Source organism: Colossoma macropomum, unplaced genomic scaffold (assembly GCF_904425465.1).
Source record: "Colossoma macropomum unplaced genomic scaffold, Colossoma_macropomum, whole genome shotgun sequence".
NCBI classification, from domain to species: domain Eukaryota; kingdom Metazoa; phylum Chordata; class Actinopteri; order Characiformes; family Serrasalmidae; genus Colossoma; species Colossoma macropomum.
This window is the reverse complement of record NW_023496051.1, coordinates 2152156-2224244: the sequence shown is the minus strand read 5'-3', so window position 1 is coordinate 2224244 and position 72089 is coordinate 2152156. Positions and strand designations below refer to the sequence as shown.

The following is a 72089-nucleotide window of genomic DNA, read 5'->3' as shown; positions in this document are numbered from 1 at the left end:
TGGATTTATCCAAATTGGGTTGCTTCTAATGAATATAAATAATTAAAGTATATTTTTATGTTTTTAAAGTAAGTTTTATTTAAATTATTGCATAATGTTTATGACGGCCATAAATTGTTTTTTGAGGGCAGTTTGAGGCAAATGTGAGATGACTTGGACATAAAGTTTGCATGATGCAAACTAGTGTACAGTAGCATCAAGCTTCCATCTTGGTAATGCCTCTGGGTATTCTTAGTCAGATAAGACCAGATTCCTGTGTCTTTGAATGGAGAGAGACCTATAAATCTGAAACTAAAAGCCACACTAATGTTTCAACAATGTATTTGAAATCACTGCTACAAATAGTAAAAATAGTGTGTAACGTTTGCCTCAAATAACAAATAAAAAACATGTTTTTCAGGTTGTTCTTGCTAATGCACATGCACAAAGGCCAGCCGATTGGCTGTTTATGTTGAAGGGAGGGACTTTTCTCATAAACAGACACCATGATGAGTTTTACAAGCCAGTGAACTGTCTCCAGTGAACTGTCTCCAATGAACTGTCTCCTCCTCCTTTATAATTTTTTGGCCTGCATCATTTCTTAGCTGCATTAGCCTTGTAGCTCTGAAGAAGCAAACTTAAGTCCCCAAACACGTCTTGGTTGATCAGTTACATTTGAGCTAAGATGAGAAACTGTGTTAATAGATTTTAGACTACCACTTTAAGAACACTTCAAAGCAACATTTGACTCTGAGTTCAAGCAGTTTGACATTCCCAGTATATCACAGTAATTAAGTTAATTGTTAATCGTATTTAATTTTTTTGTTATTTTATTTAATTTATTATTATTTTTTTGTTAATATATTGTTAACAATGTTTGTGTGTATATATATATATATATATATATATATATATATGTAGGTATACATGTGGGTATGTATATGTGTATGTGTATTTTTCCATTTATTTATTCATTTGACGTTCAGTATTGTCTGGTGTGGCGACACAGGTGACGGGGCGGACGTGGGTGGATGTGGGTGGATGTGGGTGGATGTGGGTGGATGTGGGTGGGGGGGTGGGTGTTATGGGTTTAGTTGGATTGGGAGATTTGTGATAACTTATTCAGTTAGTTGTCAGGAATAACCAACAAAATCTATGCATGTATCTTGTTTCAGCTTTGTAAGCCTTTTCCTTCTTTCATACTCAATAAACAGAATGGTCAAAAAAAAAAAAGCAACAACGGAGTCATTAAGTAACATCAAACAGATTTGAAATAGACAGGAAAACCAGAGATTCAAGACTTGAGTCCATGTCAAGTCTTGAGCGTTGGGGATGCAAGTTCGAGTCGAGTCTTGAGTCTATGAGGTGCAAGTCTGAGTCGAGTTGCAGACAATTTATGAATGTAAAAAACGATTATTTTAAGAGACGCGAAAAGTAGAAAAAGACATTTGGTGAATAAATATATTTCACATTTTGCATTTCCAGCACTGTCTGTATAGGCTTTTAACTATTTAAGATATTTTAAAGTCATTTAAAGTTCTAAACAAAACAATATACACGTAAAAATAAACATTCACTGAGGCCCAAACGTTTGACCGGTACTGTATGTGTGCTTTTGTTTGTGTTTTGTTTATGTGTTTGAGTGTGAATGACAACAAGACAATGAGTGCATATGTTAAAAGCATTTGGCTGGAACGTTCCAAGGTTTCTGGGATTTCCCCCCGTCCCAGTTCCTGAAGTCTCTCTGTATACAAACACCAGCCGTATTGTTCTACTGTGAGTAACCTTTCAGTTCTGCTGATGACTGCAGCTGTAAATACAGCCGACATCAGCATCTTCATCATGGTCATCTTCAGCATTTGCATTGTATCCATTGTATAATTGATATGAGGTATATATATATATATATATATATATAATGTCACTGCTGGAAAAAACAGCAGAGGCCAGCACAGTTAGTCATTAGCAAAACCAGCAGGTTGTGTTTTTGGATGCTGGTATGCTGGTCAACCAGACTCGTACCTCAGAGATTCAAGATTCCTGAGACTTGACTCAGACTTGCACCTCAGAGACTCAAGATTCCTGAGACTCGACACAGACTCGCACCTCAGAGACTAAGGATTCCTGGGACTCGACTCAGACTCGCACCTCAGAGACTCAAGATTCCAGAGACTCGACTCAGACTCGCACCTCAGAGACTCAAGATTACTGAGATTTGACTCTGACTCGCATCTCAGAGACTCAAGATTCCTGAGACTTGACTCAGATTCACACCTCAAAGACTCAAGATTCCTCAGGCTCAATTTAGACTTGCACCTCAGAGACTCAAGATTCCAGAGACTCGACTCAGACTCGCACCTCAGAGACTAAAGATTACTGAGACTTGACTCTGACTCGCATCTCAGAGACTCAAGATTCCTGAGACTTGACTCAGATTCACACCTCAGAGACTCAAGATTCCTCAGGCTCAATTTAGACTTGCACTTTAGAGACTCAAGATTCCTCAGGCTCGACTCAGACTCGCACCTCAGAGACTAAAGATTATTGAGACTTGACTCAGATTCATGCCTCAGAGACGCAAGATTCCTCAGGCTCAATTTAGACTTGCACTTCAGAGACTCAAGATTCCTCAGACTTGACTCAGACTCACACTTCAGAGACTCAAGATTCCAGAGACTCGACTCAGACTCGCAAGACAGAGACTCAAGACTCAACTCAGAGTCACACCCCAAAGACTCAAGACTCAGCTCAGACTCAAACCCCAGACACTCAAGACTTGAGTTGCACTTAAACTCCAGATACTCAAGACTCAACTTGGACTGGCATCCCAGAGCCTCAACACTCAAGACTCAACTTGGACTCAAGCCCCATAGACTCATGACTCAACTCAGAGCTCAGTGAGACTTAATTCAGACTCACACATCCGTGACTCACACCTCAGGATCACACCCCAGAGACTCAAGACTCGACTCGGAATCGCACCTCAAGACTTGAGAGTAGATCCGGATCCAATCCCCAGACACTCGAGACTTGACTCAAGATACTCAAGACTGAACTCGGTTTCAAACCCCAGAGACTCAAGCCTCAGCTTGGGCTCAAGACCTGACTCTGACTTTCATAAATAACTTGTGAGCATCTCTGTGATGAACATATAGAAACAGTGCAAAATAAACATAGATCTCTTTCACCTACATAAAAATTTGCCTAGATTTTTAAAATCCTAGTCGGAGCGCTGTTCTTTCCTGACTTTCGATCCTGCCTGTTAGCTACTTCAGTCTCATAGCTCCAAGGTAAACCCAAAGAATCAAACAGACACCAAACATTTCTTGGCTGACTATATTTTCAAGTAAAGGGGAACAATTATGTACATTTTTCAGTGAATCACACCTTTAAGAGGAGCACACTTCTCCAAACACACTCAAACACAGGGTGATGTATCTAAGGCCCATTCAGTGGAATGCACTTCCCTAAACAGCAGAGACAAGTCATGGGAAAGTACGTTATGTCACCTGTCAGAATATCACTCTCACACCTCCGCACGACGGAAAACAGAAACAGGAATGAACTACACATTCACATTTTTACCAACACAAGGAACTACATAAAAGTGTAAATGCTAAGTACATCCAAAGGTCATTCTCATAACGATTAGCAGAGAAGCGGAGTACGAGAGTGAACGCTGGCATCCAGGCCAGTGGTATTCTAATCCTGTGCCAGACTTGAAGGTGCTAATCTGGATAGAGTCAAACCAACACCATTCAGCACTGCAGACCTGCTGTACCCTGCTCTCATTTAGCTGTCAGTGTTTCAGAAGCTCAGCATTACCAGCATCAACCTAAAGATAACCAGCACAAGATCAACCTCAACCCTACCATAACCAGCCTTTCGGGGTTCTTTAGCCTGCCACTCTGGTGGAACCCTTTGGGAGACTCTAGTAACCCTTTTGAAAAGTGCAGTTCTCTAAGGAAAGGTTCCTTGGAAAACTATTTTATCCAGCATGGTCTGAAAACCTTTTGGGTGCTTTAAAGAACCATTTTTAAACTGCAAGCTTCTTCAAGGGACTTGAACCCAGTGGAACCCAGTGAGGTAGTTAAAGGTTCCTGACCATCTAAGACCTCGTTTACACTTGGTCACTTCATGTGACTAATATCTGGATTGTATCCTGGTAAGATTTTAGCCACTTGCATTTACACTTGGTAGTCAAATGCCTCTCTGGTTAATTAGGCTGAAATACGATTGTCGTGTGAGACAGAATATGCAAACTTGCTTGTTATGTGGCAACCAGTTACCAATTGTTTATTAAGCCACCCGCAGTTTGTTTTGCACATTGTGAGGGGTTTTGATTGTACTGGTGGGGGGGTTCGGTTGTACTGGGAGGGGTTTTGGTTGTACTGAGAGGAGTATGGGTTGTACTGGGAGGGGTTTCGGTTGTACTGGGAGGATTTTTCATTGTACTGGAAGGGGTTTTGGTTGTACTGGGAGGAGTTTAGTTGTACTGGAAGGGGTTTTGGTTGTACTGGGAGGGGTTTTTGGTTGTACTGGGAGAATTTTTCATTGTACTGGGAGGAGGTTTGGTTGTACTGAGAGGAGTTTTGGTTGTACTGGGAGGGGTTTTGGTTGTACTAGGAGGGGTTTTTGGTTGTACTGGGAGGATTTTTCGTTGTACTGGGAGGAGGTTTGGTTGTACTAAGAGGGGTTTTGGTTGTCGAATGTGTCTTGGAGAGATGGATGCATGTACGCTGCTATAACGTGGTTCAAATGCATCTCGGTCCACCAAGTGGTTTGAGTGATCAGTGAACACACAAAACACGTCTTGGTTGATCAACTACATTTTGGTAAGAGGGACATTAAATACAGTAGTACTTATGAAAGTAATGAAGCAGGAAATCATTCTTGTGGTTTGATTTGTTAAGTGATATTACTTCATCGTGCTGTGCAGACATCGCCAAAGTGGCCACGCTGCCAAGACTGGCTGGCTAGGGATTCACTTCCTGCCAAGAGCGAGGGATTATGCCAAAGACGGCTGGAGCGGAGGGAAGTGGTGGCTATTCCTAACACCTTATGCAACCTCCTGGGGTTTCTGCAAGAAAACAACATTACTGGACAATCAGTGGACATGTTTGCTGACCTGCATGCTGTACAACAACATAGATGAACTTCAAATGAACTGAACCTGATTCTGGTCCATGTCGGTAACTGACCATAGCTGGAAACATAAGAATTAGAAACGTTCAGAAGTTTGATATCTTGTTTTTCACTATGAAACCGATTATGCTTCAGAAAAGTTTATAGAATGATCTTATTTTGATTTTAATTCGTAAAAAATGTTAGATGTGTGCACAGTGGCGATTCTAATTTGACCAGGGGTGGCACAGGGGTGGCACAGGGGTGGCAGGTTGGGGGGTTGGAGAGAGGTTGGATAGTTGTCCCACAGATCGCCAACAGTGAAACAACTTTCCTCTTAGAGCCACAAACAGTGAGGTGGAAGACAAAGGCAGAAATTTTGGAGTGGTATCTGGAGTAGCCAGTCAGATTTCAGGGTGGGCACTGGCCACTCTGGCCACCCCTTTAAAACTGCCCATGTGTGTGCAGAATGATGAACAGATCTGTAGATGATTCCAAAATGATTGAACATCAAGAATGAATTTCTAGAATGAATTTTCTTTCCAGAATGAATTTTCAGGAAGATTAATATCCAGAATGGATTTGTAAAGAAATCTGGAGTCACAATCAAATTAATATTGAGTGAATTTCTTATACAATTAACATGTAAAATGAATAATTTAAACACCTCCGCAAATCTCTCATTTTATTATGATTATGATGATTATGATGATGATTTATATAGACAGTTTAAGTTACAGAGCAGAAAATCAAGCTCCACTCTTGTCCACTGTGAGAAGACAACTCAGCATATTTTGTGCTTATTAAGTCCCACAATTTCAGTGGGAGGCATGTCTGGACTGCAGTCTAGCAGCCACACTCCCTGACTACGCAATTACACAGTCATGCTGTTGTAACACGTGCAGAATGTTTCTTAACGTAATCATGTTGAAATAAGCATGAGCTGTCTGAAAAAGACTGTGTCTAAAAGGCAGCACATGTTGCGTCCAAAATGTGTTAATGGTACTTTTACAGATGTGCAGGTTACCCACTAACACCCCCCATACCATGACTGATGCTGACTTTTGAACTTTACGCTGGTAACAATCTGAATTGTCCTTCTTTGGCCCGGAGAACACAATTTCCATTATTTCCTTAAACAATCTGAAAGGTTGACTCGTCAGACCGCAATGTGCTTCGACTGTGCATCAGTCCATTTCAAATGAGCTCAAACCCAGAGAAGTCGGCGGCGTTGTTGACTTCCACTGTGCATAGTATACGCTTAACTTGAATCTGTGGTTGCAGTGACAGGTGTTTTTTCGAAGTATTCCTGAGCCCATGTGGTCATATCACATTAGCAAGCTAGTTTTTAATGCAGTGCCGACTAAGGGGTGAGTAGTCACGGGCATTCAGTTGTGGTTTTTGGCCTTTTGGGATTTTTTGCTGATGCATTTTTGGCAAAGTGGCAGACCTCAACACATCCTCTCTTATAAAGGACTCAGCCCTTCCTGAATGTTCTTTTTATACTGAAGCATGACTGCACCACCTGTTTAAGATGTTTTTTGAACACACTTGCCCTGTGCCAACTTTTTTGTAATGTGTCGCAAGCATGAATTTCAAAATATGTGTAACTTTATAAATAAAACAAAAAGTTAAGTTGATAAGATAAAACATGTTTTTGTTCAAACACAGGTCAAAGTACACTCTTAAATAAGATGGTTCTTCAGGGGTTCTTTAGTAAGGGAAATGGTTCTATATAGAACCATTAACACTGAAAGAAACATCTGCATGCTTAAAGTGTTCTTCTATTGTTACAATGTTAAGCTTGTAACAATAGAACTCTTTTGAGTGCTATGAAAAACACTTTTTTAAAAGGTTCTATATATAGAACCGTCCCCAACACATTCCCCATCGATCTGGAGAACGTTTCATGGTGCAATGAACCCTTTAAGCATGCAAAGGTTCCTTGAGTGTTCATGGTTCTTTATAGAACCATTTTCTTTACCAAGGAGTCCCTTGAAGAACTATCTTTTTTTAAGAATGTAAATGTGCAAATCATTGCTTTCTCTTTTTATTTGCATTTTACAGACAATCGCAACTTTTTTTGGAATTGGGTTTGTATTTATTTATTAATTGTTATTGTCAGAGTTCAGTGGACCTTCTGAGACACTGCTGTCCAGGGGCCTTGCAAGACCATGACCCATCCCTGCTTTGCACAGTGCTGTAATGGAATAAATTGGATAGGAAACAATGAAACACAGATGCAGTGTTCTGTATGAACAGCTGGCGTCTTTTTAAGAGTTCTGTTCTGTTGGCTGGAGGGAAGGTTAGGAGTGAGTGTGCAGCAGCAGAAGTGTGACACAAGCATGATCAGTAAACAGTCATCGGGAGGGGCAGCATGAGTCAATACTTAGTGAGGAGCGCTATGTGTATGAGTGTGTGTGTGTGTGTGTTCAGTTTAATCAGCCCACCATCATAAACACACATGCATCTTTTTCACCATTACACATTTAGAGCTATTCATTTTTGCGATACTAATTATATATGTAATTACATAGTTATGACATGTTTAGTTTCATAAAGAATTACATTTGCAGTCACATTTTTATACAGGCCTCAGTGCCTAACACACCCCTCACCAAGCATCTTTTAACCCTGAGCAGTCTATACTACACTTTTGCTATACTTTTAAATGTAATGTGTATATGTGTAATTACACAGGTGTTACATATTTATGGTATGAAGAATTAGCCTCATGCTTGATTTACCTTCAATATCAATGGAGTATACACTTCTGACTTTCTTCTGTGTTAAAAACAACATTCTCAATTTTGCTCTACTTATTTAAATGCAATTTATATGTGTAATTACATAGGTATAACATATTTTGTTACATTCAGTTAGATTTTTCCACAAACAAACAAGTACAGCGTCTAGAGTTATTGCTATTTTTGCATTTACTTGTATATGTAAGTGTAATTTACATGTAATTTACATTTATGTTCTGTATCAACAGATTCTGCACTTCTGTTTTTTCTGTTTGTGTCAAAAACAGAATATTTGTCTTCTGCAACACAAAACTGGACCTACAGGGATGAGTGTCTTTAGTTGTTACTCTTTTTCATATGCTTATTTAAATGAAACACAACAGTGTGTGTGTGTGTGTGTGTGTGTGTGTGTGTGTGTGTGTTTTCAGTCCACATCAGAAACACACCCTACCCAACACATCTTTTTAACCCTTTTTGCCTTTTACTATACTTATTTGTATGTAATAACAACGTAGTTACATAATTACATAGTAATTACATATTTAGTCACATGAGGAATGACTAAATATGATTTACATTTGATTTACATTCTACATTCTTATTTAAATTCAACTTAATTTTGTTTGTTTCTGTGTCACAAGATGATAAATATGGCAGAAATATAAAGAAATGTAAAGAATGTTTTAGACTTACTGAACGGGGTGTGTGTGTGTGTGTGTGTGTGTGTGTGTGTGTGTGTGTGTGTGTGTGTGTGTGTGTGCTACACAATGCACCTTTTTAACCCCTTTTAAACATTTTGCTATACTTATTTATATGTAATTACATAGTATTTACATATTAGTTACATAAAGAAACTTTTCTCTTTGTTTTCATGCCAAAAATGGCATTTTTCCACATCCTATCCAGCACATCTTTTTAACCCTTTTTCACCTTTGGCTATCTTAATTTTAATGTAATTACATATTAATTACACAGTAATTATTATGTAGTTACATAAAAAAAATCATTTACATTCTATCTACATTTTCAACTTTATTTGGTTTGTTTCTCTGTCACAAAGTACTAAATATGGCAGAAATGTAAAGAATGTTATTCGAAAAAACGACAGCAATGAGTCAAGACTTACTGAACAGTGTGTGTGTGTGTGTGTGTGTTGTGTGTGTGTGTGTGTGTGTGTGTGTGTGTTTGTGTGTGTTGAGCTTATTCAGCCCACTGTCAAACACCTCCTACGCTGCACACATACAAAACATTAATAATTGTGCGTTTGTTTAAACAATGTCCAGAACTAAAACTCAGCACGCGTGTTTCAGAGTCTTGCGATGCCTCTACTGCTCTGTCACCGGCCCGTGTGTTAATAATTAACTGGTGCTGCTTTGCGGCTCTGTGGTGTTGTAATACTCTGCATTCCCAGCACCCAGCTGGGCTTCAGTGACTCCATCACTTACCATCATCACCATCATCATTGACTGTTTTAAACAGATTTCAGTGAAACTCAGACTTGTGCACTTATTCACTCTGATCCTGCATGTCACCTGATGATGAACAGACTCATCTCTGTCACAAAGCTACCTAATTAGGCCGTGTTGCAGTACTGTGGACACGTCTGAGAACATGATACGTAAAACAGTTTATCTGTATTTAGGTTATATTTGAATTTTGATTCATTCAAAAACTCATTAAACACATATTTCATTCTTTTTTCAGCTTATTTTTCATGATATATTTTGTGAAAAATAGTACTACTGCTCCTTTTTTGCTATACTTATTTAAATGTAATTTTATATATGTAATTACATAATTATAAATCATAAATATAAATGACCTATTTAGTTACTTTTTTCACAAAGAGTTGACTGTATCTAGCTATAGTATATAGCTATACCCTTTTACTGCACTCATTTAGATGTAATGACATACTTATTACATGTTTACATATATATCATCATCTCTCTCTTTCTTTCTTTCTTTATATATTTATACATATATATATATATATATATATATATATATATATATATATATATATATATATAAAGAAAGAAAGAAAGAAAGAGTTTTTTATGAAACTATGACTTTTTTCTGTCAAAAACAACCACTTCTTTTTGCTATACTTATTTAAATGTCATTTTTATAAATGTAATTACATAGTTACTACAGTTACATATTTAGTGACTTTTAACAAAACTTCTGTAAAGACAGGGATGAGTATATCTATAGCTATAGTTATGCTCTTTCACGGCACTCATTAAATGTAATTACATAGTTGTTACACGTTTAGTTTCATTAAATGTACATTCAGTATCAACGGATTCTGCACTTCTATTTTCCAGTTCTGTGTCGAAAACATGGCAAAAATAATTAATTAAAATAATAATACATAATGGAATAAACATGTGATTTGTATAATTTACCTGTAATTATATATGTAATTACAAAGTTGTTACATATTCAGTTTCAAACAAATACATTATGAAATAAAAATATGATTTACATTATACATCAGATATTATTCTTTTCAGACCTATATATTTAAAAATTGTTACATAGGGATATCCAGAATTTTGGAATGAATCTGGTTTATTCTACACTCTTAAAAAGATGGTTCTATGCTCCAGTGTGCTTTTTATTAATCACATGCATTGTTAATTAACTGCTGGATGTTTTTAGCAGCTTGGTTGTGCTGTAATTTCCCCACACGTAACGTGGAATCCACCACTCATCATCATCATCGTCGTCATCACACCATCATCTTTCATTAAATGTGTGTCAGTGGGACTCAGAGGCGGTTCAGTCCATGCACAGCGTCACCTGATGACCAACAGGCTCATCTCCCTCACAGAGCAGGAGACCTAATTAGGCCCCCTTGACACACTCTGTGTACCACTTCACCTGCAGCTACTGCATAACAGTGACATAACCATGCCATAACACATATTGCATGCTGTGATGACGGATTTTGTTCAGTAATATAACAGCGTCATGTTGCTATTATTGTTGACTGTCATTATGTGATCATGACATTTGATGGCGTGGTGTTTTTGTTAAATGTGCTGTAGTTCGCCGTCATGATCAGGGGTTGATCTTCACACTAGGAAAAGTTAGGCAGCCATCTAGGACCCCCTGAGCCAAGGGCCCCATGAAAACACAAATTAGATAGACTGTATGAGACGTTAAATGACCTATTCTGAAATATATATACATTTTAAAAATGATTTGTCGAGATTACTTTCATATCAGTGTCATTTCAGTGCAGCCCCACCTCCTGTGTATAGTGTTCATAATGGACTATTCCGAAAAGGGACAACTGCATGAAGACAGACCGGTGTTAACAATGCAACTAAGAATGTTTTATATTATGGAGAGGTTCTTTAGTGTGATTTTCTAGGTGTTGAGAGGGAAAATCAAATAAAGGAGAGAAACTCTAAAGGTTTGTCACGTCACCCTCAAAAAAACTGCTGTAAATTTACAGAATTTGTTTCACAGTAAAATACTGGTTTGCTATTTTACAGGATGATACTGTAAAAGACTAGGCATTTTGGGCAGTGCCTTTGTTTACAGTACCATTCCAGACAACACACAGTGGAAAGTAAAAAAAAAAAAGACTGTAAAATTTTCAATCCTGTACTGACAGCAGAGTAAAGTACTGTATATTTACCGTAAATGGTGGTAAAAATAAATTTGCAGTAAAATACAGTAAAATGTAATTATGTAATATTATTGTACATTGACCTGTATACTAGACTTACTGTGTATTTCATGAAAACAACAAATGGAAACGACAAAAATGGAGATATGAGGTTTTGTCTTGACAGGGCCATGTAAGGTCACTGTTAAAACAAAACTTTGCATGTCTATTTTGGTTGTTTTTCATTTTTTCACATAATTTGTAAATACCAGTTCACCTTTGCATTATGTTAAAATTTCGTGATGAACTGACAAACAGAAATGCTACAGAAATGCTTGGTAATAAATTTTCTTCCATTCATTCCCAATAAAAGTTTCCTTCTCCTGTAAATTTACCAATTTGGAGAAATATATATACATATATAATTATTTACTATAAATATACAGTACTTTATCAGCAACTGCTACTGGTAAATTACTGTAAAGGTTTATGGTGCATTTTTATAGTGTAACTTTCATTTTGTCATTCAGAGTACAGAACTGAAGACAGAGCAGTCTTAGCAGATTGTACATAATGTTAGCATTAATGCTAGTATAGGTAGCTCCAGTGTTACAATGTAATCCATTACAAGTTACCAATTACTTTTCTCGAACTGTACCGGGATTACATTACTCATAACTTCTCACTGCTCATTATTTTACTTCTGTACCAGATTATCTCACTGTATTGACTGATGATTTCAATTAATAAAAAAATGTCTAGAAATAAGTGAAATAATCTTATAATATTCTTTAAGATCTCTACATTCTGGGGGCCCTCATTCCTGAGTCCTGCCCTGGAGTCACTAAATCAGCCCCTGACCATAACATCAAACATAACGGCACCTGTCACGACAATTAACAGCAACAGTAACCAGACACTGTTGTATGTTACTAATTCTAATACTTAAACATCCTCGATAGACACTCCTGCACATTTTAATACACAACTACTGTTGATTTTCTGAATTTAACATATTAAATATGTTTATAAAACAAACAAATAGAAGTTTTGGACAAAAGATTTGCAGAAAAAAATGCATGCATTCCCTGTAGAGGGTGTGCATTTTCACATATAGAAAACAAACGAAACCTGGTTTGACCAGAGGGTGTGGGGCCTTTGCATATGACATTTGCATGTATTTTAAATCATCATATATGTTGCGCATATATTTTTAGTATTTGTACATATATTTTTATTCCATATGGAGCTGGATATCTGTTTATTAACTCTACTGGATACTTCAATATCAAGTCGTAATGCACATCCCTACATGTATGTTTCATATATTATTTTTCAATGCCAGCAGATAAATGTATACTTAGAGATGAGGAAGGAGAGCTGTGAACTGTTGTGGGGCTGCATGAGGAAAAACAAATTTTCCAACCTAAAACTGCAGCTTTTATTAGAAAGAGTAAAACAGGCCAAAGCTGATTGAGGCTAAGGTTAGGTTAAGTGGAACACATCAGAATTTACATATATATTTAGTGCATGAAAATACCCCAGAAAACGCAACTGTGTGTGTGTGTGTGTGTGTGTGTGTGTGTGTGTGTGTGTGTCTGTGTGTGTGCATTAAGAGCTTTTTTCCTTGAGGGTGGAATTTGTCAGGATTCCAGGAAGCACCTGCATGTGCGTCTGCAGCTCACAGCTCATCTGCTCCCATTGTGTGAATTTCTTTATTTAAAACTTTTACATTCGCCTCAGGAAGTCACTCTGCATACACACACACATACACACACACACAACACGCTGTGTGGTGACAGTACGGGGAAATCCAGCAGAGAATCCAGGTACTGCAGGTGTGCTGCTACTGACCATATATGTATTTTAAGCAGAATTCCACAGAATTTTCACAACGTCTGTATGATTCAGTCACTGAGCTGTAAACTCGAGGTCATTCGGTGTGGTTTGATGTGAAATGGTTCATTGTAGAGAAACATGCCAACGCACGTTTCTTTACAGTGGTGCTGACAGGAACCAGGGGTCTCAATGTCTACAACACAAATATAGCCATTTTATTTACCATCCAGAACCAACAGTGAAGCTACACGTGTCTTCTGAGTTTTTAAATGGAATGTTGATGATGGAAAAATAGTCATAAATCTGGAAAAGTAATTTTCTTTGGGGACTATTTTGCCTCACAACACTCTACATGTACCCCTCCTCCTTCCATCTTAAATCTTTTACATCTTTGGGAGAGATTTGCACCCCTTCTTCCTGGCAGATTTACTCCAGGTTGTTTAGGTTGATTAGATGATGCAATTTTCAGATAGTTATCTATTGAAATGAGGTCTGTACTTTGACTCAGACATTGCAGAACATTGGCCTTTTTGTTGCTCAACTACTCCTGTATTGCTTTGGGATCAATGCCCTGCTGAAAGGTGGAGTTTCTCCCAGGCTTTAGTTTTTTAGTAGGCTCAAGCAGGTGGTCTTGTAGTGCCTCCCTCTACTCTGCACTATCCATCCACCCTTCAGTTTTTAAGAATAAGCCCAGTCCTTGCTGAAGAAAAGCATCCCCACAACATGAAGCTGCCACCACCATGCTTCACTGTTGGGATGGTGTTTGTAAGGAATGGGCAGTGTTCAGGTTGCACAACACAAAGCATTTTGAAATTTGACCAAAATTTTTGTCCCATTTGACCATAAAACCTTATTTCACATTTGAGCTGGCTCACTCTGATGCTTTCCTGCGAACTCCACATGTGCTTTGATGTGGTTTTTCTTCAGTAATGACTTCTTTCACGCCACCCCCTCACGCAGGCCGGTTGTATGCAGAGCTCTTGATATCACCTTCAGCTATTGAACTCTGTAGCTCCTTCAAAGTGATTGTTGGCCCCTCTAGCTTCTATCACAGAGACCCCTTCTTGCTCTGACACTGAGTTCTGAGGGATGGCCTTGTGTAGGCAGCACCTGGGTGGTATGATGTAGATTCCATTTCCTTACAATCGATCCAGCATTGCTCACTGGGATGTCCAAACACTTGGATAGTATCTGGTAGCCTTTTCCTACCTTCAGCATGTTCAAAACCTCATCTCTAATTTCTTTAGAATACTCTTTGGTCTTAATTTTCTCAGCTTTACACTCAGATTCACAATCTGACCAGTGGTACCTGAATTAAGGACCCTTGTATCCAGAAAAGATGTACCTTTTTAATGATTATGTCCTGTTTAGGGCAATAATTTTCATCCTCGAAACATGGAGCTCCCACAGTAGAGGAACGAAATGCTTATGAAAACAATTCATTATGCACCTAACTGTAATTACTGTTATCAAACCACACGTCTCACCAGCAATATATTTAAATACCTTGTCCATTTTTAACTCATTACAATCTGCCCCATATAGTATTGAGCATGCATACCTTTGTTGGTCATGGTAAAATGGATCAGCATGTGGAATTGGAACTTTCTGTACACTACTGTTTCCTATCACTGTATCTGGCAGTCTGATGGATGAGTCTTTGTTTGATGGGTGCCAGGAGACGCTACCTACCGGAATGCATAGTGCTAACAGTAAAGTTTGGTGGAGGAGGGATAATCAGCTGGGGCTGTTTTTCAGGGTTTGGTGCCCTTAGTTCCAGTGAAGGGTGATGTTAATGCTTCAGCAAACAAAGACACTTTGTTATTGGAAGAAAACCTTGTATCTCCAAAATCGTAACTTTACAGGAGAAGGAAAAAACCTACCAGACTTTTAATGTAAGTCAATGGAACCAGACATTTTCCCAAGTCATTTTGGTCTGTTTCTTTAGGTCCGTTCCTTATGAAATTTACATACTTCCTAAAGGGCAACAAGCATTTTCAAATGATGTCAAAAACTGAAAAACGACAAAAATGGAGATACAAGGTTTTCTTCCGACAGCAGCGACATGCTTCCCACTTTGTGGTAGCCGTTTGAGGAAGACCCTTTCCTGTTCCAGCATGACTGTGCCACTGTGTACAAAGTAAGCTCCATTAAGACATTGTTTGAGAAGTTTGGTGTGGAGGAACTCCAGTGGCACAGAGCCCTGACCTCAACCCCACTGAACACCTTTGGGAGGAAAGCCTTCCCAGCCGAGTGGAAGCGGTTACAGCCACAAAAGGGGGCAACTCCATATTAATCCCCATGGTTTTGGAACAGGATGTCCAACAAGTTCATATAGGTTTGTGTACAGCGTAGCCACGTTTTTGTGTCAGCCTAAAAGGGATAATTATGCAACGTGAGTTGCATGTATGTATGTAAAGCAACAGTAATTCTGTTGTGGACCGAAGGATTAAGAGTTAACAATGTGTTGTATTGATGTGAGAGTGAATTGCTATGAGAGTCAGGTGACTATTGCATTACCTACTTGTAATTCTCCCACAGCAAATGCACACTTCCTGAACTTATTAACATATGAATGGGGCCTGTTAACTGATACCTCTCACTCAAACACCCACCCGCCCACACATATGCAGAAAGTTAAGGGGCTTTCCGTGTTCTAACCCACTTGATACAGCTCATCAGCTGGGTATTACTAACCCAAATAATAACAATAATCTCTGAGAAAATCTTTTACAAACCTGAATTCCGAAAGAGTTGGGACAGTATGTGAAATACAAGTACAACCAGAGAGCAATGATTGGTACATCTTCTATGTTCTATATTTAAACAGAACCAGTCCAAAGAGGAGATAAGTAATGCTTTATCTTATCGTTTTCATTATCTTTGTAAATATGGTCTCTTTCATAAATTAACATTCCAAAAAAGTTGGGAAATGACCTTTTTCAGGCCAAGAAGGTTGTGAAATGTTCAAAAAATATCTTGAACTGGTGATGCAATCATGCTTGAAAGTAGCGCCAGGATAGGGATAGTCCTTTATGAGCAAGGATGGGTTGAGACTCGCCAAAAAATGCGTAATCGAATAATCCAACAGTTTTAAAACATTGTTTCTCAATGAGCAGTTGCAAAGATTTTAGATATTTCACCCTCTTGGTTGCATAATTCCGGCAAAAGATTAAGAGAATCTAGAAAAATCTCTATGAATAAAGCACAAGGCTGAAAATCACAACTGAATGCCAGTGATTTTGACCCCTCAGATGGCACTGCATTAAAAACTTCAGTGAAGGACATCACTACATGGGCTCAGGAATACTTAGACAAACCACTGTCAATAAACAGTGTTCATCACTGCATCCAGAAATGCAAAAGACTGTACTATGCACAGCGGAAGTCATATGTCAACAACATCCAGAAACACTGCCGACTTCTCTCGGCTGGAGCTCATCTGCAATGAACTGATGCATAGTGGAAATGTATTGTGGCCTGATGAGTCAACCTTTTAGATCATTTATGAAAATAATGAACATTATGTGCTTCAGGCCAAAGAAGAAAAGAGCACACAGATTATTATCAATCACTACTTTGAATTTCAGGTGTTGAAAGCCATCATCTTATTTTGTTTTGTATCAGGAGAAGGAAAAACAGTGATTTACAGCTGGGAAAGCTCCACTGGGCTTCTCCTCCATCTTACTGTTGCACATGCACATGCCTCTACAGTTTCAATGAAAAGCCCCTCCCAATGTCAACTGAGCTACCTTGTGGTCAGCCAGGACTGTGTTTGAATAGATCTAGACTTGATTCCTCTACCTAAGTACCTGCATGTTTCCCTTGAATTTCCACGACCTGAATTTTTACAACTTGAATTTCCTCAACCTGAATTTTCACTACCACTTTAATACACATTTGAATATATTTGAATATTCAACGAGAGTATGAATGTTTGTATTTGTGGATAGTCAGAATTTTTAAAACCTACATTTTTATATCTAATGCTTGAATTTTTTAAACCTGAATTTTTATGACTAAGCTTTTAAATCAAATTTTTTGTCTGAATTTCTTACTACCTGAAATATTTAATCCTGATTTTTTTATGACATGATTTTTCCCCTGAATACGACTTCTTACTACCTGAAATTTTTAAACCTGAATATCTTATGAACTGACTTTTTTATACCTAATTTTTTAAATCTGAATTTCTTACTACCCGAATTTTTAAACCTGAATTTGTTACTATCTGAATTTTTTAACCTGAATTTTGTACGACCTGATTTTTTTTAACCTGGGTTTCTTACCACCAGATTTTTTAAACCTGATTTCTTTTATAACCCAAAAGTTTTATGATGCAAATTTTTTAAGCTTGATTTTTTTACAATCTGAACTTTTTGATCCTGTATTTTCAAGCCTTGAATTTCATATTCAAAATTCAAATGCCTAAAATTGTCGTGAAAATTTTCAAGAACATCAAATTGCATATGTAATTTTTTTTCAAGCATTATTAATTATGGTTTATATTCTGGTGACCCCATCATAATCACTGTTTTCTGTTTTTAATAGCATTTCACACACTGTCCCAACCTTTTTGGAAATGAGGTTTGTACATAAACACAGACAGAACCTGCGTTGCAGGGCCTTATTTGGGTGGTTTTCTCTCAGCTGTATTTGACTGTGCTTACAACGAGAGCGAGTGTGTGTTACCCCAGCGCTCTGTGATGTCATCAGAGAGATTACACTGAGGCCATATGGCTGACTGCCTGCTGCTCTAATCCAATAACAACCTGCTCTTCCTGTTACACTCACACACACATTAATGCTCGCAAGCATGCATTCACACTCACATATGCAAAAACACACACACGTTCACACCAACACACAAGCATGTCACACTTACAGGCACTCATACTTCCTTTTCACAAACTCTGAAGCAAGAATGTAGGTCAGTGTACATATCAGCCATATGGAGCCAAACACTGACCTCCTGGACTTGCGTAAGACTTAAACATGCACACAGTAGCCTGTTTACTTTCATACCTGAGCTCCCTGCTCAGAGACTGATGCTTTTGTTTCGCAGTGAATGGACCGCCGTGGGCCCGAAGTGACGTTTAATCGCATTAGATCTTAAGGGATTACCACGGACAGATATGGGACAGGTGGATGTGGCGAGGCCAGCAGTTCCTCAGCCCATGAATAAAGGCCATGGTAATGTCCACCACTAGGGCTGGGCGATCTGGCAATATATATCGATATAATGGTAAATTCACAAAATCACAACACAGTGTAACATGCTTTCCTGAACATATCATTCATAATCATCAGTACTTGTGGAAAACTGACCAACTGCATGTACGCCAAATATTGAAAACATTTTTTATTATATGTATTATATATGATTTATTACAGATAAATACTACTACTACTTTTTCTCTGATCAGATGTAAAAAAAAATATTGTGACATATTGAAGTATCACGATATTATATTTTTTCGTATCACCCACCCACCGCTATCCACCAGGCCTAAAATCAATCTTCTGTACCCAAAGGAAATCAGAATGTTGAAATCCCCGTCAAAGACGTCTTGTGGAACAAAAAAATGCAAAATATTCACGTTAAAGAAGTGACTAATTTTCACAGCCCACTCAGTTCAAGCACTGTGTTTCAAGCGGCCCAAGCAGTGGAGTGGAGTGCAGTGGGCGTGGCCACGGCCGCGCAGTCCAAATATGGTCCGTGACGCAATGAGCCGGAGGTTCCGTTCCTTTCCACCCGCATTCCGGCCGGCCACGCCTCCTCTGAGCAGCGATTGGCTAGCAGTTCACTCTAACAAGCTGTCCGCCAATAGGGAGTACGCGGCAAGCCAATCCGCGCGCGAGAAGGGGCGGGCTTTTTCCTGAATACGGGCGGGAAAAAAACAACAACGACTATAAAAACGATTCTAACGGAATCTCCTCCTCAGAGGAAATGTGGACGGTTTAGCTGGCGACGGCTACCGACACCTCCTTTATTAAAACCTATTTTAGCGCTATTTTGTACATTTTAATTCTGGTTAGGGACCCAACGAACCCAAAACAATGAAGGTCTCAAGCATAGACTGTCGCCGCCTGAGGAAAATCCTCCGAAAGGAGTGCGGCAAGTGTCTGGTGGTGGACTGCCGACCGTACTTCTCTTTCTCCAGCTCCAGCATCCGAGGCTCCGTCAACGCCAACCTGAACTCGGTGGTGGTGCGGCGGAGCCGAGGCGGCCCCGTCCCCCTCCGCTTCGTCATACCGGACGAGAAGGCTTTGTTTCGGCTTCGGCAGGGCAGCTTCTCCGCCGTCGTGGCTCTGGACGACCGGACTCCTCACTTCCAGAAGCTGAAGAAGGACAGCGTCGCTCAGATAGTCATAAACAGCCTGGCACCTCACTTAGCGAGCTCCGCTAACATCTGCTTCCTGAAAGGTGAGCTCGAAACCCCGCTTCTTGTTCGGTTTTTGACGTTCCACCTTAAATGGTGCGACGGGAACATGTACCATTAAAGGTGGAACGGGTAAAGAAGCTGATAAATAAGAAGCTGACTTGCTTTTAAAAACATTTTCTAGCCAATTTAAGCACCAAATCGGCATTTCGGCATTAGCCAGCCAATTTAAACCAATTTAACTGTGTTTTTTCCTCTTGTTTTTCACTGCTTTGCTCCATAGAGACTGTTAGTTTGACTGGAGTATGTCTATGAACTACAGTTCAGTACAACAAAATGAAATGGAAATGCCTAATAAAGTGAATCATTAATTTTTTAGACCATTTAACTCAAAAACCAAAGACCAGGCTGTAAATTAGGCTTCTAACATCATAACAGTAAAACTAGATGTTCCCCAGCACTGTTTTATAGACTATTCACAGTCAACTGTATGGTAGATCTGAGCAATATGACAAGATTTATTGTTATCATGATAAATTACACCAAATATAGCACTTAAAAATCATTTCCCAGCTGCTCGTTTGCTTAAAAAGAGCACTGTTTAGTTGGATTTAATGTAGCAGTGTATGAAATGTTGTATACAAGTAATTCAGTTATTGGTAGTATTTTTAAAATACGGCTCCACTTTATCTGTTCTAACTTATTAGATAATGTCAGAAAAACTAAACATCCTGACACATTGTGTAGCGTGAAAACTTCCTGAAGTATCATGATATTACATTTTGCCATATCGCCCACCTGTACTTTACGGTTAACACTATCAGCGTCTCCCATTTCGGTTCCCTGGGTCCAGTTTGTGGGAGCCGGGCCTTCACGAGCGACTCATTTTTTTCAGCTCTTGGAAAAAAGACTGAGTGTGCGTCAAAGCGCGGATGAGTCAGAGGCTTCAGGACGAGCACAGATTATTAGCCTTCCTGTTAGACAGCAGTTTATTCAGACCAAATTGGTGTGAGGGGGGGAATAATCTATGTAGATGACTATTTATGGACCATTTCACGTGGTGGTCAGTGTCTATAAACCCAGTCCTGTTAATGAAGTCAGAGAAAAGAAACCACGCGTTTATCTTACACCTCATCTAGGTGGCCCGTTTTGCCTTGCGACATTCAGATAAGCCCATCTTTAATATGCCTGTGAAGGTTTTCAGCCACCCAGCTTCTTGTATTGTCCATTAGTAGTGCTTGGTCTGTCAGATGTCAGATGTTTAAAGTCTGGTAGCTTTGATTTGCTACCACTGCTGCTACCACAACTACTACAGTTCAGCTCAAATCTGTATTGTTCTATATACCCTGTATCTTTAGTTTACGTACTGTTAATAATGTATTTTATAATACCCTTTTTAATACCTTTATGTTTTCTCTATTGTCCATTTATGTGTGCACCAATTCCAAAGTGCGTTTGGCCAATGAAGTGATTTTGACTCAGACATAAACCCCATGTTTTTTTGTCTTTCCCAGGAGGTTACGAGAGCTTCCATTCCCACTACCCTGAACTTTGCACTGAGACAAAAGCTGCAGAGCCCTGTGAGACGGAGCGGGCAGCCAGCGGTCACTGCGAGAGGCTGAGCGGCCAGCAGAAGCACAATTACGATCAGGTACGTGAAGAGATAAAGCCCACTTCCATTTAACAAAGCCACTGCTCCACTTCCTCATTTCAGCCCACTTCCGTCTAAACCGCTTCCCCCGGTGTCTGGGGAATCTCTGTGGTTTTATCTCACCCTGCTGTGATGGACAGGAATGTCAAGAACCGGAAAAAAACGAGAACAGACTACAGGTGTTAATAATAGCCGTGTACATCGGAGTAGACCTTGTGGTTTCCTATTGTTTCTGTAACATCTGTGATTGTAAGAGTTGGCTGGTGAATGATGCTCATGTGACAACCTGTGAACTGTAGAACAGCGTCGATCGGAAATGTTTCTGTTAATTAAGGATTAAAGTAGGCAGCTGTATTTGTTGACAGCCACTCATCCAAGCCCGGCCTGAGCAGTTTAGCGTTATTTCAAAGGCTCCCGGCTGACATCAGACAGGCTTTTATCCCTGACCTTTGGCCTAAAATACATACAAACAGTAATAAAAAGGACAAACGCTCATGCCAGGACTGGGCAGTGTGGGCAAAAACCTTACTAAAGTAGATTTTCTCTATTTTTTTTTTTTTTAATTTGCTCATACTAATGCTCATATTTGAGTCTACGAGGTATTTTAAACCCTTTGCATAGACTTCAAAGTTCCCTCATTCCAGTCCACTCCACTTTTTTGTAGCAATCTCCACTTGTTTCTAGACATTTTCCTCAAATTTATGGCCTGTTTCACTCCCTATAGTCTATAAACGCTAACACTACACTCTGCTAACTGTGCGACTAGTCTGTGCTGTTGCAAGTGAACAGCTAGACTTCTTCGCACTTCCATCTAGGGAGTAAAAGGTGCTTATCGCCACCTACTGTATAGAAGTAGCAGTAATTCAAAGTTTAAGCCTTTGCTTCTAATATCAGGTTGAGGAACAGAACAGCATGTTTTGTTGACTGACTCTAACTTACACTGTTTATTTGATCTTTTTTTTATGTGCAGGGAAAACCAGTGGAGCTGCTGCCGTTTCTGTACCTGGGCAGCGCTCATCACGCCTGCAGGTACGACTACCTGAGTGACCTACGCATCACGGCGCTGCTGAACGTGTCACGCAGGGACTCACGGCCGACCAAAGGTCAGCATCGCTACAAATGGATCCCGGTGGAGGACAGCCACACGGCCGACATCAGCTCGCACTTTCAGGAGGCCATAGACTTCATCGGTGAGTGATGTCAATGCACTTTCTTTTTCTTTTCCCCACCGCGCACCTGTCTTCGGGGGAATTCCTGCAGAGTTTCTCATTATGCTGAGATGTGTTGGTTCTAGAAAATCCTATCATTTGAACACAACCTGAGTTTAAGGCTGGATTTAAGCGTTAGAAGTTTATTTAGAAGGCCTTGATGTTTTGCTTTACATTCAATTAACAATACGCAATTACTTATATATGATTATATAATGACATAATTAAATACATTGTTAGTTTCAAATTTGCGTTTGATTGAGATGTTGTGTGGACAGGTTTGATTTAGTGCATCTGGCTTTTTTCTGTTTGTGTCTGTCAAAACATGGCAAAATGTCTTGCATACAAGACTGTATGCACAACAGTAACCTGACCAAATTTATATTATATTATATAAAATGTATATATTATCTAAAATTAAAAATTTATATTTATATTATTGTTTATAACTATTTTATATGTGTATATATAAGCATGAATGTGATGAGGATTGTCAGTGTAGGATCTGCACTTTCCACCCAGTTTCTCCGCTTGTTTCAATGAGCCATGAATGAGTCTAACATATTACAAATAGTACTCGTACACCAACGTTACGTAAAATCCTTGTGAATTACAAAACCTTTTCATGGAAAGGAGTGAAAGCCTATAGATAGAGCCGTGGCTATTTAGGGGAGTTTTAAATTAGGACTTCCTGCTCTGACCTTCGCTCACGCCGAAGCTAAAATAAGCCGAACTCTCTATCTCCTGGATCTATCCGCCCTGCCGCAGAACCTCTTTTTTTCCTCTCTCTCTTTTCCTTTTTTTCACAATTCCCCAGGTTTGTTTTAGTTCCAGGAAAAGCCATTGGCACCTTCTGTTTAAAGCTAGAAAAATGAAAAGGAAGATAGGAAGAAAAACATGCTGGCTTGAGTCACGGCCTGCGCGCACACACACACACACACACACACACAGCAACCTGATTATAACGGGCGTGGCCAGTGCGTCAGAGGATGAGTAGTGCTTGAATGGCAGGGGCAGGCATTTGGTGTAGGTGTTGGGTGTTTTCAGACATGGTCAGGGAAGAAATGGTCCTGACTGTGTAAAATCTGTATATATGGGACATATTTATGTTGAATGTTGGTACTCCCATAACATCGCTGTCAAAAAAACCACAAAAACAATATCTATTTTTATTTTTCTACACTATTTGATCACAGCAGCTTTCCTTTACAATATGCGAAAATTTAATAAAGAATGGACCAATAGAAATGCTCCAATATTGGGAGAATTCTTCATATACATACATATATATACATGATCCCACGTCCTCACATTGTATAAAAACAAACCTGTATGTATCTATGTATTGAGTGTGACAAAAGGTGTGTTCTGGAGCCTGATTGGCTGTTTACCTGATGCAGGTATTTATGGAATGGCCTGCTGGCCATGTGAGTCATATCCAAACACACAGGAAAAAAACAACAACACTAGTTGGATAAGCACTGAATGAATGTTTAGCAGACTATTTATAGCTCAAAGGCACTTCAACTCCCAGAATCCTCGGCTGACCCGTCGTTCCAGCGTTTCAGGTGAAGTGTTTGCCCGGATTAGGCCGTGTCTTGCGTTTTCACCTGATTACAGTCGAGCCCCCTCCCCTGCATTCTAAAGTGTTCTAGTATAAACAGTCGGCTCTTTTGGGCCCGAAATAGCCTGCAGAGCTGTGAGGGAAACAAAAGGGCCTTTTGGCAGAATAAGGGAGGCAAGAGTATGATAATATTTAGCCGCATTAGTGTGTGAGATCAGCGATGGTCATCGTGACACACACTCAGACTCGGCCTCCTCCGCCGCAGATGGCCTGATGGGCTTTAGGATGATTCACCCCAGCAGGTTCTGTTTGGATGAGATGGACTGTCAGAGAGGCTTCACTGAGAGAGAGAGAGAGAGAGAGTAGGATGGTGGATTAGAGTCTAAGGCTTGCTGAGTCTGTGGCCTGTAAATGACGGGTGGGTGTGTGTGCATTTACCTGAGCGGGCCTGACACACTGGCCATGATCTAATGAGTCAGAGCAGCCATAAGCTGCTTCAGCAAAGAGGCAGTAAGTAAAAATATCTGACATTTAAATGGCCGCACCTCAGGAGGGAGATTGAACGGAGAGCATGGCATAAATATCTGAAAAATAACAAAGATCACTAAAAAAGGAAGAGGAAGTGAGGAATCTACGTTGTTTACAGTGTCTGCTAGTCAAATTTCCAGGCAAAAACAGAAAACAAACAGACTTGAGTTTCCCTGGCCCTAAAAACAACATGACATTTTACCCAGCTAGTCTTGCTTTAGAGGATGTGTTACTTCTTTTCACTTCAGAAAATCAAACTTTTGTGCACCTTTTCTTACATTTTATGTAATTATTTCTGACTTGTAGCTCATAAAACAAGCATCGTGTGGAAAGCGCAGATTCTAAACGTTTAATCTATACCACATTTGTGTTTGTAAGTGGAAGAGGAGATATTTTATTTGACTTTGATGAAAATTTGATGAATTAGACAGAAAAACAACTTTAGAATTTTTGCCACGTTTGTCATGTTTTAGGAAACATTGAAAGTCAATTCGAATCTATTAATACAGAATGTAAATTGAACTTCAATAATAAATCATGAAACTATGAAATACATGTCCATTTCTCAAATGCGTCTTCCTTCTTTCTCTGTCCAGACGAGGTGAAGCAGGAGGGTGGTAAAGTGCTGGTTCACTGCGAGGCTGGAATCTCCCGCTCGCCCACCATCTGCATGGCCTACCTCATGAAAACGCAAAGACTGCGGCTGGAGGAGGCGTTCGACATCGTCCGGCAGCATCGCTCCATCATCTCGCCCAACTTCAGCTTCATGGGTCAGCTGCTGCAGTTCGAGGCCGAGGTTTTATCGTCCACTCCGCCCTCCGCTCCGCCGGCCACGGCGCCGTGCGAACAGGAGGCGGCGTCCTTCTTCAACAATAACAACAACAACATCGACAACAAGAACAGCAACAGCCAGTTCACGTTTGACGAAAGCTTCGAATCCTCCGTGTTCTCCTTCCCTACCTCCTTCCTTCCCTCACCGTTCAAACTCAGTCCCATCACTGCCCTGCCTTAGCGGGACCATCGGCGTCCCGTCTCTCTGACTACTTGAAAGATAAATAAAGGCAAGCATAACAAGCAATGGAACAGCGAGGAAGGAAAAAAGAGAAAGACTTTGTGTTATTTAAAAGACTGAGTGTCTGAGTCCGGTTACGGAAATGTGTTATTTTCATTGATGTTGTTTGCCTTAGAAAGAGTCGCTCTGTGCAGCGAGTACACTGCAATACAAGCCTTAGTTTAATCATGTTATTTCTGCCTATTCCGCCCTCCAGGCATTTCAAATTAAATTATTGATTTTTTTAAAAAGTGGTTTCCTTTTTTATGAAGTGTGGACCTGTTAATAAATGTTTTTACAGAAAAGTACAGATTTGTCTGGTTTCTTGTCTAACCACATCTGCTCATGAGCTGGAAAAATGATCTGAATTCAAATACAGTATTCACGTGACCAGCTATGCTATAAATATGATTTCGATTAATATTTTCAAGTCACTGCATCAGATTTTAAAATACACATACTTACATAGACAAATAAAAAGACTGCATAACCTACATTATGGCTACATATTAACCAAGCCAAAACTTGGTAAACTATTCAGGACCTCAGTTGCAGCTTATAGACTACACTTCGCTGTTGTCGGAAGAAAAACCTCGTATCTCCAAAATGGTAACTTTACAGGAGAAAGAAAAAACCTACTTTACTCTTAATGTAAGTCAAATGGAACCAGACTTTTTTCCAAGGCATTTTGGGCCGTTTCTTCTGGCCCTATTGTTCATGAAATTTACACACAATGTAAAGACCGACAGGCATTTTCAAATTATGTCACAAACTGAAAAACAACAAAAACGGACATACGAGGTTTTCTTCCGAAGGCAGCGACTTGCTCCTTTAACTTACTGTGTTGTGTGAAAATTAGAGTAACAGTGCTGGTCTTGAGACTGAGATGATTCTCAGGGATCACTGAGGCTCCCTGGGCCAAGATTTATCAGCTCCAGTCTCAAACGTAGTCCACTTTCACCGTCCAGTGCTGTGTTCTTTCTAGCTCTCTCTGGTTCAGCTCAAGATCAACTTGCTCGCTGGCTAACGATAGTGGTTTGCAATGCAGGCTAAGGTACGACTGGTGGGCGATACTAATAAAATTCAGTTTCACAATATTTTCCAAATATATCGCAGTACTTAACATTTGATTTACCATTAATAAATATGGTAAAAGAATGTGTTAACTAGGCTGATAGAGCTTGATCTGGCCTAGAATTTGGCCTAGTTTTAGCCAGACAGACACCACGTCTTCAGAATGGAAATATCGCTGATGTTGGAACGAAACCTCGTATCTCCATGTTTGCCGTTTTTCAGGTTTTGACATAATTTGAAAATGCCTGTTGCTCTTTACATTGTATGTAAATTTCATGACAAATGAACCAAAAGAAACGGCCCAAAATGACTTGGGGAAAAAGTCTGGTTCCATTGATTTACATTAAAAGTACAGTAGGTTTTTCCTTCTCCTGTAAAGTTACCATTTTGGAGATGCAAGGTTTTGGTCTGAACACAGATATATACTGTTTTCAAAACAATCTGAAGCCCAAGCAATTCAAAATTCATTTTGTTGTATCTTTACTGGCATATATAGTTTATAGTCGTAACTGCAACCCAAAAGGCGAGAAATGCTGTAGAAGACTAAAACACTCATAGTAACCAAGAAAGATACAACAGTGACCCCTGTTGTGACCGTGAAATGGGTGAATATGCCACCAGCAAAGTAATATCCACGTGCACTGTGAGTGGTGTAGGCAATATGATGATATTAATTATATATTAAGTCATTAAATTACATCACTATACACTTTCCTGAGCATATTGAGGATATCGTATTGAAAGAACACTGAACAACTGCATGTTTCATTATAAAGAGGATGTCATTCATCCTGTTAAATTGGATGTACTTGAATTAAAAAACATTCTATGCGTAATATTTGACAATGTTTTTGTGGCAGCACAAGTTTTTGTCTGCTCTAACATTGGAAAAGAAAATGTGATGCATACTGTACTTTATGAAAATGTTTTTAACCTTTTCAACTCCTTGAGACCACCGGTGGTTCTAAAACACACTTCGTCATATTCTTCATAACTTTCATATTTCATAAGCTTCATTCAAAAGGTGGGGGTCGTATGAGAGCTGTAACTGTCTTCCTTCCAGTCAAATAGATGGGTGATGTAATTTTAAACCCTTATAATAAAAGAAGCTGAACTCACAATTTTTTTTTTTGTCTACTGAAAGTCGACCCATTTTTCCACAAATCTGGGCTATAAACAGATGGCGTCTCTTCAGTGATCTGCTCTGTAAAAATTATTTTTATAAAAAAATACAAACAGCATCTAAGATTTTTGGCTTTCAGCAGTAAATTGTAAGCATATAGCGATATGTGTGATCATAAAACACATGTTCTGTTAATTTGAGGGGAGCTTTTACAAAAAAATAAAAATTTACATTTATTTCATGCAGTTACTGAATAACTTGCCTTACGATTTGGTCATGTAAATTCAGATGGACAAACCAAAATACACCATGGTGATTAGGTACCTTAATGTTATATTTATGCCATATCGCCCACCCCAAATTCCAAAATCCTGGGTATTACTGACATTTTCACAGCATTGTTTGAAAGCATTCTACAGAGCCCCTAAGTGACATGGTGATTATGTTACAGTAAGGCATAGCCACAAATTAATATATTGAGGCCACGAGTTAAGTTTCTTCTAACTTGTGGCCTTAATATGTTAATTATATGAACTAGTATCCTTAATATAGTGATTTTTCGGTCTCAACATAGTAATTGGAAGCCTCAAAATAGTAATTTGAGGCCATGCCTTGTTAAAAACAATCACCATGTCACCCTATGGGCTCCGTACATCCCAGCTTAAACATTTAAAAACCGCTATTCCTGAACACAGAGTAATTTGTAATAGAAAATGTTATAGCAGCACAGTTCATGAAAGATATGAGGTGATGAAATGAGCGAAAAATAAAAGAAAAAGTCCAAAAAAATGGACAGCAATACAGAAACGTGCGCAATGTTACAGTAAGTTAGCTGAACATTTCCCCAATGAAAACCTCTCTCATATTGGCGCCCAAAGCTGTCTCCGTGAGGGCTCCACCAACGTACCGAAATAGGGGTGCAGCTGAGGAAAGAGGTGAAAATAAATATAGCTGAACTCAAAGGATTAATAAAGTCTTTCGAAAGAATATTATCAATCTAGATCTTAAGCATTTTCGCACGAGATGACAGCAACAGATTTGCAATTTGTCATTGCGCAAAGGCGTTCGAGTGGCACAGATTCCCCTAATTTGTCAAAGTAAGTTCTCCCGTGGCCCCTACCTCCGCCATTTTCCTTGTTGTTTCTGTTTCGTGAGGAGAAGAAGATTTTTTGTTTTTCATATTTACTCAGGATCTGGATTTATTATCGTGCAGCCGATTCGACTTTGTATTTATACCCTTCTTCTCTTTGCAGAGGAGGAGGAGGGTGTTTGACTTATTTTCGCAGCGGACCGGTATCTGCAGAAAGCGAACATGTACATTAAGCAGGTGAGTGAGGGACAGTTTAGTGAAGGCTAAGCTAAGCTAAGCTAAACTGAACCGAATTTAATGTTGCGCTTCTGTTAGATATTCGTGTATAAACGAATATATTAAAGTTCTCCTCTTTATACGTATTAATATACCATACGTTAATTTATTTAGGTAGCTTTATTGGTGATGAAATGATATTTGTTACAGGTGAGCCAAGCTAAACTGACCGAAATTTTCCGCTAGTCGCCAGCTTCTTCGAATTTCCCCGTTCCACCTTAAATAGTGCAGCAGTTACATTCTGGCGCCTGAGGCCAGAATGAGGCGCCAGAATGGAACTGCCGCGCCATTTAAGGTGGAACGGGGAAATTCGAACAAGAAGCTGGCGAGAAGGTAGCCAGCTTCAGGTTGTGGCTAACTAAGTTCGCGTTAGCTGTTATTCGCTTGGTCTGAACAGGATTAAAAATTTGTGTGCTTTGCTCATAGCATTGAAAAATAAAAAGTGAAAAAGTATCACATTTCGTTGCTGTTTTTTTGTATCTTATGGCCTCGTATGTTTAACTTGAGCTAAGTAGCTAACGTTAGCTTTTATAGTTAACCGACTACATTGATCTGACAGTCAACTTTTCTGTGTGTTGGGACACAAGTTAGCCAGAAAGGTAGCTAACTAGTTAACAGTTAACTGGTTTTAATCCTGTCTGCTTTGCCTCAGGGTGAAATTGCGATTTCTGGTGACTAGACAACGTTTTGTTTATTCATAGCTGTAATTTTAACGTCAGATTTTTTACCCACATTTGTCTGTCTGGTGAGAGAAACGTTATGTTGGCCAAATCATTAAAAGAGAAATTTCACCGATTTGTCAAAATCTCTGAATAATTCAGTCCTGGAGATGTAAACAGAGTCATTCACAGACATGTGATGTGATGTTCATTGTGGAGAAGCCTACAGAGTGATGTCTGTACAGTGGTGGTGATAGGAACCAGGGGTCATGATGACTACAGCACAAACATAACGCTAACCATTTTATTTACTATCCAAAACCACCAGTGAACCTACACGTGTCTTCTGATTTTTTGTATGCGGTGTTGATGATGGTAAAATAGTGGTAAATCTAGAAAAATACATTTTCTTTCGGGACTGATTTTGTCTCCCCCATGTACCCCTCTTAATAATATGCTTTAGGCATCAAAACTATAGTAAATCAATGTCTCGGACATCATATTTGTAGCCATTTTGTGTAATAGCTTTCTATGAGGGAGCTTTTAGAGGCATTGAACTCTTCAGACATCTGGTTCCTATCACCACCACTGTGAACAAATCTGTGGCATTCCCTTTAAACCTTTCTGTATTAGCTGGAAAGCTGATAGATAGTTTTAATCCTCTCTGTTTCCCCTCAGGTGAAATTATGATTTCTGGTGGCTAGACAGTGTGTTCTTTTTTTCATAGCTATAATTTTACTTATGTCAGACTTTTTACATTTTTCTGTGTGCTGAGATATGTTGGTGAAATCATTTAAACCAATAGTCAGCTGAAAAAACATTAAAATTGCTGCAAAAGTCTGGAAAGAACTGTAGAACAATTGTATTTATGAAGAACAGCTGTATTAATGCAGGACTTTAACCACAGTTTATTGTATATTTTACTCTACACTGATGTATAAAACCACATTTAGTAGCATGAGCACTGTTAGAAAATAGTGTACAGGCCAGGTATTGTATAAATAAGCCTCATTTGCTGAATGCAAAAATGTTTAAGCTTCAGAAACACAAATGATGATGTTTAGTTTAACTTTTAGGGCATTAAGTAACGTACAGAAGTTGTAAACTTACACTTCATGTCACCAGGTCATCATCCAGGGCTTCCGCAGCTACAGAGACCAGACAGTGGTCGACCCCTTCAGCTCGAAACATAATGTTATCGGTGAGTTTGGCAGATTTCTCAACGTAGCAAGGATGAGCCAATCATGAATTTTTATGGCTGATTTTGATTTATTTAGAGCCAAGTTGGCCGAAGGCTGATTTTTATTAGCCATTTTTTTTAAATCTGAAGCTCATCCTGTGTGGGGTAAATGAACACATGAAACATAATAGCGCATTTTCAGTACTTATTTCTATTAGCAGAACTAAACAGCATTTTTGCTCTTTAACATCAATCAAATGAAGTGCTACACCTAAAGTAAGAGGCAGTTTAGCACAATGAGTCATGCTTAATTGTTCTGTGATATTTTGGTACAGGTGTAGCAGCAGCAGCATTCATACACAGCGCAAGCGGACCTAACCTGCCACGTTATTCAAATCATAAACTTGCAACACAGAACTTAAGTGTAGAATAAAAACAGTAAATTGGTCGATAATATAAATAGCTCAGTTCATATTTTGAGCAAAAATCTGTCTATTTTGATTGGCTGATTCTAATTGCGCATCTCTTAATATGAGTGTAATATACTAACGTTTATTCGATATATAATATGATGATATAGTGCTGTTCCATGTACTAGTAAATGTATAACGAACAAACAACTGGGCTTTAAGTGTGAAGATATGTTAAAAGATTATCTGTAACTTTGATCACACCCGCCGTGAGTTTTGTCTTCCTTTGAAATGGCGTGCAATGGCAGGTGATTAGCTTGAATCACATTTAAATAAAAAATACATAAAAAAAAAAAATGTTTTTGCCTTTTTGATGTCATTTTGGTGAAGTGCAGAAATAAATGAAAGTGTTGTGATGGCCTATAAAATTGCCTACATTCTCTCGTACTCACACTGTGTTGTTATTTTCTGCAGTTGGGAGAAATGGATCTGGAAAGAGTAACTTCTTTTACGGTATGTACTGCTCACTGTAGGCGTAAGAGTTGCGAATAATGGGCACACCGCTTGTTATGTAGACCCTCACGGCATAAATCAGTGAGGTTCTCTTAAGCAGTACACTTAACCTCAAGCAACTGCAGCGACGTAGTTGGCTTATTTATATATTATGCTTGGTGTGCGTGTGTGTAATAGATACAATAAGTCTGTGAATATTTATATACAGTAGACAACTTTGTTGTATTTTTGTTATTTATCTCAGCCAAACTGTTTAACTGCTCAAACACGTCACTTTAAATGTACAGAGATAATACAGTTGCTGTTGTGAACTTGATATCTAGGGCAACTGAACAAGCCCTTCATGTTTAACTAAAATGATGTAATTTGTCTCTTTGCAGCCATTCAGTTTGTGCTGAGTGATGAGTTCAGTCATTTGCGCCCGGAGCAGCGCCTGGCCCTGCTGCATGTGAGTAAAACTGGGTGGTGGTAATTTACCATTCAGAGAATTAGATGCTGCTTAAAAGTTCATGAGTTTATTCCCAGTGGACAGCTACTGCTATTGTATAATGGAGCAAAGCTCTTAAAGGGCCCGTATCATAGAAAAACAAAATGTTCCTCTTTTTTAAAATAAAAGTTTTAAAATGTACCATTCAGTCTCCGGTCTGTGCAGTTTCTGGCAGGGGTCGGAACCCAAACGTTAAGAAGAGTCACTTTGTCCTTTCAATAAAAATCAAACCACCTTGGGAGCCACAACATTTTATGTCTGTTTTGGCTGTAAATATGTCTCAGTATGTGCTGATGTACTAGTATAGGCTAAAAATATAACATAAACGAAAAAAAATGCAGGCTTACTTTGCTCTGCTTTAAGCTTTAGCGCCGCCATGTCTAATTTTCTTGCATCTCCAGCTGGAAAAGTGGAACAGTTTCTTGTAAAATGTCTCAACGTTCGACGTTTTACGAGGCTGAAGTCGCTTCTCATTCGCCGGCTTCTTGTTCCAATTTTGCAGTTTCACCTTAAATGGTGCCTGAAAAGCGCCAGAATGTAACTGCTACACTATTTAAGGTGGAATGGGACAATTCGACCGAGAAGCTGGCGAAGGAGAAACTGACCTTAGCTTTGCGGATTTTTAGTGTTTGTCAGTTTCTCGTTGCAGATTAAACGTATCAGGAAACCAGCTGGAGCGATTATCAACTCAAATAAGTCCATTTATCTCCAAATTATTGATGTTCGTCTTAAATCCTTCTCCTTGCTGTTTCGTTAGCTACTAGCTAGGTGAGATTGTTATCTGCGTTGCTATGGTGACCGGCAGTATCTGCGCTAATCTTCAGGGTTAAAGGGTGAATTAGCAGTTCTACATTAACTCCAGAGTTTAAGACCATTTATTGTTAAACTGTGTTGAACGATCAGCAGAGCTTTATTTTACTGTAAAGGAGGATTATTTTATTTTTACCTACAAATCTGATTCTGCTGTGGAGCCACAACAGGGCATTAAAAGAGCCGCATGTTGCCGATCCATGGTCTATGAACACTAAACTGCAAAAACAGCTTGTTTTGAATTCCTTGTTTTTTATGAAAGCGCATTCACATACATCCACCTGTTGAGCCTACAGTAGTTTAGCTACGCCCATTCATAATGAAGTCAGCCTGGACTTTTGGCGTTTAGAAGAATGAGCACACTGTGCACACAAATTTTGAATTGTAGATTTGAAAAGTTTTTAATGTTAGGAAGCAGATCTGCTATCAGCAGAGAATCCCCCCCCACAGATAGCACAGCAGAAGAGCACAGTCACTATTTGGCAGATACTTTTGTTCTTGTGATCCAATCATAGCTAAGATAAGATCTGCACTGTCTTTCCAAAGACTTGAAGAAAGTGTCACAGCAGTAAACTGATACAGAAGTAAGCTCTCTTAGGTTACATTTACACAGCAGGTAAAAGTGGCCCAAATCTGATTTTCTCACCAAATCTGATTTTTTTTGTTTGGCTGTTCCCATTTTGTTTTAAATGTGACCTGTATGCGACATCAGTCTGAACAGATCAGCTCCAAACTGACCCGTATGCACAAAAGAACAGTGCTTCACGTGGCTCGTCCAGAGGTAAACAGTCATGACGGCCAGTGAACGCCAGTCGCTCCCACAGCTTTCAGTTTCTTCTTCGCCAGCATCACAGGAGCGAGTATAAAGTTCCAGTGGTTGACAGCTGGACTCATCACCCACAGTGTGTTTGAGTTTGCCGTAAAAAGGGCGCGTTATTTTTCTTTGGTTCGTGTCCTCGGATTCTTTAAATTTTATTTTGACGCTGCAGCCTCGGTCTCCTCTGGCCGCGTTCGGCCGTTTCGTTTGAAACCTCTCCGTACACGGAGCGGTTACGATATGTCTCTTCTAATTTTTTAGTACAGAAACATCAGCCTAAATGTTTGAGTCTCAGCCGTGCGAAATAATGACGAATGTCGAGTTGGATTGACGTAAAAATCACATGAATTCCGATCTGGCTGTTCAGAGTTGCATTGCCGCGTATCGGATACGTATCGGATTTCAGTACCACATATGAAAGCGTCTCAAATCGGAAATGAAAATGTCAGATTCGGTGTGTTTATCTGTTCACACTGACACACAGACACACATCTGTGTCCCATATGAAGAAAAAGGATTTGGGCCACTTTTACCTGCTGTGTAAACGTAGCCTTATTCTTGGTTGCTGCTTCATGAAATTGTACAGTTTAACTATCTAACTTGCTTCAATAACAGTCACTTGCTAAATCAGCGTAATGGAAAAGTTAGCTTTGTTAATGTTAGCGAACAGTTAATGTCGTCCAAACTAAGTGGTAAAGTTGGTTTCATGTTTGCATATTCAGATTTCTTTCATCAGAAGCTTCCAAACAGATTATGTTTAAAGGGTAAAATGTAATATACAAGAAAAACGTACAGTACGGGCCCTTTGTGCCTCACTGCTCCAGTGTGGTGGTGGCTGAAATAGCTTGCTTGGGATAGAAAATGTGAGCAGGTTGGTAAAGTGAAAATGTAACAGCCCTTATCACAGTTGCACTTTTCACCAGTAATTGTTATGCAGTTCTTTCAGTATGTGTGGTTCTGCCCACCAGATAAACATACAGATACATCGCTTTTTGTCCACAATGCAAAACGTAGGTTGTGAGTGTTGTGTTCTAGACTATATTTAAACGGTCTGGTTTGACGTAATGACTCTCTGTTGCGTCTACAGGAAGGCACAGGACCTCGAGTCATTTCTGCTTTCGTGGAAATTATATTTGACAACTCTGACAACAGGCTTCCGGTAAAACCCCTTTCTAATACTGTTGATTGTATGACGTGTAGAAACGAGTGATAATTTTTTTACATGCAGTTGTTTTTATTGCCTTGTGCAATTCATATTATTGTGGAGCTTACATACTTGCAAATGTGTATTGAAAATGTAGTGATGCGCAGTTTTTATTAGTTTTATCAGGTTATTATTAGGTTATTGCTTATGCAATATTACAAATTAGACAAAAATGCAGCTAAAAAGAGTTTAAAAGAGGCTTGTCTTGTTTTGACAAGAAACCACACATTGTACAAATCAGTTATTAAAACTGCAACAGTTTGTGTAATTCATATTGTAGCGAGGCAGTATTAAGCTCTTTGTCAGATAATCATAAGTTTATGTTAAAAGGTCTGGTCGAATAGGTGTCTCGCACAGATAACAGATTGTTTTAAATTGTGCCCCTCATCAGATTGACAAGGAGGAGGTGTCACTGCGTCGTGTCATTGGGGCGAAAAAGGACCAGTACTTCCTTGACAAGAAAATGGTGACGTAAGTAAATAAATATACGTATGTATTGTTGTTGTCAGAAGAAAACCTTTTATCTCAAAAATGGTAACTTTACAGTAGAAGGAAAAACCTACTTTACTTTTTAATGTAAGTCAGTGGAACCAGAATTTTGGGCCGTTTCTTTGGGTCCATTCATCCCGAAATTTACACGCAGTATAAAGAACAACATGTATGTATGTATGTCTGTGTGTGTGTGTGTGTGTGTGTGTGTATATGTATATATATATATATATATACACACACACACACACATGTGTATATATATTTAAACCAGAGCCTGTTTTTTTTTGAGAGAATTCCGGTGGGTAATAGCAGATGGTGGAGCTTTAACTGTTGTTGTGTATGTTTCAGTAAGAACGATGTGATGAACTTGCTGGAGAGTGCAGGTTTCTCCCGCAGTAACCCGTACTACATCGTAAAGCAGGGAAAGGTAAGAGAACGCCTCACAGAAATCTGTCCTTTTGTTTTAACTACAGTTTGGTTTTTGTTTGTATTTTTTAATCACAGTTTGCTATTTTAGCTGATGAGAATTTGCATAAACGTGTTTGTTTTTTTGTTGTTGTTTTTTTTTCTCTGTATGTATTTATTTATTTATTTATTAATTTTTTTGGTTAGCTAACCTTTTCTGTGGACTGTTTTTATTTATCTCTTAGTTTGCCAAATGAACTTTGGTCCTCCAGTATGATATTTCTCATTATGGTTGATTACAGACTTAGTTGTATTATTTTTTTTTCACTCAAATGTTTTTTTGAGTGTTGATGTAGTTTTGTGTCGCTGTGTGTGCAGATCAACCAGATGGCCACGGCTCCTGACTCACAGCGTCTGAAGCTCCTGAGGGAGGTTGCAGGCACCAGAGTGTATGATGAGCGGAAGGAGGAGAGTATCTCCCTGATGAAGGAGACAGGTCATTTTTCCAAACAGACTCGCTCTTCATTTCATTCATGAAAAATATACATAGTACTGTCTTTGGTTTGATTCCATAGTCTTAACTCGTACGTCGAGTTTGATTTTGCTGTAGGTGTTCTTTACTCCATGTACTTATTGGCAATAAAACTGGCAGAAATAGATTTAAATAGATTTGAGGAGGGATTTACAACCTGCTGCACTGTATAATGCAACAACACTAAGCTACTATAATCAGTTTTTACTTATTCTTTTACTACACTGGAATACCAAATGTAAGGTGGTACGTGTTTATTTTAAATGAAGGCATGGATTGCTTCTTGTCGGGTTCCAGCGTCAAGCTCTCTCAGTTAAAAATGTAGACTTAAAACTGTTTTGTTGAACCATCACATTATAATATATGGTGCATTTCCAGATTGATTCCTATGTACGATGCATTGCACTTGTTAGTGCAGGCGTGTCAAACTGGGGGGACTTTCCAGTCCAAAGTTCTGTGGCGGTCAGCGTTTACTTTCATCTAGCGCTCAGAATTTAGTTAGGCTTTGCTAATTAGCTGATGAACTGAGCCAGGTGTGTTTAATGAGGCAACATGCTGAAGTCTGCAGTGTTGTGGTCCACGAGGACTGGAGCCTGACACGTGTGTTAGTGAGTGGTGATTTATCGTCTATACTATTATATTGACAAACGTAATAGACCGTCCATGTTATGATGTTCATAAAAAACCAATCACTTATTTAATTTTATTTTACATGCTTTGGTGAAAATTCATTAAAATTGAGTTAAAATCTGTTAAAATTAATACGTTTCTTTTCTGGAGATGATCTGTTTATGCATCCGCAACGTCAAGCTTGTAAGACATTGTTTTAGCAGCATTAAGGAAGCGTGGGTTCATTAACTTTATCAATGAAGACATTAATATCGTGTGGTACTTTTTATTTTGGGATATATTTAGAAAGTATCATGATACTGAATTATGTCAGTGTTGTCCAGAGCTATCTGATGTGGAATGGAAGAGTTTTGATTATGTAGTTTCTTTTCCCATCTCTGAATTCACTACAGCATCCTTTTATCTTCTGGATAGTTGAATTTTGAAGAAAAGGCACGTCCTTAATGTTACTTAATTACCCCTAACCCTTGTTCTAATTACTTTAGATTACGTGTTTATTTAGGTGTGTAATTCAGTGCTGAAATGTTTTATGTTTTGAACGAGTTGCATGTGTAAGGCTCTTTAGGCTGACATGAGAAAAAGGCATGAGTTGCTTAGTTATCTAATTTCTACATGTGTTGTTTTGTTTGTTTACAGAGGGGAAGAGGGAGAAGATTAACGAACTGCTGAAGTACATAGAAGAGCGACTTCACACGCTAGAAGATGAGAAAGAGGAGCTGGCACAGTACCAGAAATGGGACAAGATGAGGAGAGCACTGGAGTACACCATCTACAATCAGGAGCTCAACGAGACTCGCGCCAAACTTGATGAGGTACGCACACACGCGTAAACACACTCCTAAGGCTGTTACACACTGAATGTGGTAGATGAACATGAAAGTGTGAAATATTCTGAAGCGACTTTTTTGCTTTAAAGCTATGCACACTGGACGCAACACTTTTTTTTTTCGAATTCCGATGTGTTGTTTGCACCACCCAAAAAGTTGGCAGAGTGTGCTTAACAGAGAAAGATATGATTTGCTCCTCCAAGTGGTGTGATTGGGTAGTCTACTTTAGACAGAGTTACAACACTTTATTCAGGTTCTAACACTTTTTTGAGCGCTATCGCACATAGCATGGATGGCTGGCTGGATGGCTGGCTGGATGGCTGGCTGGCTGGATGGATGGAGATTTAGCAGTCACAGGACAGTAATAATAAGGGTGAAACAATATAAAAAGAAGAATAAATACAAAAATCCTATCTACAGTCATATATACAAAAATCTCGAATAAGATCTATAACCTCAGATGAAAAAGGCAGTGAAATAACAGCATATAATGACAATACTGAATAAATATGTGCATATATTGGTACTGAAATAGCCCAGTTTGTTTAGTCAGCTTGGTGGTTTCTCTGGAAAACACAGAGACAGCTGTGATTGTTGCAGTGAGTTCATGTTGTGAGCAGCAGAGGCTTAATAAAATAGAATAATATCGCCTTTTTGCGTTCTACGAATTCGCATTTATAATGCGAGATGTGATCAGTTATACACAGGCTGCACTTTTTACTGACATTTAAATGAGCTACGCCAGGAAATTGTGTTAAGGCCAAATTGAAATTTGATTCCACAAACAAGTGACAAACTTACACACTTGAGTGTTTTTCTTTTCTCACACTATGTAGATGCAGCAGAACGTCACAAATGTCAAATTACAATGTGTACATGACAAAATTATTACTGTTTTTAACTACTGACTTGTTTTCTGCAGCTGTCCAGTAAGAGAGAGACGTGTGGGGACAAATCCAGGCAGCTACGTGATGCCCAGCAGGACGCCAGAGACAAAGTCGAGGTAAAGACCGTCACTAGCATCATTAACGTAACTAAAAGGAATACTTTATCTAAAAATGCTAGTGTGGCTGTCAGTCAATGGTGAGAGGTTAGTGGAATCACGTGCATTAATGGCAGCTGGCTCCTATTGTCATTATGCTTTTGCCTGAAGTATTTAAGAGGGATCACTGAGTAGTAGTTTACAAGTTTGAAAGAGGTTGTGTTATGTAACCACTTGCTTGCTCTCTCTGTAGGAGACGGAACGTGTTGTGCGGGAGCTGAAGGCTCGTATCTCGGCGATGAAGGAGGAGAAGGAGCAGCTGAGTGCTGAGCGGCAGGAGCAGATCAAACAGAGAACTAAACTGGAGCTCAAAGCCAAAGACCTGCAGGACGAACTGGCAGGCAACAGCGAACAGAGGGTCAGCGCACACACGCATGCATATACTCACGCCGTGCACCTGCATATACAAATTCAAGAATCTTATCAAAGTTTCATTTAAAAAAAAAAAAATAAATGCCCCTAATGTTGGAAAGCTGGAGTGGCTTTGCATGACACATGATGCACCAACATGCAGCAAAGTTCTGATGGTTTTTAGGCCTCTGTGATTTTCACATCTCAGACAGTCCAGATTAGTTTCTGTGGAAATTTTGATGAATTATTGCATCCAACAAAGATAAAAGTGTTTGTTAAAATAATGCAAACTAATTTGTCAAAATCAGCGGTTCACTAATGTGTTTTAATATATTACAAGGCATATCACAGTCACAACATGTAGCAGTGTATCTTCAGTGTGCTGTTTTGTCCATGTCATGCAGCACATGCTGTCTGCTGGTTTTAGAATGCAAATGCATAAAGAAAATGAAGCAGCACTTCTTCGGAAATCGTTACACGGGTCACTGAGACTTGAGAGGTCTTCAGCAGCCAATAGGATCGGTCTTAAAGTGTGTGCTAGCCACATTTTCCCTCCCAAAAGCATTATTTGCAACAGCCCATCAGTCTAGGGGTCAGAAATAGACTGTCTGTTTATTTCTAAATGTCTGTTTATTTATACTGATGTGAAGTCCTTATTTGAAATTAAACTCCCCCTGTTCAGTGATGAGTCATCAGCACTGACCATCAAACAGAAATCTTGTTATTGTAGACCAGCAGACTTGCAGCACTGCATAAAGAGCCTGTGTTCGAAAGCGTATGTAAATATCGTCATCTGTCATCTTTTAAACACCTAAGCTGAAAATGGCAGCTGCCGTCTACACTGTCAATTTTTGTCAGCTGTGAATTAATGAATTGGAAGATCTTTTTACATTAACTAATCTTACACGTTTTACATGTGCTGTCCACAGTGTGGTCTGTAAGTGTTGTCATCACCGTCTAAGTAGTTATGGACTATTAATGTTGTTTTACATATCATATGTTTTATCATATATAGTCGATGCACATTAGCTGTCGCATAAAACTCAAAATCTGCAGGGTGTGTTGGCAGGAAGGACCGAACAGAGGGTCCGCAGTGTCCCCGCCTGCGTCACAGACTACACACACTGCACTGGGCTGCGGTCCAGAGAGAGGCACACACACACACACACACAAACACACAGCTTGCCTTTATGTGTGAAATACACACACTGGTCAGACCTTCTTTATTCCATCCTGGCTCAGCGCAGGATTAGCTCCACCTGTGTGTGTATATGTGGGTAGGGGGCGTGGAGAGAGTGAAGTGCGTCATTGGCTCTTTTTTCTGCTGAATGTGATTCCAGTTTGGCTCAGAGATCCTCACTCCACTCATGGCACTGTATCAACTGTCATTTCTTCCACAGCACATGCACACGACTGTGTGTTTGATATGATCTTTGTTGCTCTTTAAAAAGTACCACTTTGTCCCATTTTGAAGGAATGAATGAAGTGCTATAAGCACAGCTCTATTTTTTTCCCTTCCTTTCCCTCAGAAACGGCTGCTGAAAGAGAGGCAGAAGCTGTTGGAGAAGATTGAGGAGAAGCAGAAGGAACTGCAGGAGACTGAGCCCAAATTCAACACTGTGAAGGAGAAAGAGGAGAGGGGCATTTCCAGGTGAAGCCTGGTTTCCCTTTAGTGATGTTCAGTAACATCTGATGTCATATATGTATCCTTATTTTTTTATTTTCTACACAGTATATATTCCCTTTTTTTATAGGGCTGGGCGATAAAACGAAAAGTATCGCGATATAACTTTCCTCGATAGAGCTATAAGAAGTGTTCGAAAAATTTTCAATATAATACACCATTCTCACACTTCCACGTTCAGCGAAAGACCTGGTGGCGTTTTCCTCTGTGGAGTTATATATTCCCTGTTTGAGTGGAGCAACCGGTGATCTGTTCTCCTGTAACTAAGTGTGAGTGACCGGATAAGTGGTGTAACTATACTGTCCTACAGTGAACTCACCTCTTTCTGTACATCCTAACAAACTTTAGCAGCGTTAAATCACGTCTGATACTCACAACTGCAGCACTGTTACAGTGCTCAGTCATATTTTAGTGTTAGTGTATTCCCAAGCAACGAAAGTGAGAAAGAAGTGGGTTTACAGCCCTGATTTAAACGAAAGTAAGCTGAGGAAGCCGTGAAGCATTGGAGAGCGGGAGAGCGCTATCCTCCCAGGCTGGCTGTTTTTAGCAGCTGGCTAACTTGAAGCAGCGCTCTGTCACTCCACAACACGGAGAATTGATGATACTGAAGATCAAACAAGACACAAAAGCACCGCTTTCAGTTTAAACGTACCTAAAAGGAGGATTCTGTTTGACTGGTGTGAGATATATTGAGGTTCACCCCTCAAATTAATATGGAGAAACCCAGTCGTCTGCTTGCTGGAGTCTGAATACTGTGATGTGCTCTAAGATGGATGTGGTAGGAGTGATGGCAGTGAGGCGGTGTGATCCATCACTGATGTACTGAGCCAGCTAATGTTTGCTGTTCATACTAAATTGACGTTGAGAAACTAAAGAGAACAACCAGACTCTTTCTCCCACTGTCCCAAGGCAGATTTGTCAAATGTTCCACTGTTTGCCGAGTGTTTGTCGTGTTCTGACCATGAAGGATAGTTTAAAACAGCAAATAACCACTCAGGAGCAAAAATCAGCCTTCAAACTTGAAAGAAATAATGATTTGACATGTATCGCGATATGTATCGATATCGAACAGTATGAATTTTATCGTGATAACATTTTTGGCCATATCGCCCAGCTCTACCTTTTTCTAATAAACTAATGCAAATCTCTGAATGTGGATTCTTTATATGGTTGCCAAGTCAGTATAGAGCCCCTCCATGTAGCAGAAGGTCAGTTATAAAACCTCTGCGGTAAAAACAGCAGCTGTTCTTTTGTGCAGACACAAAAGATGTGTCTAAATACAAATGTACCGCACTGAGGACTGAATGAATGTTAATGCTGCTGCTAATGAATGGAGGCTGCAAGGCACCGATTTAGCGTGATGCATTGAAATCAGCTAACTGCTTCCCATTATCTTTTTATCATTATGCTGTCTGATCCCTCTGCCTTTGTGCTGCTCACCCCCCAGATTGGCCCAGGCCACTCAGGAGCGCACAGACCTGTACGCTAAGCAGGGCCGTGGCAGTCAGTTCACCTCCAAAGAGGAGAGGGACAAGTGGATCAAGAAGGAGCTGAAGTCCCTCGACCAGGCCATCAACGACAAGAAACGGCAGATTGCCGCTATCCACAAAGACCTGGAGGATACCGAGGCCAACAAGGAGAAGAACCTGGAGCAGTACAATGTAGGAATCAAGAACAATATGTGTTTCTTTTTCTCTTTTTAAAATATATCAAACAAAATTGTCCTTTTTTTAAGTAAGAGTTTGATGTAGTATGTAAACATTATAGTTTCAAAACCTTCCATTCAGTCCATAAAATCCATTTGTGTAGGTTAGACTCCAAATGTAACCTTTTTCAATTGATAGCATGAAACAATGCATTTACTTATCTTTGACCATTCAGCCTACAGCAGTTTAGCTCCACCCATTTATGCTGAAGTTATAATCCGTTATCTTGGAGTGCTTTTTGAATAAGGCAGGCAATCCAAGGTAATTCACAAATCAGTCTTAAAGACACAGAAACAAAAATAGCCTGACGTAAAAATGAATTAGGCAGTTTTTAACCATACAAGGTAACGATTACACAGCAGGTAAAAGTGGCCCAAATCTGATTTTCTCACCAAATCAGATTTTCTCGTTTGGCTGTTCACAGTATGTTTTAAATGTGACCTGTATGCGACATCAGTCTGAACAGATCAGCTCCTAAACTGACCCACATAAGCAGAAGAACAGTGCTTCATGTGGCTCGTCCAGAGGCAGTCATGACGGCCAGCGAACGCCAGTCGCACCTGGAGCTTTCAGTTTCGCCAGCATCACAGGAGCGAGTATAAAGTTCCAGTGGTTGACAGCTGGACTCTTCACCCACAGTGTGTTTGAGTTTGCCGTAAAAAGGGCGCGTTATTCGGCCACGGTGGTTCGTGTCCTCGGATTCTTTTTCTGACGCTACAGCCTCGGCTCCTCCGGCCGTGTTCGGGCACGGAGCGGTTTGATGAGTCTCTTCTAATTTTTTGGTACAGAAACATCAGCCTAAATGTTTGAGTCTCAGCAGTGCGAAATTATGACGTATGTCAAGTTGGACTGACGTAAAAGTCACATGAATTCCGATCTGGCTGTTCAGAGTCGCATTGCCACAGATCGGATACGTATCGGATTTCAGTACCTCATATGAAAGCGTCTCAAATCGGAATTGAAAATGTCAGATTCGGTGTGTTTATCTGTTCACACAGACACACATCTGTGTCCCATGTGAAGAAAAAGATCAGATTTGGGCCACTTTTACCTGCTGTGTAAATGTAGCCCAAATGTCTCAGGGGAAAAAATGTATGGACCCTTTAATTAGAACCCGCTGGGGTTCTTGTCTCATTTTATGGAGGAGCCCCTAAGGCCATGGCATATTGACCCAACGTTGTGTGAACGGGGAGAACGTTCTAGAACGATGTGAATGGGGAGAACAGTTTAGAGGCTGTGACCGAAATGGATTCGTACCCCCTCATTTATATTGTTCTTTATAGGAGAGAGCTATTTAAATAACAAAACAGAGGAAAAAACATACGACTCAGTAAAAGACAGCGCTTCAGAATTTAATGAAATGTCATGAAGTCGTCATTAAAAATCTTTGCAGAGAGCTTTTAATTTGAAACGACGGATACAGGATGTGACACGTGGCGACACCCGGGCTTTCTATGTCTATGCACCCGACGAGAGGGAGAGAGAAATAAAGTTGGGGTTACACTGAACAACTTGCACCCCGATTTTAGCCGTGATTCTCAGTCTGGCAGAGTCTGTGCTCGCTGGCTCTAGTCTGCAGATTTAGGCTACGTTCACACAGCAGGTAAAAGTGACCCAAAACTGATTTTGTGCATGCGGGTCAGTTTCTCCTAAACTGACCTGCATGCACAAAAGAACAATATTTTATGTGGTTCATCCAGAGCAAACCAATCAGAATAGAGTCAACAGTAACAGCCACTCCTGGAGGTTTCAGTTTCATCTTCGCCAGCATTGTAATAAGAAGTTCCAGTGGTTGACGCCTGGGCTCATCGCCCAGAATGTGTTCGAGCTTGCTGTAAAAAGAGCCTGTTATTCGACCCCGGCTACTTTTGGTTCGCGTCCTCGGTTTCTTTAAACTTTGCTTTTAAATTTTTTTTTGTTGTTGAATCTACAGTCTCGTTCTCCTGTGGTCGCGTTCTGTCATTTCTTTCTGAATCTTTTTGAGCAGGGAGCGGTTTGGAAAAGTGTCTCCTAATTTTGTTCATACAGAAACATTACCCCAAACGTTTATGATGAACAAGTTGGATTGATGTAAGTTGCTTAAATTCCGATCTGGCTGTTCAGACCGAGTCACTTTGCCGCGTATCGGATTTCAGTAGCACATATAAAAGTGTCCCGACTCAGAATTGAAAATGGCAGATTCAGTGTGTTTTTTGCTGTTCACACTGCCACACGGGTAACATGTCTGTGTCACATATGTAGAAAAAGATCAGATTTGGGCCACTTTTACCTGCTGTGCGAACAAAGCCTTTGGGTCCGTCAGGATCGATCGGAATGGACTCCTCCAAAAGCCAGTGAAAAGATGTAAATACAGCAAGTGAAGAAGAAAAATATTGAAAAGTCACTGTCATATGGAGAGCAGTTTTTTTAATAAACGAAGTTTAAGGCGTGACTGCAGTAGAGCTTATGTACATCTAAAACTAAAAACTACTACACACTACATCTTTACATCCATCACCCTCACGTAAATATGCTTATCCGTTGCTTCTTTACTGTGTCGGCGCAAACGGCAAAGAAAACAGCAGCAGTAGGTGCTCCACGTTTGTTTATTTGTGTCGCCTATTAACGGGACAACGTGAGTTCGGTTCGGTTGGGTTCAGTAGTGCATGATCCTCAGTATTTCATTTGCTTAAAAAATCTGCAGAAGCCACTCGGATGTGAGATGCCCAGACTTTTTATAATCGTTAGGACTTTAAAAGTGTGGATCTGCCACTGCTGCGGAAAAAAATCCTAGGTGAATCACTTAAAGACATCGGGGGGACAGCATAACTCAAATGCAGCATTGGGGCCATTTAAATTACTAACTATAAATGTTATCGTTTTATTTATTTTTTTTAAAGTTGATTTTTAGCACGAGTGATAACGACTTATTCTGCATGGTTTCAGTGTAAATAGTATTATACTTGCGAATGTAGACTTACGGATTTTCTCAGTCATGGATTTTCATCTGTAATGTTTAGTTAAAAAAACAGTTGTTTTTTGTTTTGTTTTACTGTAGAAACTGGACCAAGACCTGAACGAGGTAAAAACCCGCGTGGAGGAATTAGATAAGAAGTACTATGAGGTGAAGAACAGGAAGGACGAGCTGCAGAGCGAGAGAAAGTAAGTGCAGCAGCCCCACTTTCCCCACTCCCCACTCCCCCCCCTGCCTTATGACTAACACAGCCAGAGGCTGCCAACGCTGTGTGACTAAAACGCCCAGCGGCAACCGACACCAGGGCCAGCCTTCATATTCCACATATCGATCTGCTTTCTGCGAGCATCAGGCTGTCTATGACTCACCCAAACAGAAATACCGTGTAGGAGATCCACTCGTTTCTGTTTCCAGTATCCCCTATCTCACACACGCACACTGTCTCCATCCCTCTTGATCTTTCTCGCTCCTTCTTGCTGTTATTCACTCGCTCACATATGTCTTACATCCCTAAGCTTCGCGCTCCCCTGTTGATAGTTATTTATAAGTCTCGAGTCATGGGCTCCCTCCGTATGCTGAGGCTTTACTGTGCGCTATAGCATGAAGCCGTGTGTGGAGCCCGAAGCTCGCCTGGATTAATGCCCAGGCATGGTGTCCCTAAGCTGGGCTGATGGGTGTGTCTCTGCCTCTTCACTTGCAGCTACCTGTGGAGAGAGGAGAATGCAGAGCAGCAGGCCCTGGCAGCCAAGAGAGAGGACCTGGAGAAGAAACAACAGCTACTGCGTGCTGCAACCGGAAAGGTCAGACACTCACTTGGTTGCCACCTATATGACCTTGTTTCATACGTTTAATGCCCTCTAGAGCAGTATTACTCTGACCGCCATACAACTGCACAGTTTACGCTAAGTTAAGATAATCCTTTATTAGTCCCACAACGGGGAAATTCTGAGTGTGACAGCAGCAAAGGGTGAGCAAGGCACTCAAGAAAAAGAAAAGGAGTAACAAGAAGAGAATTAACAAGAAAGTAATTAACTTCAAGTACTTACCAAGGTTTTTACTGTTTGTTAATTGTTACTATATAGACAATATATATAATACTAAACATAAAACATAAGATAAATATAAACTCTATCCTTCACAAAGAAATTACCAATATAAAGAGTTATAAATAAATAAGAAGCTGAGATATTTACACTGTAAGGATATTTTGCCTGAAATTCACATGGAGTAAACAGAGTAATATCAAAACAGAAAGAAAATCAATCAACATTTCATAATATTTAATATATAATAATGATCATTCCTCAGTTTTGTGAGTGCTTACCTCCTTAGTTTTAAACATTTTTTTTATTGCAAAGTGAGCTACACATTTTTAATTACTTTTCACAATTATTCCACAAACTTACCCCTTTGACAGATATACATCTATTTTTTATTTTTGTCCTTGATATTGTTTTTTTAAACATACGTGTTCCCCTAAGTCCGTATTTGCTCTCGTCAATTACAGACAGCTTCTGAAAACAGTTTGTCAGTAAACTATTTTGTGCTTTGTACATTATCTGTGCAGTTTGAAGGTCGACTGGATCACTGAATTTTAAAGCATGTAAATAAAGGCGTTTTGTTCATATATTTTAATTCGTTTTATTGTTTAATATTTAGAAAAGTATGTCTTTTCGTAACCATTTAGACCCCAAAAAGAAAAAAAATGATCTAAAATCTAGAAAAAGATGTCAGTTACTTTACAATGGGTGTTAAATTAGGCTAAAAAATTTGTCATTCCAATGTAATCTTCGCTAAAGATTGAACACAACTACTGTCCCACCCCTCCGTATGGTTTCACAGATCACTTCTTTTCTTTGCAAGATTGAAGCAAAATAAGTTGGTAAAAGATATTAAAGTGGCAAACAATGTAATATAATCAAGTAATATAATCAATGTAATATAATCAATTCTGCGAATAATCACTCCTGAACGAAATTTATGTTTTGTCTATGGAAGTTTCACTTGCGATGGCGTTGAACTTGATTATCCATTCAGTAAAGCAGCTAAACTGACTAAGAAAACACATCACTAAACAAATATTTGAAAAGATTTACGTCTTGATCTTAATATCGCTGCTATCAAGAACAAATCCAGCGAGACTGATCTGTTTCCTTGTCGGATATGACAGTACAGCACGTCTGTCTCTGCATCTTTGGGACATCCATCATAAAAAGGGATGTATAACGATTTGTTCACATTTGATTGGAATATTTTGAATAAAAAATCAACTAAAACGAACAAACATGGCTAATTGTGAAATGTAAATATGTGAATATTATTGTTGGTATTAAGGATGAGTATTTGAGTACTTGATTAAAACTCTTGAGTATTTAAAGCCTGTAAAATGCTGTTCAGACCGGCCTGTATTTTTGAGATTTTTTTTTTTAAAGGATGTTGCAAACTGCAGCTATTTGTAATATCAGTATTGTAATTTCCAATGTTGTAATGTTTAACAAACAGTACGTTTTGCAGGCCTAGTGAAGGTCTTTGAGCCCTGCTGTTTCTGATGTCTCTTCCTGTCTGCTGCTGTGGCATGACAAATGCTTGTCCATAATCCATTATAATTTAAATGATGGCTAAAATGTAATTTAAAAAATGTTTCAAGAAATTTGTCATACAAATCGACATCATCTTACTTGCAGTGAGTCAGTATACAGTCATAGACATCCCATGCTGAAAATCCAAGACAAAAGTGCTCCACAAATAGAAAAAACAGCACTGCTAGAGTTTTAACAGGGTTTGTTTGCTCATAGGCCATCCTGAATGGCATCGACAGCATTAATAAAGTGTTGGAGCACTTCCGCCGGAAAGGCATCAATCAGCACGTCATCAACGGTTACCATGGCATCGTCATGAACAACTTTGAGTGCGAACCTGCCTTCTACACCTGCGTGGAGGTGACTGCTGGAACCAGGTGAGATGCACAGCTCGTATATTCAGTAGTAGGCGTAGATTTAAGTTTAACAGAATTTTTTTCACTTCTCAGTAACGGTGTGATTATTCCCTAGACTGGGCTTGTACATAGAAGCACTGTCAAGTTGTCATGACTGGCTAAACGTGTAAATGCATAAAAGACTGAACATTTCTTAGGCTACGTTCACATTACCAGGTTAAAGTGGCACAAATTTTTCTGCCCTAATGTGACTCAGATCTAGAGCTGGGCGATAAACAAAATTCATATCGTTCGATATCGATACATATTGCGATAAATGTCAAATCATGATTTCTTTCACGTTTGAAGGCTGATTCTGCTCCTGGGTGGTTAATTGTGGTTTTAAACTATCACTAATGGTCCGATCATGACAAACACCCGGCAAACAGTGGAACATTTCACTAATCTGTCATGGAAGAGTGGGAGAAAGTTTCTGAGCTGTTTTTATCAGCTTGAAAAGCACAGCTGCAATTTTTGTAACAGTCATAATTTAAGAGAGAAAACAGATTATTTTTAGCTGTCTGGTGTCGAGCGCTCGGCTACTCCGCTACAAACGCTAAACAAGTGGCCAACAACAGAGCTAAACTCTTTAGTTTCTCAACAACGTCAGCTCGGTTCAGTAGGTCACTGTCACTCCTACCACATCCATGTCAGAGCATGTCACAGTATTCAGACACCAGCTAGACGACTGGGTTTCTCTATGCTATCGCAGTAGTTTAAGGGGTGAACCGCAAAATATCTGACGCTCGCTGTGTAAAAGCATTATCTGCAGTGTGAATCTCTCACACCAGACAAACAGAGTCCTCCTTTTAGGCATGTTTAAACTGAAAGCGGTGCTTTTGTGTCTTGTTTGATCTACAGTATCATCAATTCACTGTGTTATGCCGGAGCGCCAGAGCGCTGCTTCAAGTTAGCCAGCAGCTAAAAACAGCGAGCCTAGAAAGACAGCGCTCTCCCGCTCTCCAGTGCCTCACAGCTTCCTCAGTTTACTTTCGAACATGAACCCACTTCTTTCTTTCACTTTCGTTGCTCGAGAATGCACTAATACTAAAATATGACGGTTTGGCGCTGCAGACGTGATTTAACACCGCTAAAGTTGTTAGGATGTTAGTAAAGAGGTGAGTTCACTGTAGGACAGTACAGTTACGTCACTGATCTCGTCACTCAGACTCGGTCACAGGAGAACAGATCGCAGATAACATCCACTCAGACAGGGAATGTATAACTCCGCGTTTCAGCCGTTGCTAAAGTATATTTGGCGACCCTTTTTTTACTCGTGGCCTCCTCCCTCTCTAATCAAGTCGAAAAATTCGGAAGTGTGCCCTCTCCTGGTGACAGCAGAGTAGTGTCGCTTTCCTTTTAGTAGAAAACGCCACCAGGGCTTTCGCTAAAACGTGGAAGTGTGAGAATGGTGTATTATATCGAACATTTATCGAACCTGTCTTATCGCTCTAATGAGGAAAAGTTATACCGCAATACGTTATCGTTTTATCGCCCAGCCCTACTCAGATCTGATGTTTTCAGAGCTGTGTGGACACGCAAATCTGATCTTTTCTAATCCAACCTGAGCCACTTTCATTTGTGGTCCTAGATCGGATACATATCTGATTTGTGGCCGTGTGACCTTAATGTGATGCTCAGATCAGAAATCATGTTTTTTTCCACTGCGTGTGACCATCATTCAGCGTTACCATGGCAGCAACACCCAACACAAGTTAAAGCCTGTAAACGGTGGAAAAGCAGCTCATCTCACCTTTTTCTCCTTCGTCTCGCTCTAATAATGAAGCTGAGAGCTGATCAGAGTTAATGATCTTCTCAGCGAAGCTCGTTCTGCTCGTTAGTTTGTGCTGATGATGAACGTGATTCATTCACGTGACGTTACTGAGTAGGATGAGCTCATGAGGGTCATTTCAGGACGCCGGTTCATCACATTAATGACAGATTTGAGTCACTTAGCTAAACGAGGGTGAACCATCACGTCAGAGAGATCGGATTTGAGCAAAAAATCGGATTTGAGCGACGAGGCTTGTAATGTGAATGTTGCTTTAGAAAAATGTAACGAAACAGGGAGAGCAAGTGCTTTGCAATTTTTTGTCTGAAATGAGGCTTTTCGGATCCCTCTGTTTCTTGTTAAGAGTTTTTGATGTTTCCACCATATCAGTGCATGCTAACTGTGTGTGTGTGTGTGTGTGTGTGTGTGTGTGTGTGTGTGTGTGTGTGTGTGTGTGTGTGTGTCAGACTGTTTTACCACATCGTAGAAACTGATGAGGTGAGCACTAAAATTCTGATGGAGTTCAATAAGATGAACCTGCCTGGTGAAGTCACCTTCCTGCCCCTCAGCAAAGCTAGACGTCCGGGACACTGCATACCCCGAGACCAACGTAAGCATGCAGTGTGTGTGAATGTGTGAATGCATGTTGAGTGCTTGTAAAGAAAAGCTGCCTTTTTATTTAAATGTTAAGGTTTGGTTTCTCAGACAGGAGTTAAGCTCAGTCCTGGACTATTATAGAAAAATCATTTCAATTCAATTCATTTAGAATGATCTATAATCCAGGACTAGGCTCAAATTCCTGTCTGGGAAACCTGTTGTAAAACATGAGGCATGCTTTGTAATATCCATAACATACAGGTTAGGTAAAGCTATATTTGTACAGGTTTACATTAGTTCTACATTTGTCTTGACTGATATTTCACATTGTTGTGATGATGTACTAATTAAAAGCATACTTTGGATGTTTAGTCAAGCTTTGCTGCTGATAATTATGACTATTTAAACTTTAGACCTGCCCTTCAAAGAAGACATGGTGTTTCTTTTCACAGCAGTGAAGGTGTACCTGCTCAATTAAGTATGTTATTGTGCATACATTATGTTAATATATGTTAACAAATAAAAATTGTTATTTATTTATTTTTTTAGGATGCCATCCCGATGATCAGCAAACTGCGATACAGTCCAAACTTCGATAAAGCTTTCAAGCATGTGTTCGGGAAGACCCTTATCTGCCGAAGTATGGAGGTTTCCACCCAGCTAGCCCGAGCCTTCACCATGGACTGCATCACTCTGGAGGGTGCGGGATCCATGTCATTAAATCAGCACAGCTAATTTAGTTATTATGTTCCGTTGTAGGATTCATGCTTAAAATGACCAGATTGCTGTCGTTATTGTGCACCACTGCCCTGCATTTGTAACTGTAGCTCTTCCAGGTGACCTTTAAGAAGCTGTGTCTTTGGGCAGTCATGATATTTGTGTGTATGATGTTCTTGTGTACAGAAAAATTGAGCTTTAACTCTGTGATATATGTTTGACCATTGCTGTTTCCCTTTGTTGCAGTGTCACTGTATCAGTGATTATATCTAATGCAGTTTTCTGTGTCATAAGTAATAATATGTCTGTGTTTGTGTAGGTGACCAGGTGAGTCATCGCGGCGCTCTGACTGGCGGCTATTATGACACACGGAAGTCTCGCTTGGAGCTTCAGAAGGACATGCGGAAAGCTGAGGAGGAGCTCGCAGAGCTGGAGGCCAAACTTAACGAGAACCTGCGCAGAAACATCGAACATATCCTTCCCATAATGCACAGCGGCAGGGCTTCCCAGTAATGCTGTAGTGTCGGCGCTAAACCCTTGGAGCTCGCTTTTCCCGAATAATTATTTGAGCCGAAACCATGCGTTCTCCTGTTATTAAGAGACGGCAGTAAAAAAAGTGACTTTTTGACTAGGAACAGAATTAATTGTGGCATTTTTTTGCGTTTAGTGTAGGATTTACATTTATTTGCTGAGTTTAACATTTTGGGGGGGAAAAAAACTTGCTTAACTTCTGCACAGGTCACTTTTGTGTTTGTTCCCCCCCAGTATGTTAAATTCTGCAAATAAACAGTAATTGTGCGCTAAAATTCGTGTTCTCTGCAGAGGATGTGGCTTAGAAAATCAACAATAAATGTCAGTTGACCAAGAGTGGCCAAAGTTTAGCGTACAACTGTATACACATTTGTGAAATGTAGAAATTGGCACTAAATCCACCTGGATTAGCATTACAGAGAATTTTTGTGAAGGGTTACAGATGCAGTAAAATGAATGAAGCATGGCTATTTTAATGCAGTAACCAAGTAAACGTACTACTCCTCCAATAAGTCCAATAAATACAACAAATATCAGTTTGAGAGTTGGTTCAAATATAAACATCTGTCTGATGACATTTTTTCATTAGTATTTATTTACTGATACAGAAATTATTTCGATATCATTGTGCTTCTCAGTTTTTTCCCTCCTCAGTTATAAGTGGCTATTAAAGGGATGCCTTTTCATTTTTGCTCAGGGAGGGTGTAACTATTTCAACAGGTATTGAAAAATCAAATTTGAAACAGCTTTTCCAAATGTAAAACCCCTCAGTCTCATCCGAGGGTCTCTCATTCATCATCTTTAATGGAGACTACTGTCAACAAGGCATCTGGGTACATCTTATAAGGGTAAAGTGGGCCATGAAGAAGGGTGGATTATGTTATGTACAACATATAAAATACTGGAAAGGGAATCAAATCTAGACTGCTGAACATATCAAACTTGAACTTATGTGCATTATTATGCCTTTAGTGTGCATGTTTGTGGTCTCAGTGCAGTGGTGTAAACATTAACACGCAAACATTAACGTATGTACGCAACGGACATATTCAGACACTTCTGAATATAGTAGTGAGATACCACTGCATGTGTCGGACCAAATTCTGAAATACATTTGGCAAATTCCTCCCAATCTGAAAGTAGATCAGGAGGTGAAACATCTCTGTGCCAGCCGTCCCCTCAAGACGGCCCCAGAATCTGCACACTAGGAGCAGCACAGACTGGTTGTGAATTGTGGCTGTAGTAGTTGTAGAGCACGTAATATATAACTGTACACAGCTAATTCAGCAGGTCTTCTAATAGCAAGTGTCTCCTGAGTTAAATCTGGCGTGTCTTTCTTAGGGAGCTTTCTGCTAAATACAGAGTGGCCAGGGTGCTGTTTTTGGCTGTTCCTGTTTGGGCCTGGGAGGCAGTGTGATCTGTAATGCTGCGTTTACATGTTGGCGTTCAACAAAAACACTGTTCCCTGCCTCGTTGGTACATGACCAGTGGCGCGGCATGCAGCTGCACAAACGTTGCCACAGTGGCTGTGTTTACATGCAAAGACTTTTGCCCATCCGATTGAATACATTCCGATTACAGATTAAGACTGAGGTGTTTATTCTCACTCTACTCAACAATCTGATGGAAAATCTTCGTTTACATGCTCACCACAAGTGTTTTGATCCAAAATGACACGCATGCGTGGAGAACCGCTTAGAGTAAATGTTACCATGACAGCAAGCATCACGTGAGTCCAGTCGGGTGAGATGAGTTTTCAGTGAGCTGCGCTTGTGTTTTTAATTGATGATTTAAATGATGTGAGACTCAGGAAAACGTCCTTCACATGTCCTTATTAAAGAAGGCCGAGAGGAAGACGTCGTGTTCTGAGACACATAAGCTGGACGTCCGTCCCACCGCCGTCTTTTAAAGATCAGAGCATAAACTTCGTCTCCTCTGCAGACCAGTTTCTGCTCCGCCATGTTGAACGTTATAAACTTTCACACTACGAACATGATCAGAACAGACTTAAACTTTCCGATAGGGAATGTAATCAGATACAGGCGTTTACACGGATATTATTCTTCTATTTAATGGATCATTTACAGGATTACCCACCTCGATCAATCAGATAGAAATTGTATTCTGAATGGCCTCCATCGGACTAGTCTATTCCGACTGAGGAGTTTACATGGACGTGTTCTATTCCAATTGAGCTATTAGTCGGATTATTAACAGATTATTAGGCTGCATGTAAATGTGGCTACTGACAGCATTGTTAGCGAAAATGGATGATTATGGGATGAGACTTGAGCAGGGGCGATTACTTTTATGTAAGATGGAGAACAGCAGGAGGCTGCTCTGTGCTCTTCTTCTTCTTTTTTTCCTCCCCCCTTGTCTATAATACTGTGTACACCTGGATCAACAAAGAGATGTTTAGAGTCTGTGGCTCCCAAAAAAAACTTCCAGTTCCCAAAGGCAGGAAAGTTGACGGAAAGTTCGGCTGACTGCTGCGGTACGCTGCCGCTGCCGCTGCCGCTGGTGTAATTTTGCATTGCTGCTACATTGAAAACAACAGAGTATTCGGTTTGCTGTCGACTGCCGACTGCCTACTGCCTGCCACCAACACACAGACTCATCGTAAGACTGCTCACTTCTAACGTCTGTGTTCTCGCGCTTGGATTGAATAGGAAGAGGTTTCAGGATTACGAGCACTCTTGCTTCATTCATGTGTCACTGTGCTAGGCTGTGTCAAGGTTAATGGGTAGGCGGAAGTGAAGTAAGCTGTGTGTGTGTGTGTGTGTGTGTGTGTGTGTGTGTGTGTGTGTGTTCTAATCTGTGTGTGTGTTCTTAAACAGAGTCTCTGAGGCCCAAAGCTGATTAACACAACACAGAACTGGAGAGGGCAGCTTCATGACTCACCCAGTCGTTCTGTTATTAACGTACGCGTGTTGTGTGTGTGTGTGTGTGTGTGTGTGTGTGTGTGTGTGTGTGTGTGTGTGTGGAACGTTGGGGATGAAGTGAAAGGACAGGAAGTGTGAGTGTGATCAGTGTGAGGATGAGGAGGATCTGGAGGGGTGATGCAATGGCAAGAGTTAGTGTGATGCAGTGCTTTGTAAAGGAGGAGTGTGTGTGTGTGTTGGGTGGATTGTGTGGTCACTGTGTATTCATGCCCCCGAAATAAAACGCGGGTGTGCAATAATTGTGCATGTGCGTATCCTGGAACTGAAGTGGGCTGTGTGTGTGAGTCAGGGTGGGACAGTGGCAGTTTCTGTCCTCAATGATTGAAATTCAGCAACATTTTATACAAAATTATCAGAATACTAAATAAGAATTTCCTTTCCAGTTAATTTTGATATTTGAGTGTCCATAAAAGTTCATAAACAGTTTTTTTTTTTGCCAAAAAAACAGACAGGCTTTGGCCAAAAATGAGAGAGGGCTGTAGGCTTACTTTCTTATAAAAACATAGCAGCATGCAAAAGAACGTATTTTTTATTACTGATAAACGGCTGAGGGGCATCGGTCAGTTTTCATTTTGGATGACTAACTGCCGCTGCATCTTCAGATGAGCTACCAGCTGTAAAACGTGTCACACTGAATGCTGATGAGGACTTGTTGGCTACTCTAAGATATTTTCTTCTCAGTGAAAGACGTTCAACATAGAAATTTCAGAGGAATGTATTTTTACTCTTTCTGGATCCGTCTGCTTGCCTGGTTCGCGGTACAGCAACACTCTGTCTGCCCTTTCAGCCACATCCTTAACGCGTCCTTGGCAACATGTTTGTGTTGAGACAGTCATGTTTTGAAGTTGTGAAGTATAACATTTTCTTTGTCCTCAGTTTATCAGTTTAGAGGTTCAGTTTCTGTCTTTCTATTTTGTTAGAAAATAAAGAACAGAATGGGTGGCAGAGATTTTGCTCTTGAATTGTCAGGTTTCATTTGTCAGTTTTTCCTGTAACAGTTGTGGTTGTAAAGCGTTCCCTCTTTTTTTTTCACAGATGAGTTCCTTCGTGCTGTCAGGTCAAAATCAGAAGGAAACATGAAGTGATTTTAAAAATGTCTGGTTTATTAGTGCGAGTGACATTTATTCACACTGAGTTATTTTTGGTGCATTTTTTGGCCTTGTGCTTGTGTTTTAAAGGGCGAAGAATGTTGAATGAGGAGCCATTTTTGCCCTTTGCCCCTCATTATTTCTGACACTGGTGTATGCATGATGCAGGGGGTTAAAGGTGAAAGCCTCGGCCGGCGTTTGTATATGTGTGATGCGTGTGCACCAGCTTTAAGATTGTAGGCTGTGTGATAGAGTGGGCGGAACAGCTGATGACATAGTGGCACTCCTGGGCTGAAGCGGTGAGTCAGACACAGGAGTGTGTTTTTTAAAAAAAATCCTTCATTCTCCAGCCTTCACTCTCGATTGCCCCCTCCTTTCTCTCTCTCCAGGGGCTTTGTCTGCACTATTCTTAGAGATCCATTCAGAATCCACACAATGACATAACCCTGCAGTCTGCTCTTTCACTCCCAACAGAAGAATGAAGCAAAGTTGTGCAAAGAAACAGTGGGGCTAAATGTGGAGTCGCTGAAGTTTCTGGAAGAAACTTTGACAGCTTTGCTTGTTAATGGTACTTAATGAATCTTTTTTAAGAACTATTATTTATAGACTGTCTTTGATGGATTTTTGTTAAGGCAGGAGTCTGGTGTGTGTAGGTGTGTAGTAAGGCTGCAAATATGGACAGAATATAGTATTGTGATAATATCGCCGCATATTGCAGTTGTAATATACAGGGAGATTCACTCGAAAGAGGCCCCGAATATTCTGTAATAACTCTCGCTAGGACGAAGCAATCTGAACGAAACAACGTGCAATGTGCTCCTCAGTATATGGAGCTTCGAACAAGCCAGGATGCCCCTGTGTCGGAGCGATGAGGTAGGCGCCAGACAGCCGCCGCAACGTTTAACCTCCATTTGCAACTTCTGGGTGCGTACCCCCCGTACCCCTTCATGTGTCTGACAGATCACTTCCAGCATCGCATGTAATGCAGTCAGTTACACATACGTCAAGGGATGTAGCGAATTGGACAGTTGGTAATATCACATTGTTAAAGATTGGCCTGCATTAGTTTCACCAAACTTTTGAGTTATTTGAATACCTTGATTCATGTGAATTCCCAGAAAACCATTTGGTCATAGCAAAACTGATTGGTTAGAGGCGTCGATATTGTAGCCTTCTGTGATGACAGTATTGCACATGCCAAGATTGCATTATAGATTAACAAATACTATATTGTGCAACCCCAGTATGTAGGTTTATACATGTGGATGTGTGTGTGTGTGTTTGTGTGTGTTCATGGTAATCTTCCTTAATGTCTCTATACGTATTAATAACGAGATTGATCAGCTGATGAACCAAATGCAGCAGATTGAGACACAACAGAGGAAGTTTAAGGCCTCCAGAGACAGCATTCTCTCTGAAATGAAGATGCTCAAGGAAAAGAGGCAGCAGTCTGAGAAAACATTCATGCCAAAGGTATAGCATTCACCACGCACGATGACAAAACTCTTAAAGAAAGTGCCAAATACTGTTAACAGAGAACCTTTTTGTCAAAGGTAACACTTACTCGATAGTCTTATTCATGTGGTTACACATATAAACAAACATGCTCAACACATACTCAGAGAAAAAGGAAAAGATTGGAGTGACCGTCTCCCACTTGCTCTTTCCCTTATCTTTGCTCTCCCTCTCTCTTGCAGCAACGCAGTCTGCAGAGTCTGGAGGCCAGTCTGCATGCAATGGAAAGCACACGGGAGTCTTTAAAGGCCGAGCTCGGGACTGACCTGCTCTCCCAGCTCAGCTTGGAGGACCAGCGCCGTGTTGATGATCTCAATGACGAGATCAGACAGCTGCAGCAGGTATGTAATCGCCCGTTTCCACACTGAACCAGAGTGGGGGGGGGGCAGTCATGGGTTCGATCCTCTGAGCCAACAGTACATGACTGAAGTGCCCTTGAGCCAGGCACCTAATCCCCAACTGCTCCCCGGGAGCTGTGGATAGGGCTGCCCACTGCTCTGGGCAAGTGTGCTCACTGCCCCCTAGTGTGTGATTCAGTCATTATGAAATCTGTTTCAGAGCTGTCTAAAATTCAAATTAGATCTGAGCTATTTTAGAATGTGATTCTAGATCCTAGTTCAATACATGGCTGTAACAACGTGATTTTAATCAGAAGTCATGTGCTCACCTCGCCAAACCTCATCACCCAGACACCTGTCAGAGCACAGGTGTGACTAATGACAAACGTGAGTCACTTACAGACGTGAATGTGAACTATTAAATAGGACTGCAGCAACAATATGGCACGTGCGGTGGTGAGCTCGTTTCATGCAAATTCACTTGTTTTATTTAATTTTTTGTTTTGTTTTTTTCAGGAGAGCACATTTAAACTAGAAGCAGGACGTACTGTGTATTCGCTCTCATGTGATCATTGACTTCACACTGGCCGCACACAGCAGGCAGTAGTAGCGATCAAGTGTGCTTGTGTGCTCTCACGTCGTTCTTCACTCGTGACCGTAGAAAAACAAAAGTGCCATGGAAACGTTGCACTTTTTTGCTGTGCCGTGTGCTGTTGATACATTATGTTCAGTGATGCACAGCAGGGAGGTTAACCAAGTCTTCACAAAGTTAACCTCACACTCCTTTTATACTCCTTTTGAAGTATTTGATAGTGAGTTTCTGGATCTGAACAAATATATTGTATAAGTAGCTCAAAGCATGTCAGACAATTTCAGCAGGTATCTATATTTGTACACTAGCATCTACCCTGATTTAAAAAAAAAAAAAGCCTATGATGAGATCAAAGTAGCAGCAGTAGGTACTGATAGGAAGGATTTCACCCTTACTCATTACTGAAGCTGTTGTTGAAGTGCTAAATGTGCTCCCACACAGTGCAAATGAGGCTTATAGAATAGAGTAATGAAGAGAAACCAAGTCATTTGACATAATCTCAGTCTCAACTGCTATAAAGCCAGGCATATCATACGGTACTCACACTGTACGAAAACGTTCGGTCCGACTGACCTGACGCTACATGGATGCTTACGCTGCATGTGAAACGCAGGCCCTACAGTGAGCTCTGTCTACAATAAAGCTGTTTCAGTCAAAACAACACGCTGCGCCTCCGATGTCCTAATCAAAACACTGGCTGAATCTCAAACGGCTCCCTGCTCCCTACATAGTGCACAACATATTAAAATAGATGCATAAAGTGCATCACATGTCTAAAAAATAGCCCTCTGAGATTCAGCCGTGTGTTCACAGCTCCATACTGGACAAACAGTGCGCTATTTTGGTGTAGAAGCCAGAACTTAGTGCACTACTTAAGCAGTAGGGGGCTGTTTGAGATTCAGCCATCGACAAACCGCTACAACAGCTTTGCTAGAACGTGCCACACTGTGCACTGAAGCTGAAGAGCAGGCGGTCTACAGACGGACAGCTCCACGATGACAAAAACACTGTGTTTATTTACACCTTGCAATTCAACTCAGTCAAACGGAGCAAAGTCGTCATATACGGGCGCTGGTGCTGCAAAGGTGGACTTTTTTGCCTCCGTCTTAACAGTTACCAGAAAGCCAGCTAAGATGTTAAACAATAAATGAATCATCTGTCGACACTCACTGTACGTTCAAACCAAAACTTAAGGGCATGTTTGCTTTTTTTACTCACACAGCATTTCAAATGCCAAAGGAATATTACTTTTTAGTCATACAGAAGCCATTTGATTCTTATTTCTGTTCAGTGTGCAAGTTTTATATTATGTATTCTGAGAGGAGTCCTGTGTAGGTGGTGCATCTGGCAGCACACTCTAATCTTGTTTCAGTGCCCAAGTGACTTTAAGGAATATTTCATCCAAAAATACTAATACGGCTTCATCGAATGAAAGATAGTGGTGCTTGTTAAGCATGTCAGCATAAGCAAAGTGCTAACTAGCACCTGTTGACTTTTAGGTATTAGCCACTTTAACAGGTTTTAGGTGACATTTATTTCGCATATATTGCAAGTGTTTGTTCCCTTTATTGTGGTCTTAGCTTGTATGAACTGTATGAATTAAGATTCTCTTATAATTACTATATGAAGCTGACTTGCCCCACCGTCTCCGTTCGGTCCTAGAACTGTAACACACAGCTCGTTAGCACAACACACATTCGCACACGGTGTAGTAAAAGGTTCTTCTGTCATTACACAAGTGAACAGCAGAGCGGCCACCTCTTCTCATGTTCTGTTTGGCTTTCATTTGGTTTTTAATCAAGCTGTCTTTTTATTTATGGACTGTATTGTTTAAATATATAAGTGGGATTGGATTTTTTTTTTTTTTGTTGTTTTTGTCTTTAAATAAATGTTTGGAATACAAATGGGTCTTGACCCAGACAAAACATGGTGCATTTTAGGGATTCTGGATTTCTAAGAAGTTTTATTTATTCTGTTCTAGTTGATATGCAAGAGAGTCTAACGGGGCTGAATGATTTGAGGAAAATATCAAATTGCGATTTTTCTGCTCGATGTCGCGACTGTAATTTAAATTGGGATTATTTTCTGTCCAAGTCCAGGCCTGTTATTTCGGGCAAGAAGGCCAGAACATCCACTTTTTTCGGCTTGAGACTTGAACACTGAACGTGCCAGACTTCTGGTTAGTTGTTTGGTTGCTTCTGATTGGTCAAACTCATCTACAGGCAGTTTACAAGCTCTGATTTCAGGTTAATGCTCCCCAATTAGGAACATTGTTAATAAAAAAATATCTGTAATTAAAATTGCAATCTTTTAAATTGCGATTTCGATATAAAAACGATGAATCTTTCAGCCCTAGAGTCTAATAGTGAACGTGAAAATGTTGTTGGTACACAAACGTCTCATATATGAACAAGTTTGAAGCCCTTTAAACGATCAGTCAGTTAGTGCATGTGTAAAGATGATTTTTTTTTTCTGTCACAGGACAACAGACAGCTGCTGAATGAGAGAATTAAACTGGAGGGCATTATGACCAGAGTTGAGACGTACCTCAACGAGAACCTGCGGAAACGTCTTGATCAGGTGGAACAGGTGGGTTACACCAGGTTCACCAACTATTTTCCTGCTCTAACATATGTCTCATTCAGCTCACCAGGTGATTTACTAAGTCTTGGTTGAACACGAATGAGTCCAGTGAGGTATGTTAGGCGTGTGACCCACTACACTGCTGTGTTGGGCTTGGTGAGAATTATGGACTAACTGGAAACCATGAGGGTGAGGGCACAAAAAGATAGAGGAGCTGATCTATACTTGGTTGTGTTTTTAGGAGCTGAATGAGCTGAGAGAGACGGAAGGAGGAACAGTCCTCACAGCCACTACGTCAGAATTAGACGGCATCAACAAACGCATTAAAGATACAATGGCCCGCTCAGAGGGTGAGTACAAGGAAAATTAAGCAATAAACACTAAATAAGCAATAAATTTAAACGAACTGTTCAGTGTTGCTTGTTCCACAACGCGGCTGATGTTTGGCTGAAGACATTTTTTGTTGTACAGTGTCAGAAAACAAGCAAGTCTATTTGAGATTACTTAACGAGAAAGTAAGCTTGTCAGCTTCAGTGATAAACTAAAGAAGCCAACTTGAGATATCAAACGTTTAATCCAATCTATGGATTAAAAACACTGGTATATAGCTATAATATAATAGTGCCATGTTAACATTGTGGTCCTCTGTCTTAGACCTGGACTCACTAATCGATAAGACTGAGATTGAGATCAAGGACCACATTAAGAGCATGGATCGCTGGAAGACCATTGAGAAGGAGCAGAACGATGCCATCAACCATGACACCAAGGAGCTGGAGAAGATGACCAACCGGCAGGGAATGCTGCTGAAGAAGAAGGAGGAGTGCATGAAGAAGATCCGCGAGCTCGGCTCGTTGCCCCAGGAGGCTTTCGAGAAGTATCAGACACTCACGCTCAAACAGGTGGGGCTTCGGTCTTCTGAGTCGTCTTGCCTTTTCTCTTTTAATTCTTTCTTTCTCTTCTCTTAAATCTTAAGTCTCCAGTCTTGCAGTTTCTAATATCGTTTTGTCACTTCCTGTCCTGTTTTTGTTTCATCTCATCACCTTTGTCTCTCATCTTGACTCTTTCACCTGTTGGCCTTGTTACCTCTTTTCTTGCTCTTTTTACTTCTCCCCACTTTTGCTTCCCTTCATCCCACAGCTACACGCGTCAGCTGCCATTGCTGAATCCGTGCAACTTTCATCTCTTTTCTTTCTCTCTCTCTCCCATCCTCCCTCTCTCTCATCCCCCTTTTCTCTCTCTCTTTTCTGCTGTCTTAGGGCTCCCACTGTGTCACAGCCCTCCTACACAGAGGTGACTCACACCTTCATTATCCCCCCTTCTCCCTCTCCATTACATTAATTTCTCTGTGGACTCGAGAGAACGATGAGGGGGATGTTGAGAATCGTGTCATTTTCATCTGTGCAGCTTTAAATATCTTTGCGAAATTTCACCATGAGCTCCTGTTGAAACACCGTTTATGAGAAATTACCGCAGTCTATAAATGCAGCCTTGCTGAGCAGTGATTCAAAGAACAAGACTCGTTACATCACTGTATTTTTACAGCTGTATTTAGAACTTGCAGCTACTGTTTTTTGACCACCCAAGGACACAGCTTTGGGTTTACTAATAGAGAGCACTTATTGTTTGGTCGAGTGTGCATGGCAAGGTTGTTGATGTCTGTTCATCCAGTGTTGAAAACCATTCCAGTTAATGCAGTGATTCACAGCAGGGGCTTTATATACAAGAAAACATGCATTTTGGTCATGAACTACGTTTTGTTCAGAGTCTAAACACACTCTCTGTCTGCGCGTCTCTCTGCAGCTATTCCGGAAGCTGGAGCAGTGTAACACAGAGCTGAAGAAGTACAGCCATGTGAACAAGAAGGCTCTGGACCAGTTTGTGAATTTCTCTGAGCAGAAAGAGAAGCTGATTAAGAGACAAGACGAGCTGGACAGGGGCTACAAATCCATCATGGAGCTCATGAATGTCCTGGAGCTGCGCAAATACGAGGCCATCCAGCTCACTTTCAAACAAGTATGTACACCACGATCATCTTCTGGCAGGTATCTTCAGAGGTACCCGTCTGTAGGTGCTGTATCTGTATCTGCTGTTCGTTTACCGTCTGATTTTTCTGAACTCTTACCACATTTATTTATTTCATTAGCTTAAGGAATCAAAAAGGGCTGTGAATAAGTTTGATCTTTTTCTTGCAGGTGTCGAAAAATTTCAGTGAGGTGTTCCAGAAGCTTGTTCCGGGAGGGAAGGCCACTCTAGTGATGAAGAAAGGAGACGCTGAGGGGGGACAATCTCAGGACGAAGGCGAGGGCGGAACTGACAGTGAGAGAGGCTCCGCCTCACAGAGCAGCGTGCCAAGTGTTGACCAGTTCACTGGAGTTGGCATCCGGGTTAGTGGCAGATAACTGTGTTTGTGTGCATGTACATGTAATAATATATTCATAATTTTCTTGATAAGCTGGTGAATGATGGACTTTATTTATTTAACCAGTAGAACACAATGGAGTGTGATATACAGCTGTAATGTTATTGGCGATAACACACTCCTCGAGTGTTCTATTGCTTTTATACAACAGTTAAATAAATAAAGTAATAAATTAATAAACTGGGCTGTGAACGCGGCGTTTAATATGTTTTAATGTTCGCAGTTCCTTCAGCCAAATTATAGGTTATATAACAAGCAGCTTGTTGCTACGTCAGAGTAACGAACTCCGCCCACTCTGCTCAGTCTGCTGTAAGCTTCGCCTTTTGAAGGACAGACTGAGCCATAAAACTGCCGCAATATCAAGTTCAGCTCAGTTTTGTCAGTTTCTGCCAGATCAGTATTAATGTTGTTTTGTTCCAGCCAGTCTGTAAAACATCTTACAGCCCGTTTAGTTTGGCGAATGGTGTTGGGTTCATTTCTGGCTGATTCCAGATTGTTTAGCTGTTCTTCTGTCACAGCTGCCGACTGAAAAGCTGCTCAGTGGTGATGACAGTTTGGGAATTTAGTGTCGTCTCATCTTCAGAGTCTGACCAAATCGGCTGTCGGTCAAATGTGATCTTAAAAGTGTCCGTTTTCTGTTTGTGGCAAAGTAAGAAGTAAAAACATTCAAATGGCTCGAGCGTCTCCTACAGCAGTCAAAGTCGTTGCTTAGCAACAGCGTCTCAGCGGAGTAATAGTGTTTCTGGAAAACCCGTGATATTATGGCGAAATAACAGCACAGCACTCAACCAATCAGCTTGCGTGGCTGGAACTAACTGTTGTATAATTTGAGTGAAATTATTTAGCCAACATTTGTTGGATTGTTGTCCATAATTTCTGTACGATTATGTCTTATCAATGAGTTTTTCTGGGATCTGGTTCACCAAACTAATAAGCACATGCAGAAACTGTCAGTTGTTCAGAATGAACGCGCCTATGACTGTTTAAGACATTTTTTGTCCTCTGGTCATTGAGACAGTCCTAGAAATGCTAAGATAATCAGTCTGGTGTGAGGTACACATGGTCATACCATGCAGTCCTGTCTACATAACAATGCTTTGGGGAAATCTGGGCCACGAACTGGTATAAAATGCCTAGAGAATGTAAACGATACTATTGTTTTACTAACACTTTGTGTTTCTCCTGTCTTAGGTGTCATTCACAGGCAAGCAGGGAGAGATGAGGGAGATGCAGCAGTTGTCTGGAGGTCAGAAATCTCTGGTGGCACTTGCCCTCATCTTCGCCATTCAGAAGTGCGATCCTGCCCCCTTCTATCTGTTTGATGAGATCGACCAGGCCTTAGACGCCCAGCACAGAAAAGCTGTGTCAGGTGAGACTCTTGCCAAGTAGTATGAGCTTGTAACGGGAGCACCATGCATGTTGGACCATGTTAACTGGAGTCCTCTGGCTTTCATTCTTTTAGGCACATTTGAAAGAAATCTCTTGCTGTCCTTGAATCATGAGAACAGAAATGAACATCAGTGCCATTTTTGCATTGAAAAGCATTATACCAGTGTCCTCAGAACACCTGCAAACAGCAGAGGTCTTAGTCTAAACTGTGAGTTGGGCTGGGAATTGAAATTCAATACCTTTGTGGTACAGACTGATTTGCTTCAATACTGCAGACTGTCAAAAAAAAATCCACGTCCTTTAAAACGAAATTTCATTAACTGAGTACTTACCTCAGCCTTATCAGTGTCCGTGAGCCAGTAGGCATTTATCGAAATCTGGACTGTTGATTGGTCTAAATTACAATTTGTAAGCACCTTATTAAATCAGTGCTTCTCGATTAGTGCTTCTATCTGTTGCAGTCAGTAAATATTCTTGTGTTTCACGTGACGTCACACTGTATAGTCGGCGCCATTTTGAGGACCGAATCAGAGAGTGACTGCGCTGCGCGACGCCTTCAATCAGCAGTGCTTTGTGAATGATTCACTTGCGAGACGCGACAGAAGCCGAGAGACTCAGTGTTTCAGTGTTTTCACTCCAGGCTTGGAGCCCCTGCACTGTATAGTTTAGTGTTTCTCTCTGCTGTTCACCTCGTTCAGCTCAAGAAGGTGTTAATTAGCTAATAATATCAGGTATTTTAACCAGGAAACCACAGTTATGCAGTGCAGGGGTTTCAGGACTGGAGCTGAACTCTGAACTAACTGAACTAACAAACTTACAGAATCACGTCTGTCGCAACACGACGTTGTTTTCAGACCCACGACATTCAGTCTGATATTTAACGTTAATGTTTCTCCATTCAAACCTCATTTAAATCTCCAGAAACAGAGAGTGAAGTTATACCGGCTGTCTGCAGCTCCTTCAGGGGGACTGTTTATCTCTCGGCTATTAACGTTAGCTAAAGTTATCTAAAGGCCAGCATTGTTCACATCTGTGTTAATTAGCTGATGTCGTTACCCTCCTATGATCACAGAGTGTTTCTCCTCTTTATGCAGCACCATGGGATCCTTTACCCACCCTGACGTGAAGAACCGGTGGGCTTCTGTGTTTTTAAATTCTTTGAGAGACTCTCCAGAATAGTGAGAGGGGCTGAGTATGAGATAAATATAAATGTCAGGAAAACTTTTCCACCAGTTTAAGTGGAACCAGGAGTTCAGGGGAAACTATAAGGATCTCAGCCTATTTTATCGACTTTGTCCAGGTAACATATTTACTCTTCCAAAGTAAGGAGAGTAATTTTAGCCATATTTCACCTCTAGTTATGTTCGTACGGAGCAGCGAAGCCAGAAATTCGGTCCCTAATATGGAGGCCACGACAGAAAAATCACATGACTAAAACCCGAGGATACCCACGTCCATCACCTCTCACTCGTTTAAGCTACACACACTTTCAGTTTATGAGTATTAAAGTATTGAATAAGGCAGGCATGTCAGACTGGGGACCTTCTAGGTCAAAGTGCCATGGAGATCAGCGTTTACCTTCATCTAACTATCTGAATTCAGTTCATGAAGGCTCTGCTAATTAGCTGATGAGCTGAATCAGGTGTGTTTAATGAGGCAGTGTGCTGAAGTCTGCAGTGTTTTGGCCCGTAAGGATTGGATCCTGACACGTGTGAAATAAAGTATCGCTGAGGAGTCTGTATCAAAGTCGAGGTATCGGTATTGGTATCTGAATTGAGCTTAACAATACCCAGCCCTAATTGGAGGTGTTGGGGAGGCGGCTGTGTTGTGCGTGTGAATGTGCGAAGACAATGAGTCTTTACATTAATCAGAGGTTCTATACTGTTTCCACCCACTCAGGCCTTTCAGCAAAAACAGTCCTGTCTGTGTAGAAACTGGTGGATGAAGTCATTACCAATTACAGGAAACACATTCCTGTTCTTGATTAGTAGTCAGGCATTATTTTTGCTCTTATCTGTTTGTTTGTTTATTTTTGTAGACATGATCGTGGAACTGGCAGGACATGCTCAGTTCATCACCACCACTTTCAGACCAGAGCTGCTGGAGTCAGCCGACAAATTCTATGGAGTCAAATTCAGAAACAAGGTAACTTTGGCCAAAGTGCTTAGATCTGTTACTGCCGAAGACTCTAGGTTTAGTCTAAAGCCATGGAAAACCCGTAATGTTATTTTTGAATACATAGTTGTTTTATTTTGTTTTTTTTTGTTTTTTTTCCTCTGCATTTTGATCTCCCATCCCTATGAAACAGCATTTTTGATCACTGAAAATGACATTTTCTTTTTTTTTATATAGAATTTTTTTGGATTTTCTCCCCAATTTAGTCGTCTCCAATTCCACCCACTAGTTAGGACTCCCCCAGTCGCACACAAACCATCAGCGCTAGGACGGTGAAGGCTAACACAGGCCTCCTCTGAGACCCTGTGAAGCGCCATCACATTGTTTTGAACTGCCGCTAACGCAACGTCAGTGGACAGCCAAACACTCGGAGGAGAACACTAACTGCCAGATCAGTTACGTCAGCTAACAGACGCCGGCGCTGACTAGCATCACGTTTAAGTGTTGGGGGAGAGGGAGGGGCCATCCTACCCACCCAGAGAGGGAGGCCAATTGAGGCCGATCTCCTGATGAAAGGGCCGCGCTTAGACGGTCCCGCCATTTGGGGGCCCCATAATGACATTTTCTGAAAATGCTCTCCAAGGTGGAGCGAAAAACAGCTTTTTGAAAATGCTGAGACTGATAATGATCACGCCCCTAACTTGCGCATGCCTGTTGCTGTTTTCGTTTACCGAGCATGCAGAATTTTTCAGAATACGTCTGATCTCTGGGTTGTTTCTGTGTGTTCAGCAGATTGGGATGATGGTCACATGTTCACACCTGAGTTCAGTGTTACTTTTTGATTAAAACATAGTGTAGAAGTGTTAGAATTTACTGGGCTCAGTTCTTTTAAACATAGTGTGAACTCCATTATAAATACTGAAATATCTCACTGATTCTAAAGCTGTATGACTTGGTCGTCGTTAACCAGTATTCACCAATGTGAAAACAATCTTAACCTCCTGACACAAATTAAGTGGTAACTGATCGGGACGGTGTGGACATTTCGGAGTGAGTGGCATCGGCGCAGCAAGCTGTAGGCTTTTATAAATCGGACTTTGAATGTTGTGGAGTATTAAATTGCGGAGGTCTGGTGGCCTGCAGCTCAAAACCTACACTGTTTGTAACACTGCTGTCAATTAGAAAATCAGCTTTGCGACACGCTGTATTCTGTGCAGCGCAAATAGTATTGTGTTCTCCTGTGGACGGAGAGACTTTAAAAAACACTAGCCACGTTTACATACAGCCTAATAATCCGTTAATAATCCAACTAATAGCTCAATCAGAATAGAAAACATCCATGTAAACACCTCAATCGGAATAGTCTACTGTGATTGAGGCCATTCGGACTACAGTTTCTATCCGACTGAATGAGGAGGGTAATCCTGTAAATAATCCGTTAAATAGAAGAATAATATCCGTGTTAACGCCTGTATCTGATTACATTCCCTATCGGAAAGTTTAAGTCCGTTCTGATCATGTTCGTCGCGTCATAGTGAAAGTTTATACCGTTCAACATGGCGGAGCAGAAACTGGTCTGCAGAGGAGACGAAGTTTATGCTCTGATCTTTAAAAGACGGCGGTGGGACGGACGTCCAGCTTATGTGTCTCAGAACACGACGTCTTCCTCTCTGCCTTCTTTAATAAGGACACGTGAAGGACGTTTTCCTGAGTCTGACATCGTTTTAAAGCAATTAAAAACACAAGCGCTGCTCATCTCGCTCTGACAGGACTCACCTGATGCTGGTTGTCATGGTAACTTCTACACGAAAACGGAGATTACACGTAACCAGAGATTTTCCATCAGATTTAGCGTAAACACCTCAGTCTTAATCTATAATCGGAATGTGTTCAGTCGGATTGGCAAATGTCTTTGCATGTAAACACCGACACTGTTGGTCTGGACGAATATTTCTTTTTTTTTTTTTGAAAACTGAGAAAGGAAAAAAAGTTTCTACAAAGTTTTTCAAAAATGTCCGGACACATGCGGAGGAGGTCTGAATCAAACCTTAGATGGAAGAGGCCTTCTTTCTTTCTCACACTCACTTCTTCTCACTTTCTGTTTGTGTGTCCGTGTGTGTCATAAGGTGAGTCACATCGATGTGATCTCGGCGGAGCAGGCGAAGGACTTCGTGGAGGACGACACCACTCATGGCTAAATGACGAAGACTTTTCCTCTCCTCCTCCTCCTTTTCTGTCTGTCTGTTCTAGTTCCCACACTTCGTTCTGCCCAGTTGGAGTGAATGAAACATGTACCAGTTTTTTTTTCTAATCTGATTTTAAGCAGGTTAGGGTTTTTGTAAGCTGCCGTTGTGTTTGAGAAAAGCATTTTCTTTATTGTTAAATCTTGTATTTCACACAGAAAAAACACTGAAAACGCATGTTTGTTTTTAATTATTCTGCTGAAATGTGTTGTGCTGTTTTATTTTAACCCATTTATTTCAATTTGAAAGACACCCTGGGGGGCTGATCGTACGGATGCTTTTCAAAAGAAAAAAGAAAAAAAAAAAAAACGTATGGAAGTCAACTTTCGGATAGCTTTAGGCAGAGTGGGTGTGATGACACATCTTCAGTTTCTTCCCTCAGCCCCTCAGCCTGCCCTGTGTGGTAACGTTTGCATCTTGTTCAGTAACGGCCAAAAAATCCCCGTCAGGCCTGCATACGTTGGGAAAAACCTTTCAACTTGAAATAACTGAACGTCCAGTTTTTAGCCATCTGTTATATATTTCTCTCATTCTGTAGCTTCCCTGACTCATTAAAATATTGTTTTTAAAATTTTAAATTCCTTAGGCTATTTCAGATCAAAGTAGTCTATTTTACTTAATAACCCACTTTAATGTGTTTTTCACTCGTTATTCCAAAACAATAAATAAAGATGTCCAGATGTAGAGGCTGTTATTCTCGTTTCTTTCATCACCACTAGGTGTCACTGTTGTAAAAAAAGACGTAACATCGGTGCTACTGTTTTATACTCCAGCTCAGTAAGAGTGATGCGCTGTATTACAAGATAAGCTTTATCAAAGTAAACAAGATAAAAATAAGAAATTGTGTCTTCCATAATCATATAAATTGAAAAATATATAAAGGGGAAAGTTTGTGATAAGTTCGCTTTGAAGCATCACAGCAGTAAGAGCTTAAATGTTGATGCAAAATTAATAATAATCATTTGTTTTTTTTGTGAGTCTTTGATTTAGGAATGTTTTTCTGATGATATGAGGACTTTAGGATCAACAAGTGCTGTCATTTATCCAGCTATCTCATGCGGTGTTTGGTGAAAATGTTGTATTTTGGGGTTTTCGCTTTCTTGCTTTGTCCTGCTGTGTTTTTACTATGCAGACGCAGACGTTCAGAAACGCCACTGAGCACGAAATAAACAGATTCTAAGTTACTTCCAGGCTCAGCTCTGCAGCAAGGACTGCACCGCAAGTTCAAAACACCAGCCTGTGTTTAAAACAATGGGGCTCATTCACCAACTGTTCTTAAGAAGACATTTCTTCTTGCCTACTTTCACAAAGATTCACCAATATTTTCTTATTTGGGATTTGTTCTTAGGTAAGAACTGAATCTGCACACTTAAGAGCAGGTGTGGACGGTTCTGTGGTTTAAGAACACGTCATGAATCTGACGTAGACTTTTTAACCTCTTATTCTCCAGGGTATATTTTGGTTTGTCCATTTGAATTTACATGACCAAATTGTAAGGCAAATTATTCATGTAAATTTGTATTTTATTTATTTATTTATTTATTTTTAAAAGCTCCCCTCAAATTAACAGAACGTGTTTTATGATACACATATTGCTATATGCTTATAATTTACTGCTGAAAGCCAAAAATCTCAGACGCTCTTTGTATTATTTTATAAAAATAATGTTTAAAGATCAGATCACTGAAGAGACGCCATCTGTTTATAGTTTATAGCCCAGATTTGTGGAAAAACGGGTCGATTTTCAGTAGAAAAAAAATTGTGAGTTCAGCTTCTTTTATTATAAGGGTTTAAAATTACATCACCCATCTATTTGACTGGAAAGAAGACAGTCACAGCTCTCATATGACCCCCACCTTTTGAATGTAACTTATGAAATATGACAGTTATGAAGAATATGACGAAGTGCGTTTTGGAACCACCGGTGGTCTCAAGGAGTTAAAGAGGTTAATAGCATCTTTCTCAAGAACACATTTTAAGAAAAAAAATAGGAAGATATTAGAGAATGAGGCCCAATATTAGTCAATCCTTATTGTGATCTGGCTGAAGACTGACCCGAATTATACCGGCTGTAACTGCGTTTGGTGAATGTCATGAACACCTTCATCCAAAACGCCAACAAAACTCATCCAGGACTAATAGGAATTCGCCCTGATGGTCACAGTACACTTTTTTATTTGTTCCACTGGCAGAACTTTGCCAAACATACACTACATGTCCAAAAGTTTGTAGACACCTGCTCATGTTTCTTCTGAAATTAAGGTTATTAATTGAGTCTCTTCCTCTACAACAACCTCTGTTCTTCAGG

At 40.2% G+C, this 72089-nt stretch overlaps 2 protein-coding genes across 2 annotated transcripts; both read left to right on the top strand.

The window, feature by feature from the left end:
* The first annotated feature begins 19257 nt into the window (after window positions 1-19257).
* Window positions 19258-26007, top strand: dusp5 (dual specificity phosphatase 5). Its single transcript, XM_036565186.1, has 4 exons — window positions 19258-19741; window positions 21212-21348; window positions 22319-22538; window positions 25245-26007. Exons 1-4 carry the CDS (start codon window positions 19375-19377, stop codon window positions 25658-25660), a joined length of 1140 nt encoding a protein of 379 aa, XP_036421079.1. The 5' UTR covers window positions 19258-19374; the 3' UTR covers window positions 25661-26007.
* A 2989-nt stretch (window positions 26008-28996) lies between these two features.
* smc3 (structural maintenance of chromosomes 3) lies at window positions 28997-70465 on the top strand. The gene is given in 30 exon segments (XM_036565126.1): window positions 28997-29223; window positions 31047-31122; window positions 31986-32024; window positions 32405-32472; window positions 35226-35297; window positions 35734-35813; window positions 36183-36261; window positions 36618-36735; window positions 38038-38213; window positions 39151-39231; window positions 39464-39628; window positions 41151-41272; window positions 42753-42966; window positions 46049-46152; window positions 46665-46764; window positions 48760-48920; window positions 51177-51279; window positions 51281-51319; window positions 51856-52006; window positions 52343-52495; window positions 57906-58057; window positions 58282-58440; window positions 61511-61618; window positions 61854-61962; window positions 62267-62514; window positions 63416-63628; window positions 63808-63999; window positions 65226-65403; window positions 67462-67568; window positions 69665-70465. Coding segments are annotated over 30 exon segments (3654 nt in total). The 5' UTR covers window positions 28997-29208; the 3' UTR covers window positions 69737-70465.
* The last annotated feature ends 1624 nt before the right edge of the window (window positions 70466-72089 follow it).

Coding starts and splice junctions, on each gene's coding strand:
- dusp5 (XM_036565186.1), top strand. CDS start 19,375: ATGAAGGTCTCAAGCATAGACTGTCGCCGCCTGAGGAAAATCCTCCGA. Junction 19,742..21,211: donor TAACATCTGCTTCCTGAAAG/GTGAGCTCGAAA, acceptor TGTCTTTCCCAG/GAGGTTACGAGAGCTTCCAT. Junction 21,349..22,318: donor AGAAGCACAATTACGATCAG/GTACGTGAAGAG, acceptor TTTTATGTGCAG/GGAAAACCAGTGGAGCTGCT.